Raw genomic sequence first — 60,948 nt, 5'->3', positions numbered from 1 at the left:
GTCCATCACCAGCTCCCGGAGTCTACCCAAACTCATGTCCATTGAGTCGGTAATGCCATCCAACCATCTCATCCTCTGTCGTCCCCTTCTCCTCCTGCCCTCAATTTTTCCCAGCATCAGAGTCTTTTCAAATGAGTCAGCTCTTCGCATCAGGTGGCCAAAGTATTGGAGTTTCAGCTTCAACATCAGTCCTTCCAATGAATGTTCAGCAGTGATTTTCTTTAGGACAGACTGGCTGGATCTCCTTGCAGTCCAAGGGACTCTCAAGAGTCTTCTCCAGCACCACAATTCAAAAGCATCAATTCTTTGGAGCTCAACTTTCTTTATAGTCCAACTCTCACATCTATACATGACTACTGGGAAAACCATAGCCTTGACTAGATGGACCTTTGTTGACCAAATAATGTCTCTGCTTTTTAATATGCTGTCTATACAGTAACTGTCTCATGTTAAATTGACTTGACTGTCTTTAATCTAGGGAATCAAAAGCTCACCCATTTGCTGTCTCCACTCAGCCTCAGATTAACTTTGTGAGATAAAGAAGGAAGGTATAAATAATGAAACTAGAAACACAGAGATCTAAATATGCATAGGTTCATCCTGTGCTTGAGATCATCATCCTGCAACGGAGTAAAAATCCTGCTGATGGTGTAAAAACCACACTTACAACTCAGAACTCCTAAAAGTTCAAATATTTGTTTTAGTTACAAGTATTTGTTTTGATCAGGAAATGTCTCCAAAACAAGCATTGGTTTCAATAATTGAAACAAAGCAATCATTTATTATGAAATTTTCATTTAAAAAAAAAGATGTGTAAGAAATATAGCGGCACAGATCCAATATACATAAACAGAGGATAATTTAAGTGGGCTTACTGGCAGGAAGTGGTTTAAATTGTTTCCAAAGTTTTATTTTGCTGTTTAGCTCAGGGGTCAGCCTGCCCTAAATGTTAACTAGTTGACCACATGTGGGGAGATAAGGGAGCAGGAAGGCTTTCCACATGTCCATTTCAAGCCAAACAAAACTGCGCATAACTAGTGGATTCACCGAATAGACGAAGGCAGTAATGATTCACTTTTTAAAAGATTTTCTATGGATTTCCTTTATAATGAAAAAGCATGATTCCATTTACAGAAATTCAATTTCAATCCAATCTACCGAGAAAGTATCTAACTCTAATAATATAAGGTAAAAGGTGAATTCATTTCAGATCAAATTGGAACAGGTTCTATCTATGAAGATATAGCTTCCCTGGTGGTTCAGCTGGTAAAGAATCTGCCTGCAAGGCGGGAAACCTGGGTTCAATAACTTCGAAGAATTTTATGATCTGAAACAATGATAGGTAAGATGACCAACAGTTTACAGACCCATGAGTGAGGAAAAGATGCCAACTCTAATAAGCTACCCACAGCACTTCCAGTTTATTTCCTTGCTTTAGTTGTTACCTGCTTTTCCTCAGCCCTTAGTCATGCCTGTCTTTCTCTGCAGTTTCTACCATGCAACAAAGTTAAATTTTAGTTAGTTTGCAAGTTAGATTCCAAACCAAAGCTGAAAAACAAAAGCTATATTGGAGATTTTAAGATTAAGCCCCCCCCCCACCAAAAAAAAAATAGAGAAAGCTTCAAAATTCAGTGATTTTTGCACCTTTATCTTTGTCATAAGCTATTACAAGGATGGGCTTCCAAGGTGGCTCAGTAGTAAAGAATCTGCCTGCCAATGCAGGAGACGTAGATTCGATTCCTGGGTCAGGAAGATCCCCTGGAGGAGGGATAGGCTACCCACTCCAGTATTCTTGGGCTTCCTTCATGGCTCAGCTGGTAAAGAATCCACCTGCAATGTGGGAGACCTGGGTTCAATCCCTGGGTTGGGAAGATCCCCTGGAGAAGGGAAAGGCTACCCACTCCAGTATTCTGGCCTGGAGAATTCCATGGACTGTATAGTCTACAGGGTCACAAAAAGTCGGACACAACTGAGTGAGTTTCACTCACAGAGAATCCCTTGGACAGAGGAGCCTGGCGGACTACAGTCGATAGGTTCACAAAGAGCCAGACACGATTGAAGCAATTGAGCAGGCACATAGGTTATATATGAAAGTTGTTAGAAGAGTAAATCCTAAGAGTTCTCACCACAGGAAAAAAAATTTTCTATTTCTTTCATTTTGTACATACATGAGATGATGGATGTTCACTAAATTTATTGTGATTGTCATTTCATGATGTATGTAAGTCAAGTCATTATGCTGTACACATTAAACTTATACAGTGATGTATGCCAACTCTATCTCCAGAAAATTGGAAAGTAGGAAAAAAAAAAGATAGTACAAACTCTCGTATGCTCTTCATCTGGATTCACCAAGTGTTAACATTGGTCATATTTGCTTTATTCATCTCTTTCTCTATCTACATATTGAACCACTGAAGAGCAAACAGAGACATCGTGACCCATTTACCCCTAAATATTTCAATGTGTATTTCCTAAGAAGAAGGACATTCTCTTACAAGACCACAATAAAATGATTCAAATCAGGAAGCTTAATATGATTACAATTTAAACACAATATGATAGCAATTTAAATTTAAATACAATTAAAGATTACAAATTTTGCTAATTCTCACAGTAGTGTTCTCACTACTGTTCTTCCTAATCCATGATCCAGTCCAGGATGACCGATGCATTTAGTTGTCTTGTTGCTTTAGTCTCTTTTAATCTGATACAAATTCATAGTCTTTCATGACAGTAATCATCTTTAAGATTATGGGGGGACTTACCTGGTAGTCTGGTGGTTAAGAATCCGCCTACCAATGCAGAGGACATGGTCTCGATCTTTGGTCCAGGAAGATTCCACATTCCATCATGGGGCAACTACTGAAGCCCTCAAGCTTTAGAGTCTGTGCTCTGCAACAAAAGCCACCTCAATGAGAAGCCCTCACACCTCAACTAAAGAGTAGTCCCCATCTGTCACAACTAGAGAAATACCATGAGCAGCAACAAAGACCCAGCACAGCCAAAAATAAAAATAAATAAATAAAATTTTAAAAAGATGATGGGGTAGTTACCTAGATTTGTCCACCTCAAACACAGATTATGAATTTTTGGTAGGAATACCACATTATGCTATGTCCTTTTCAAGCTATCATATCAGGTGCTGCTGCTGCTGCTGCTGCTGCTAAGTCACTTCAGTCGTGTCCGACTCTGGGTGACCCCATAGACGGAAGCCCACCAGGCTCCCCCATCCCTGGGATTCTCCAGGCAAGAACACTGGAGTGGGTTGCCATTACATTATGTCAATTCCACTCATAACTCATGAAGTTAATTTTGATCATTTGGTTATGGTGGGGTCCACCAAATCTCTCTATTGCAAACTTCTTTTTATCTTGTAATTGATAATTAATTTGGGGGGGTTATTTTGAATCTATATAAATATTATTTTCCAGATCACACCCTTCCTTTCTCATTTTAGCATCTTTTGATGATTCTTGCCTAAATCAATTTTTTATGGAGACATAATTTACATATTATAAATTTCGCTATTTTTAAAAATGTTTATTTTTTCCTTCATTTGGCTGGGTTGTTAGAACACAAGCTCTTTCATTGTGGCCCTGGCTTTAGTTGTGGCACGCGACTTCAGAGTGCACAAGTTCCATAATTGCAGCATACAGGCTTAGTTGCCCAAGCATGTAGGATCTTGTTCCCTGACCAGGGAAGGAACCCGAGTCATCTGCATTGGAAGGTGGATTCTTAACCACTGGACCACCAAGGAAGTCTCAAAATTCACTATTTTAAAGTGTACGATTCAGAGGTGTACCCATCACCATTGTCTAATTCCAGAACATTTACATCACCCCAGAAAAAAACCCTACACTCCTTAGCAATCATCCCCCTTTCCTCCGCTGTTTCCAGCCGCCAAGAACCATTAATCTACTTTCTGTCTTTATTGTTTTGGCTATTTCAGGCATCTCATATCGATGGATTCATACAATATGTGGTCCTTTGGGTCTTGCTTCTTTAATTGAAAACATTTTTAAGGCTCATTCATATGGCAGTTTTAATCAATCCTACATTCCTTTTTGCCTAAATCAATCATTAGTATGGTTCTTGAAAACTGATGATATTCTACATTGTTTCATCTCCACTTACTATTGTTGTTGTTCAGTTGCTCAGTCGTGTCCAACTCTTTGCGACCCAATGGACTGCAGCACACCAGGCTTCCCTGTCCTTCACTATCTCCCTGAGTTTGCTCAAACTCATGTTCACTGAGTCCATGATGCCATCCAACCATCTTGTCCTGTCTCCTCCTTCTCCTCCTGCCTTCAATCTTTCCCATCATCAGGGTCTTTTCTAATGAGTCAGCTCTTCACATCAGGTGGCTAAAGTATTGGAGCTTCAGCTTCAGCATCAGTCCTTCCACTGAGTATTTGGGTTTGATTTCCTTTAGAATGGACTGGTTTGATCTCCTTGCAGTGCAAGGGACTCTCAAGAGTCTTCTCCAGCACCACAGTTCTAAGGCATCAATTCTTCGGCACTCAGCCTTCTTTGTGGTCCAACTCTCACATCCCTACGTGACTACCACAAAAACCATAGCTTTGACTATACAGACCTTTGTCAGCAAAGTCTGACTCTGTTTTTTGACACTGTCTAGTTTTGTCACAGGAGAAGGCAATGGCAAGCCACTCCAGTACTCTTGCCTAGAAAATCCCATGGACAGAGAAGCCTGGTGGGCTACAATCCATGGGGTTGCTACTAGTCAGACAAGACTGAGCGACTTCACTTTCACACATTGGAGAAGGAAATGGCAACCCACTCCAGTGTTCTTGACTGGAGAATCCCAGAGATGGCGGAGCCTGATGGGCTGCCGTCTATGGGGTCGCACAGAGTCGGACACAACTGAAGCGACTTCGCAGCAGCAGCAGGAGCAGCGGTTTTGTCACAGCTATTCTTCCAAGGAGCAAGTGCCTTTTAATTTCATGGCTGCAGTCACTGTCCTCAGAGATCTTGGAGGCCAAGAAAAGTCTGTCACTATTTCCATTGTCTCCCCATGTATTTGCCATGAAGTGATGGGACCAGATGCCATGATCTTACGACACTTACTAGTTAACATTATTTTTATCTCCCTTTATGAGGGAAGAACTTTAGGAAAAATTGCACTGTGAAGTGAATTTCAGACAGGGTTCCCCTGCCCTCAAGTTGTTTCCAAACTTAGATGAAAGGGCTTACAGTGACCACCCTTCCAAGGGTTTACGGGATCTTCTCTCCTTCCCACTTGATCTAGCATCAAAGTGTCTCTCTCTGCCCGTCACCCCATAGGCTCCTCCCCCTCCTCCAGGTGCCCCTCCCGGCAGCTCAAGAGAAGGAAGTGACGCACCGGAAGTGTCCCTGTTCCCCTTGCAGTGGGGGGAAGGAATCAAACCCCCAAGATGGCGGCAGCGTCGGAGGAGCGGATGGCTGAGGAAGGAGGCGGCGGTCACGGCGACGGCGGCTCCCCTTCGGCCATCGCCTCTACCCAGCGACTGCCCCCACCGCCCCCGCCCCAGCCCCCGCAGCCGGGGTCCCAGGCGCCCCCAGCCCCGGCGCTGGCTCCGGACCAGCTGCCTCAAAACAACACGCTGGTGGCGCTGCCCATCGTAGCCATCGAGAACATCCTCAGCTTTATGTCCTACGACGAAATTAGCCAGCTCCGTCTGGTGAGGCCCCCTGGGGACCCTGGCCGCCCTCTCCAGAGCCGAGGTCTGGGGAGGGCCCGAAAGGGAAGAGCGTTCCCAGGGGAGGGAGCCCCTGGCGAGCTGCAGCAGCCGCTAAAGCACCAAGCGCACCCCTCCCGCCCCAAAGTCTCTCTTGGGGCTGGCCCGCGGGGCTTGTCCAGATTCCGCCCTTGCCTGGGGAGTGGGGGCGACTGCCTGCGGGAACTTGGCTTTGGGGGGCTCGGGGGCTCTGTGCCCCCGACCCGGAAGCGGGGCCACGGGCGGGGGCAGCAAGAGCTGGGCTTCCAACCTCTGTCCGGCCTGAGCGTGGACGCCGGAGGGGGTCTCACCACCTGCTTTTTGTGTATCACCTTCCAAGCCCAGGCTGGAGTTGGAGGCGAGCACTCCGAAGTAGGCGAGGTTATCCCGGCTAGGTTAGGTTTGTCTGTGAGAATAACGTATTGTTTCCCCTACCACCCAAGTTTCCTTGTTGGAAAAGATAAAGTCGGATCGGTCAGTCCTCCCAAAAGCCAGTGGAGGTTTGGAGGAATTCAAACTCGTTTTGGTAACCTCAACCCCAGCGCCTTGGTTGACCAATGAAGGCAATCCTGAGAAGTGACTATCGGGCTTTGCCTCACCCCTTACACTTCCCACCCCATAGTGAAGCACCTTGCCCCTTGAGGTTTTTTTCCTCTCCTGCATTTCATTTTCTAACTAGTGATTTACGCCCACCCACCTGCTTTAGGAGAGGTTTCATACCTTAAAAATCACAGTAATTCTGTCCGTGATTAATGAAAACAAATGAATTTGCCTTTGGGATTTTCTTCATCCCAGAGGCTTCACTGAAGATTCAGTGACTGTGTAGTTCTGTCAGTCATTTTGCTTCCTCAGTGAATTTATCTTTAAGTGGTAAGGAAATTGAAGGAGGTGGACATTTTGAAATGATTACAAACCGTTTCTGTGTAGAAGCTAAATATGTGGTCGGGGTTGTTTTTAAGAGGACAAAGACAGATCTGAATGTGCTGTGTATAGCGTTTTCTTAATAATCAATAAACCCTATTTTAGATTTACACCTTCAATTTAAAATTGATTATAATTGTATTTTTGAGATGCAAGCATATATTTTAAAGGAGGCTATTAAATATTCAAACTGGTGAACAATTTATTTTCTTGTCAACACAGCACATCAACCATGTCAGTCTGCAGGATAGAAAATTCATTTGAAAAGTAATATTTTAAAATGATTGTCCCTGAATTTCCAAAACATGTTATCCTGGAATTTCTTGTAGAATCCTAACTATTCCTTTGATTTTTTATAAAGAATGATATTTGATCAGAATTCATGGTATACATTCCTGTTGCCTGGAAATTGGACATGACATTTGAATTGAGCCTTTCAGCCAGACAATGCCTTTGTAAGCTTGGAATGTTCACTGTTCTGTTTTATAAGTATTGAGAAAAACTGGGGCGGGGGTGTGTGTTCTTTTGAGGTCAATTTACTTCTTTAAAAATTAAAAACATTCTTAAAGGGGAGAAAGCCAGCCTACCCTAGGGGACAGAGTTAAAAACACATCCCACAGTTTATTAGTAAATGACATCTCCTTCAAGTGAAATACTCAGCTGCATTCTTATTTTTAAGCAGTTATCTATTCTAGTATTTTAAAGATACAAATTTGTAGTTTCAGAGATTTTTATCATAAGGAGCCCTTTACCACCCCCCTAAAAAGATTCAGCTCCCAGTTTTACTTCTTAAAAATGGTTTTTTCTCTGTTTTAGTAATGGGGAACTATTTCTTATTCCTTTCTTTACTTAAGGTTAATGGATAATTCTTAGATTAAGTGGGTAATCTTTTGTGGCGATTTGGAAGTGTCTTTGGTTTTAAATTCTTTGGTTCATATGTCATAAGGTGCAATTCAAGTAACAAGAAAGATTCTTGCCACTAGGTGTCAGCATTAATTTAATTATGGTCATTAATGAAATTGGCAGTCTATCGATAGTGCCTAGTATGTGGTTTACATGCCTTTTCTGATTTAAGTGACCATTTATACCTAACAGACTGTTTGCGAGAAAATCAATACCAGTGTGTATGCGGCTATCTGGCATATAAATTACATAGTTTCTTTTACTGTCAGGTATTTTTTTGAGTAGAGTTAAGGTTGGATGTACTTAGAAAAGAGTGATATTAATTAAGAACAGAATTAGTTTCCATAAAGCTAAATGTCAACCATTCAGTAGTTAATAAGCTGGTTTACGAATTTGTCAGGTGCTTCTTTTTTTCTTCCTTCAGCTTACTTGCCCTGTTAGAACCTTGGGCTTCCCAGATGGCTCGGTGGTACAGAATCCACCTGCAATGCAGGAGACTCAGGTTCAATACCTGGGTCATGGATGATCTCTTGGAGGAGGAAATAGCAACCACTCCAGTGTTCTTGCCCAAAAAACCCCATGGACAGAAGAGCCTGGCGGGCTACAGTCTAAAGGGTGGCAAAGAGTTGGACACGACTGAGCACACACATTAGGACCTCAGTCACAACTATTGTTAACACCTAAATTAGAGAATAGGTGCAGGGTCCATGTACTTACTGCTCTCTATTTTCTCTATACAGTTTGTCCCAAGTTGCTAAGATAACGTTTTCCAATTATCTTTGCTTCCTCTTGCCAGGAATAATTGAAATTTTATTCTCCAAAGGAATGTCCGATCCCTTATTGAACTGGATTTTGTTTTGTTTTTTCTGCCATTGACTATTGCTCCCAAAATGTACCCGGAACTTGGAAATCCTGGTTACATAAATATTTAACTTAATATTTAAATATTTAACTTCTCTAATATATTTTAAATTATTTGGATGAAGATACCTTTTGAAATGACAAAACGTGTACTTTGAGTTGTTTTCCAGTAAATCACATAAATTTGTGCTGATGCAGCATTAGTCTGTCACATAGGCCCCCTTCACAGGTATGAGAGTTTTTGAACCAAGTGGCAAAGGTTAAGGAAGGTCCTGCACCTAGTTGCAGAGCACATCACAGCCAAGTTGGAATATATAACATTGACTTGTGAGTACATAATTCTCACTGAAAAAAAAAAGTATGGAAGGCTTTTTAAAAGTTGTCTTAGGGAATTCCCTGGCAGCCCAGTGGACTACCACTTTTATAAAGAGATCCTATAGATTTTTCCTCTGTGGTTCTAGTGGAGCTCCTGTAAATTTAATGGAATCCTGTTAGTGGTTCAGGATAGATTTGATTAAAAGTTCAGTTCACGTGTCATGCTTATTACCTGGAATGAAATTTTCCATTTGACAACAAAATACATAAATCTATGTTTTTGTCCCAGGATATTTCTCTAGTGCACTCTAGCTAGTTAAATATATTACTCATTTATAGTTCCTTTCACATCTTTTCTTCAAATGCGTTTGAAAAGTTCAGTTGTAGAGAGGGTTGACTGGTAGAAAATATGAAGGAAAATGGGAAAGTATTACCTTTTTTTTTTAAGTAGGCAAGATGTCTTCCTTATGTCTCTTTCTCTATGTCAGTAGCTCTCAGTTTTGTCTCAGGACACCTTTACACTCTGAAAAGTTATTGAGGACCCAAATTGCTTACCTTTGAAAATTCTCAAATACACAAGAATGCACAGTGCATAATTCCATTAGCTGTCATCACATGTCATGTTGCCACACACATTCTGCTGTGTCTTTTGAGAGAATAAGCATGAAAATGGCAAATAACATCTTAGTATTATGAAAATGATTTAGCTTCACAAACTCTTGAAAGGATCTTGGGAACCCCAAGGGTCCCTAGACCACACTTTGAGAACCATTGCTCTGTATCGCTGTAAATACACTGTCTGTACTGCTGGGGTTTTTTTCCCCTACCATGTCATCATCAGGTTATTTATTTTATTAACAAGGTCTTAAGTATAGGTAAGAAATATATTTTGGGAATACTTCACTCCTTCACATTCTCAAAGGTGTCCAATCAGTAACCCTGTCCACAATATCATCACTGAGATAGAATGTACACACCTTCCTTTAGCACATTTACAAAGAATCAAGATAACAAATGCATAGTAGTAAATACAAGAATGTTGAGGGTAATCAGCAGAGGCTTCCTCAGGGTCATGAATTTTCATCCAGTCAGTTAAAGATGGAAGAACATTCCCAGTAGGAAAAAAAAAGATATGTAATTATCCTAATTGTTTTGTTCAGGCTAATATTAAATTTATATTTTCTTTCCAAGTGCATATTTAGGAGGGACACCCAGGGAATTTTTAATTGGTTGTAATTTTACCAACAGACAATTGAGAATTAACTCTGTGTCTCTGTATATAGTATTATATTTTAAATGGTCCATACCAAGAGGATAGAATTTTTTCTTATAAAAGATTAAAGTGTTCTTGTGAAAGAGATGGGAAGTTGTATAGGACTGGCTCATTCATTGTTCATTTTTTAAATGATTTTATCACCTCTGTCCATGGGATCACATAGAGTTGGACACAACTGAGCACGCACGCACCCATCATTAACTTTTTGCCACATTTACTTTATCTTGTACGCTCATTCACCTGAAAGAAAGGTGCAAATACAATGACATTTTACCCCTAAAATACTTCTATATGATCACAATATCATCACTTCCAAGGTATTTAAAATTACATTTTATATTCAGGTTTCTCAGTTGTCACCAAAATGTGTTTTGATAGCTTGGAGAGGGGTTGGGGAGGTAGTTAAGGTTCTTAAATCTAATAAAGCATTAGTCTCTTTAATCTGGAACATTTCTCCCGCCTTTTCACTGTTTTCATTCTTTCATGACTTTCTAAAGAATCCAGCCCAGATGGCTCTCAAATATTCTGCACAGAAGATTTGTCTGATTGAGAGGATTATAGGAAGATCTTGGTCTAGCTCCATCGCAAAGCTTTAGTAGTGTGGCAAAAACCGCCCCCACTAAAGTCCTGCTTTCTAGACTCGTGCCAACAGTTTCTATAGCAGTAGAGTATTAGAGACCCTAATCAGTTGAGAATAATTAGGATAAACATTTCAGTCTAAATAGCTACTGATCACTAAATTTAACAAGACACAAATCAGGGCTTCCCTGGTGGCTCAGTGGTAGAGAATCTGCCTGGCAGTGCAGGAGACACAGGTTCAACCCCTAGTCCAGAAAGATCCTGCATGCCTCGGAGCAGCTAAGCCCTTGCACCATAACTACTGAGCTTGTGCTCTAGAGCCCAGGAACTGCAGCTACTGAAGTCCAAGCACCCTGAAGCCCATGCTCCCCAACAAGAGAGTAGACCCTGCTTGCTGCAACTGGAGAAAAGCTGGTGCAACCCAGCACAGCCAAAAATAAATAAACAAAATTAGGGGAGGGAATACATAGATCAAAAGACCTGGATTGTCCCCCCCCCAACATAGCTTGGTTTTTATTGAGGTGCCATCCTAGGCACTTTGCTAACCCTTGAAATGTGTAGCCAGTATGAAAAAATGAGGAAACTGAGAGTAATCCATATTCAAGTCCATATTAGAATGATACGTGTGTGTGTGTGTGAGAATCACTATTTGCTGGAAGACCCAAATTCTTAATTTCACTTTTTGCCCTTAATGATTGGATGACGTTGAACAAGTCATATAAGTTCCTAAGGCCTCAGTTTTCTCATTGTAAAAAGAAAAGGTAGATTCTGGTGTTTTATGTCCCTTTCAGATCAAGGGTCTAATAAGCAGCCTAATCTTTGATAATAGCTTCCTTATTAATGGGGGAAAACTGTTGGCCTTCCAGGTGACACTAGTGGTAAAGAACCCTCATGCCAATGTAGGAGTCATAAGAGACGCAAGTTTGTTTCCTGGGCAGGAAGATCCGCTGGAGGAGGGCATGTTAAACCCACTCCAGTATTCTTGCCTGGAGAATCCCATGAACAGACAGTATATTGGAAAGCAGAGACATTACTTTGCCAACAAAGGTCTGTCTAGTCAAGGCAATGGTTTTTCCCGTGGTCATGTATGGATGTGAGAGTTGGACTGTGAAGAAGGCTGATCGCCGAAGAATTGATGCTTTTGAACTGTAGTGCTGGAGAAGACTCTTGAGAGTCCCTTGGACTGCAAGGAGATCCAACCAGTCCATTCTAAGGGAGATCAATCCTGGGTGTTCATTGGAAGGACTGATGCTAAAGCTGAAACTCCAATACTTTGGCCACCTCATGCGAAGAGTTGACTCACTGGAAAAGACTGATGCTGGGAGGGATTGAGGGCGGGAGGAGAAGGGGACGACAGAGAATGAGATGGCTGGATGGCATCACCGACTTGATGGACATGAGTTTGAGTGAACTCCAGGAGTTGGTGATGGACAGGGAGGCCTGGCGTGCTGTGATTCGTGGTGTCGCAAAGAGTCAGACACGACAGAGCGACTGAACTGAACTGAGTATTAGAGTATCAAAACCTTTATCAGCTCAGCCCAGTTTACCAGAATTTTTATCTGTATAATTTCAGGAGAAAGCACTTTTGAGTTTCATCAGTATTTGGTTTTAGCAAGTATTTTTCAAGCATTTGTGTTTGGGTGCTATGAGAGATAGAAAGAAGCCTTAAGACAGCCCTGGCCTAATCGACTTACCCTTGATGTAGATTTATCTCAATTTTATCTCAGCATTGTGCTTTCAACATCCACACCTATACAGTGAGAATTAAGGTCCAGGTTGATACCTCTGAGTCAATGCAAAATACTCAGGAAACAAACAACAAACATATTTTGTGTAGTAGGTTTCATTAAGATAAGAAAGATTCCTGGGATATTTCAGAAATATAAACGCTAAGTGTATAAAGCAAAGTTTTCAAATTAGTGGTAAAGTTAAAATTGTTAAAATTTTTTAAACCATTTTTATATAGCGATTTATAGTTTACCATGATTTAATGTCTATTTCTTTTAATCTTAATGATATCCCTGTGTATGAGGTACTATCCATGTTTTACAGATGTCTGATTCAGGCTTTCAAAAAGAAACTGACTTGCCCAAGGACGTAAAATGGCTGGCCTCGAATTTAGATGTTCTGACTTCAGATCCTATGCTTTTATTGTGTAAAGATACTGTTTTTAAAATTAAGTTTCTGCTATATATGTTAAAATATTTTGAAGGATATTACAATATCTAGTATAGGCTTTCGGAGAAGGCACTGGCGACCCACTGCAGTACTCTTGCCTGGAAAATCCCACGGACGGAGGAGCCTGGTGGGCTGCAGTCCGTTGGGTCGCTAAGCGTCGGATACGACTGAGCGACTTCACTTTCACTTTTCACTTTCATGCATTGGAGAAGGAAATGGCAACCCACTCCAGTGTTCTTGCCTGGAGAATCCCAGGGACGGAGGAGCCTGGTAGGCTGCCATCTATGGGGCTGTACAGAGTCAGACACGACTGACATGACTAGCAACAGCAGAAGCTCTATAAGCTTTGACCATTATAAACTGTCATACTTCATCCAAGTCACTAGAAGAAATAATTTAAAACTTTCATTCTGGTAATGACAAAAACTTTGTGAGGGGTTAGACTCAAGTTTGAGTATGTATTTTTGGCCAGAGAAGAATTTTCTTATTTCAAACCATTAGCCTTCAAATATTTTGTTTTAATGATCTTTAGAATTATAGACTTTGACCATAATAGTGGGGATACATTCAGAACATTCAACAGATACCTAAAGAATCAAGTGGGACTCTGAGCGTCCACTGCATGAGCAATGAGTTTGATCCCTGGTTGGGGAACTAAGATCCTGCAAGCCATGTCGCACAACCAAAAAAAAGTCAAATATATAAATAAACGAGGAAACATATATATTCTTTTTTTTAAAAAAGAGTAAATTATTCCTTGCTTACATATAATATTAATTTTTAAATGTAGTATTGCAGGTTACAGTGAGGAATTCACATATACTGATTCAAAGATTCAGATAGCAAACTGGAGAACAGTTCTAGCACAGAGAACTTTGAACCATCAGTTAATGAGTCTAAGTTAATTGTTATCAGTTTGTTTTTTTAATTAATTTTTATATACTTTTTTGGCTGCACCATACAGCATCTGAGATCTTAGTTCCCTGACCAAGGGTTGAACCCACACACCTTACACTGGAAGCATGGTTGCACTGGATTACCAGGAAAGCCCCTTTATTAATTTTTATTGGAGTATAGTTGCTTAACAATGTTGTATTAGTTTCTGCTGCACAGCAAAGTGAATTAGTTATATATATACATATATATTCCCTTTTTAGATTTCCTCTGTATTTAGGTTACCACAGACATTTTCTGAAGTTTTTACTTTTAAAATTCTTTCTCATTCTGTCTTCCCGTAGGTTTGTAAAAGAATGGACTTGGTCTGCCAGAGAATGTTGAATCAGGGATTTCTAAAGGTGGAAAGGTACCATAATCTATGTCAGAAACAAGTTAAAGCACAACTCCCAAGGTATGTTATGGGTAGCAGTGGCAGTAATTCTACAACTGGGGATTTTATTTGTTTCTTGATTATTATTATATTTTTTAAGTAAGGGTTTACATGTTAAATGGTTTCTAAGTTTTTATAGCGAAGTATACACAGATCACAATAAATAATTTTACTGTGGTTTGTTCATTCTCGCTGTATCTGTTCAACATTTTAGTTTGAATCAGGGCATTTAGACAAGAAAATGAAATTAAACACATCCAGATTGAAAGGAAGAAATAAAATTCTATTCACAGATAACATGATCTTGTACACACATGATATTGTATATAAAATACACTGATTAATTACCAGTGCTAAAAACAAGTTCAGCAAGGATACTAGATAAAAGATTAGTATACAAAAATCATATAATGCTATGCACTAGTGATAAACAGTCCAAAAATAGAGACAATTCCATTTACAATAGCATTGATAGTAATATATATATATATATATAACAAAAGAAGTACAAAACTTGCTTATTAGAAACCAGAAAGCACTGTTAAAAGACATTAAAGACTTAAATAAATGGAAAGGCATTCTGTGATCATGGATTGGAAGATTTCATTTTAAGATGGCCAGGGATTGAATCTGCGTCTCCTGTGTCTCCTGCATTTAAGGCAAATTCTTTACCTGCTGAGTCATCCGGGAAGCCCATTAAAATGGCAGTATTCCCCAAATTGATATATATATATATTCAGTGCAACCCCTGGGCTTCCCAGGTGGCACTAATGGTAAAGAATCTGACTATCAATCCAGGAGATAGAATCAGGTTTGATCCCTGGTTCAGGAAGATCACCTGGAGGAGTGCATGGCAACGCACTCCAGTATTCTTGCCTGAAGAATCCCATGGACAGAGGAGCTTGGCAGGCTACAGTCCATGGGTTTGCAAAGAGCCAGACATGACTGAAGCAACTTAGCACACAGAGCAACCCCTATCAGAATCCTAGCTGTCTTTTTGTAGAGATTGACAGACTGATCCTGTAATTCCTATGGAAATACAAAAGACTCAGAATAATCAAAACAATCTTGAAAAAGAACAAAATTGGAAAACTACCATTTCCCAGTTTCAGAGCTTTAGCTACAATAATCAGTCTGGTGCTAGCATAAAAATAGACATATAGATCAATGGAATAGAGTCCAGAAAGTCAACCTTTACATTTTTTGTCAATTGATTTTCAACAAGAATGCCAAGAAAATTCAATAAGGAAGGAATAGTGTTTTCAGCAAATGATGCTGGGACAAAAGAATGAAGTTGAAGACGTTTCTCAAACCGTATACAAAAATTATCTGAAAATGAACCATAGGCTTCAGTGTAAATGTCAGTGCTATATTATAAAACCTTGAGAAGAAAACATAGTCATAAACCTTTATTAACTTGGATTAGGTTCTTTAGATACAACACCAAAAGGACAAGTAACAAAAGAAAAAAAGTAGACTAGAATTCATCAAAATTGAAAATCTCTGTGCCTCACAGGACACCATCCAGGAAATAAAAAGACAGCCACAGAATGGGACAAGACGTGCAGCCCATGTATCTGTTACGGGACTTGTATCAGATTGTGTTAGGGACTCTTACTACTCAGCAATAAAAGGGGGACTTCCCTGGTGGCCAGTGGGTAAGACTCCACACTTCCAATGCGAGGGGCACAGGTGCAACCCCTGGTCCAGGAATTAAGATCCCACATTTTCCTGGTGTGACCAAAATATTTTTTTTAAGGCATAAACGATAAGAAGGTAAATAACCCCAATTTGAAAATGGGCAAAGAATTTGGTAGAAATTTCTCCAAAGAAGATGTACTAAAGGCCAAACAAACATCATTAGTCATCAGGGCATTGCAAATCAAAATACTATGGGATACCAGTGAAAACCCACCAGGGTGGATGGCTAAAATTTAAAAGGACAAATGTTGGGAGAGAGATTGGAACTTTCACATATTACTGGTGGGATAATGAAATGTTACAGCCACTTTATAAAACAGTTTCTCAAAAAATGAAATACAGAGTTACCAAATGAAACTGCTGCATATACTGCTTATGTGCATATACTGCTGTATACTACACTGCTGTATATACTCAGGAGAAATGAAACTATGTCTACACAAAGTACACAGATATTCATAGCAGGGTTATTCATCATAACCAAAAAGTCGAAACAACCCAAGAGTCCAGCAACAGGTGAATGGATAATCAAAATTATGGTATGTCCATATAATAGAATAATATTCATCAATAAAAAGGAATGAAGAACTGCTGAGACACCCTTCTACATGGATAAACCTTGAATACATGCCAAGTGAAAGAAGATAGACAGAAAACACATACTGTTATTCCGGTTATCTGAAGTGTCCCGAATAGGCAAATCTATAGAAACGGTAAATTAGTTGTTGCCAAGGGCTAGATAATGAGAGTAATTAATAATGGTTACAGGCTTTCTTTTTATGATAATGAAAGTGTTCTGAAATGAGATGGTAGTGATGGGTACACAAGTGTGAATATACTAAAAATCACTAAATGGTACCCTTGAAAAATGAATTATATGTGAATTGTGTCTCAAAACTTTTGAAAAGTTAAAATGAACTGATCTTAGAGCAAAAATATAGTCACTTGTCTTTATGTCCATGTATACTTTCATTTATCTAATTTCTCTGATTCTAATAGTCATTAGGCTTGAGATTGATATACCCAAGTGAAAGTAAAAGTTGGTTGCACAGTCATGTTCAACTCTTTGTGATCCCATGGACTGCAGCCTGCCCAGCTTCTCTGTCCATGGAATTCTCCAGGCAAGAGTACTGGAGTGGGTTGCCATTTCTTTCTCCAGAGAATTTTCCCAACCCAGGTATCGAACCCAAGTATCCTGCATTGCAGTCAGATTCTTTACCAACTGAGCCAACTAGGGAATCCATATAGCCAAAGGGCAAAACAAAAAAATGATAATTTTTTTCAAATGTTTTATCAATAAATATTTGATTGATCCTTAGCAAGGATTTCTAAACATAGTGATTCATTTATCATTGCAGTTAAATTATGACCCAATTGTAGATTTTGAAATTAACATGTAAATATTAGGCTTACATTAAGATATTTTGTTTGGTTAGCATTTTAGTCCACAGTACTTCTTTTAATGGTTGCTTTTTTTTTTTGTAGGAGAGAGTCAGAAAGGAGAAACCATTCATTAGCTCGGCATGCAGACATCCTCGCTGCTGTTGAAACAAGGTTGTCACTATTAAATATGACTTTCATGAAGTATGTGGACTCCAATCTCTGTTGCTTCATCCCAGGAAAGGTAAAATAGAATTGCTTACTTAGTAACAGTTGGATTGGACTGTGTAAACTTTAAATTACTATGAAGTTACAAAGTGATTTTTTTAAATGACAGAATCACTCCTTTCTTTGGTCATCTGTGAATTCAGTAGTCACAGTATTAAAGAGTAAGTTGTATAGGTAATTGTGGGCTTTTGACTTTTTTTTTTTTTAAATTTTGGCCACCTTGTGAGGCATGTGGGATATTAGTTAGTTCCCTGAGCAGGGATCGAGCCCATGCCCCCTGCTTGGGGAGTGCAGAGTCTTAACCAGTGAATTGCCAGGGAAGTCCCATTGCTACTTCTTTGAGTAGGTTTCTAGGAATGGATTTGTTTAGCTTCTGTGCAATAACTTATATAAATATATATCATTTATGTGATCTGTATACTTAAAGTTATTATTATGAAATATGCTATAGAAGCCCTACTATTCTTCAGGAAAGCTTCTTAAGGGTTCATATGCAAAGAAAAAATTTTAAGGTTTTACTTTTTGTAAAGATGCCAGAGATACAGCAATGAGCAAGAATAGATATTGTCTCTGCCTTCAAGATTGTTACCATTTTAGGGAGGGGGGTTGGGAGAGACAAGCTGGTTTTGTTTTGTTTGAGAAATGTTTCATGAAACTTCCAGATTCGACAAGAATAGATAATTACTGTATAGCAGTATACTCTGGGCTAAGTAATCGTTCTGTTTAACACAGAAATAAGTTTATTGTGGTGTATTTATTGTGACTAAGTTAATAAAGGACCCAGAATTCAACATGTTGCTCTGATACCTTGCTTCCTGAATTGAGTGTAAATTCAGAATGAAATAACTTCAGTATCTTTTTATGTGGAAGAGATGGAGGTAAAATTAAATATCATTTTGCTACTTAGCTGCTACTGGCAAAAGGTTCCCTTAACATGGTTGGAACTAATTAATACTTAGTCAAATTTGAATGCTCTCTTTTTGTTATTTCCATTGATAATTAACATTGGCAATGTTTTATTACGTTCTTCATTTTCAATATTCTATGTTTGTTGGGAGCCAGAGGAGTCCTATTTCTTATTTAAAGTATTCTTTGGAATAGCTCACTTTCCTCATATTAGCTACTGATGCTTTTCTATAAAAAGGTGACCAGTTAGAAACTTTAGATTCTAATTCTTAGGCCAGATTTTGTCCAGGGCTAATTCATTGGTCTTAATTCTTCATGTTCACGGAACTAGAATAGGTTGTCTCCTATAGCCTTACAGTTTTTATTGCATATCTCATAATATTAAGATTATGAATATTTAAGACACCTAAGTTTCATAACCTCAAGAGACAATTCAACCAATTATTTTTAATGAGAGCTGAATAGTTTGCAGCAAAGTCCATATGGCCTGCAAAGCCAAAGGTATTTTAGTACCTAACCTTTATAGAAGTTGTCTATCTGTTGTTCTAGGTGATCAGGATCATGTGATTGAAATGATGATACTTACTATCTAAACAAATGAGGTTAAATTCAGTTGAGTCTTGCTATTTTTTTTGGAAACCACTTGTTTTCGCTTTTAATTCTAGTACCAACTGAGGTGGTAGCAGTGGAGGATGTTTTCAGTTTCAAAGCTTATGTGTATCCCTTTAGGCATTTGCTCCTTAACTGAGACCTTTACCTTACCTGCAGTGGAAAAGTCTTCCATTTTTCCTTAATATTACCCATTTCGTCACAAGATCTTATCCTAATTTATTTTTCTCCTACAAGTCTGAACTGGAAAAACAACTCCCAAAAAACAAATAATTTTTATTTTGATTATCACTTTGGTTTATTCGGCCATCTTTATAGCTTATAGTTTGCCTAAGTCAACACTGTATACTTAGATTACTACTTTTTACTTTTATGTAGCTGGTACTTTTTAGCTTACTTAGGCTGAGTCTAAACTGCTAACTTAACATAGTTTGCAATATATGGGTTGTTTTATCATTGTTCTTTTTTTAACTGTCTCATCCTTAAACTTTCATATTCTGTCTTCAGAACATAAGGATATGGCATTAAGTTTCACATTCTTAAGTGAAGATATTCTGTGGAATACTTTTCTTTCAGTTTAGTGTATAATCTTGATTTGGTATATGATTTCTATAATAGTTTATTCTTGGTTTCCCCAGCATCTTGCTCCTGGGTTCATTTCACAAATTAGTTTTTATGAGTTAATTGAATCTGGGTAATAACAACGTTCATTTAAATTGGATTGCCTGATATATACCAGAATATTGGACCTTTAAAGTAACAATTGGGGGAAAAATTTTTTTTTCATTATTCGGTGAAAGAACAATCAAATTCGTTTGTAAAATTAAATGGTAGGATGAAGATAGAAAATTAAATGTATGTTTACCTCTTAACTTCTCCCCATACTTGACTCAGTGGAGTAGAGTAAATGATGTGATTTTTAAAAGGAAGAAAAGATAAAGCCCCATGAAAAGGAGGTCAAGAGAGTAGACGGGAGCAGCAGAATTTTGGAAGTTGGAAAGTAGATGAACAAATGATAACTGACTTAGAAGAACTGAGGAAATTAATTCCTGACCTGGCAGTGGGGGAAGCTGGGAGTCAGTGTAGTATGCACTCTGAACCTCTAAAAAATTCTAGAGTTGAAAGCACTTCTGAAGATGGGGCTAAAGCAGAAAGGTTGGTTGAGAATCTGTATTTAGGAATGACTTAAATCTGTAGGTCCCCTCTCCAAGTCCAAACAAGCTAGATCATTGCCCTTCTACCCAGTGAAAATCTAAGGCTTATTCACGGGAGGGTTTAAAATGGAGTCTCTTGACAAGGAAACTGTACTAACAACAAAGGCATTTAAAGAAGATCTGTCTAAAGAATTCAGACTGGTTGGGAGTTTGCCACTGTGAGCTCTGGGAAGGATCAGCAAACTTTTCTGTAAAGGGCCAGATAATAAATATTTTTGACTTTGTGGACCGCGTGGTCTGTGTCATGTCATGGTCTGTTTCTCAGCTGAGAAACAGCCATGATTCTACATGTGGTAAATGAATGGGTGTGCTTATGTTCTAATAAAAACCTTATTTACAGAAATAGGCACAGGTCAGTTAGGGCCATAGTTGCAGACTCTGACCGCTATATTGATGTTCCATTCATCTTTTCTCAGAATCAAGTATAGATTCTTGGCTTATTCCTATATATATTTCTCAAATCTTCTATCTGACATACAGAAGTCAAACTTTTTACAGTAAGTTCTTGATCAGTATCAGCAGTTCACACAAACTGAAAAACACATGGAGCAGAGGCCAACTAACCATTCCAGGAGATACAATAATGAAAAAAGACATGAATAATTTCTTTTCTTCATCATTACTAACAGCCCCAGTAATCCTTTTGTGCTTATTGAAATACAGTGGTCTCCAAAAGTCAGTATTTTCACGGTATAAATGATTGTCATGAAGCTAGATTTCCCTGAAAGAACTTAAAATCTATAGGTTTTGTATTGCTGGTTTGTTTTTAATAATGTTTTTGGTGGGGGGGGTGGGAAACTACTGGTGATGGTCACTTTCTTTATTCTTTTTTTGAGGGGTAACTTTGTTTTGATGCAATTTCACATTTACACAAAAATTGCAAAAAATATGACAGGGAATTCCCATATTTCTTTTATCCAGATCAGCAATTATTTACCTTTTGTCTTATTTGCTTTTGTTCTCTCTCTGCATATGTGTTTTATTTTTCTGAACCGTTTGAAGAAAAGTTGGAGATATAGTGACTGTATATTCTGAAATATTTTAGTGTATTCCCTAAGAACTAGGACATTTTCTTACTTAACCACAGTACAGATAACAAGCTCAGGGAATTTAACATTGATCCAATACACTGATCAGCAGTCCATATTCAAGTTTATTTCTTATCCCAATAATAGTTTTCCTAGCTATTCTTATTTCTGAGTCCAGAATCCAATCTAGGATCACACATGAATTTGTTAGTTTTCTTTAATGTGGAACGATTCCCTACACTTTGTGTTTCTTGGGCTTCAAATTTTTGAAGTTATTTTGAGGAATAAATATCCTTTAACTTGAGTTTATGAGTTTGAGTGAACTCTGGGAGTTGGTGATGGACAGGGAGGCCTGGCGTGCTGTGATTCATGGGGTCGCAAAGAGTCAGACACGACTGAGTGACTGAACTGAACTGAATGTTTCCAGAATGTTCTGTTTTTGTTTCTCTTAAAATTGGTTTTAGTGTGAAGACATTCCTAAAAATAACTCTTGCTTAGAAGCATTTCCTCCTTTCATTTTGCTGGTCCTCAAGTAAATACATGCAGTCACTGAACCTTTAAAATGAAAAAAAGAATTAAGCTATTTTCATTGAATTTTTTAGGTCCCTGTTCGTATACCCCTAAACTCCACCTTTACCACCAGTTTGGCTAACTAGGAGATCTGATCAGCTTTTTATGTGCTGCATTTTTAATATAAGCAAGGAGTAGAGAATCACTAGGCTAATAAGAACACAAAGTAAAACAAATGGAGAACAAAAGACCTTTGAGAAAGCAATACAAGGATATAAAACTTGAACAAAATGTGACTAATAGTCTAAGAGAAATATTAATAAGAAAAATACAGACAAACATATGCCATATAAAGAATTATTCACAAATATGGAAGAAAAAATGAAAGAGGTAGAAAAATTAAGGAAATCTCAAGTGGAGCAAAGAGACAGAAATGGCAACCCACTCCAGTATTCTTGTCTGGAAAATTCCATGGACAGAGGAACCTGGTGGGCTACAGTTCATGGGGTCACAAAGAGTCGGCCATGGCTGAGCACCTCAGCAAGAAACAGAAAATGAGAACATACAAGGTTCAATATTCTAAAGGGAGCTTTGTTTGCTAAGGGCATCTCTGGTAGCTCAGCTAGTAAAGAATCCACCTGCAATGCAGGAGACCCCAGTTTGATTCCTGGGTCAGGAAGACCCACTGGAGAAGGGATAGACTACCCACTCCAGTATTCTTGGGCTTCCCTGGTGGCTCAGCTGGTAAAGAATCCTCCTGCAATGCGGGAGACCTGGGTTTAATCCCAGGGATGGGAAGATCCCATGGAGAAGGGAACAGCTACTCACTCCAGTCTTTTGGCCTAGAGAATTCCATGGACTTTATAATCCATGGAGTCCCAAAGAGTCGGACACAACTGAGTGACTTTCACTCACTTACACTACTTTGTTTGCTAAAGTGAAAGTGAAGTCGCTCAGTCGTGTCCGACCCTTAGCGACCCCACGGACTGCAGCCTACCAGGCTCCTCCATCCATGGGATTTTCTAGGCAAGAGTACTGGAGTGGCTTGCCATTGCCTTCTCCGACTAAACAGTAGATTAAATAAGATAGAAATTCTCTCATCTATAATAGTTGAAAGCCTTCATAATATATCATTTATTACTGTGCCAATTTAAACATAAGCATGATAGAGTAAACTGTATGTGCTGGGAATGTGATAGCTTTTCACATTTGGTTTCTTACCATTCTTCCTTAAAACTTAAAAATATTTTCCACAAGTATTAATTATCTCTAGTATTCAGCAGTGGCATATTACTTAAAAAGTGTATAAATAGCCATTAAAGAGTTGCAGTGACCAGCCTAAGACCTGTGAACTTTACACTGGATACAAGACTCAAACCATTGCATTCTTTTTGCTAAAGTAATTTTCAGAAAGTGATTAAACCTATTCAGAAGATGAAATATTTTAAAAATTAGGTAAATACTGTGCTTTTCTTGACATGTTCCTCCACAACCATTTCAGCCACTGATGACTCTGAATGCTCGAAGCAGTTTGGTTCTAACATGCTGTCTTTTTCTTCACCTGTCCTTTGCTTGTAACTTTTGGACACAGGAAAGAAAATGTTTTTAATTTTATTGAAATAACCTCTATGTAGTAAGATTTAAAAACTAAATTTCCTAATAGAACACTTGGGCAAAGGGAAAGAGATACACCTTGCTTTCACACTGTATTTAGAAGGCTGACTATGGTAGATAAGAATATTTCACATTTTGGTTTACAGATGTCATTTAGTATTAGTAATCCCTATGCGATATTTTGATATGAAATTAATTCTGAAGAATCAGGGTTATGGAAGAGGATTCACTACATAATAAATTTATTTTAAAAACCTAGAATAAATGCATGGTACATAATAAAGTGTTAGTTACTCAGTTGTGTCTGACTCTGCGACCCCATGGGCTGTAGCCTGCCAGGCTCCTCTGTCCATGGGATTCTCCAGGCGAGAATACTGGAGTGGTTTGCATTTCCTTCTCCAGGGAATCTTCCTAACGCAGGGATCGAACCCCGGTCTCCCGCGTTTCAGGCAAATTCTTCACCGACTGAGCTACCAGGGCAGCCCATGGTGCCTGGAAACATTACGTGCATTTTGATTTCCTAGCCAGCTCCTCACTGCAGCGCTCCTCGTTTAGTCATGCACACCCTCCTCCTGCTCAGACTTCCTTCTCATTGAGATTCTGCTTATTTCTCATCGCCAAGTCCTTCATTAGGCCTACTCAATCCTCAAACAAATCTTACCCTGTCTACTTCCTTTTTCACACAATGCTTTGCTTGTACATTGAACTTACTCACTTTGAACTAGTCTTTGCTGTGTATGGGTCTTTCACTAAGTCATCTTGCATAGGTTAAGATGTATGTCTTATTCATCCTTGAGTCATTTAACAGTCATTTCTAGTCTAGGTCAAACATACTGTAAATATTCTTCTGTCTACCAGTATTTATGTACATAAACTTAACCAGGTCCATTTATCCTCTCAGTAAAAATTCTGTTAACAATGACCTTTGTATTCAAAACAAAATCTAGCCTCTAAAAATCATATTCTTGTATTGACTTTAACCTTGTGGCTTGTCCCTAAACAGTTTTATTTAGATGTGTCAACATTAGGCAGTTTATGTTATTTGACCGTCTTTATCGCTCAGTTAACAAACATTGGTTAGGGTGTCTGCTATGTGCCAGATACTGCTAGGCTGTGGGGATCTGACAGTGGAAACTAGGTATGGTCTCTTCTCCCATTGAGCTTACTATGTTATGGGAAGAAGAAATTAACAGAAAAAGGTAGTACTTAAACCTTGTAATGTGTATTCTGAAGAAAAAATAAAGGATTTGGTGAACGTGTTAACATACTTAAACTGAAAGAGGGTTCAGAAAAGACTGCTTACTCTGAGAAAGTATTACTGAGACCTCAAGTGTGAATAAGAAATTTGGGGCTGGAGAAGGTAGGGGAGATACGCAGGGAGAGCATGACAGAAAGAGATCATAATGTGCAAAACCCTGAGCACCAAAGAGAGAGAGGGCCTGCTTTAGGTCAGATAGCTGAGGGCTGCTTTGTCCCTGTAGGTGGAATGTGCTGGCACTGAGGACAACATCAGATAATACTGGAGCGTTGAAGTTCTTTTCTTATTTATAACACACATGCAGTGCTACTGTGAATCGGTTAATATCCCATCACTAGTAGATTCTTTGTAGTAAAATGTGACAGACTAGTAATATGAAGGACTACCACTGAAGTATATAAGTGTATATTTTGTAACGAACCATTTTGTACTTATATATAAAAATTAGGTGATTTTTTTTTAGCCCCAGAACAGTAAAGATGCTTAATAAATATAAATATGAAACATATATAGTATTATAACAAGCCCAAAGCCAGGTGTTACAGGTGGTAGTGTTACCAGTGGTCAGTATGTCAGTTAAGTCACCCTGTAGATCTCTGTAGAATTTGCAAAACAGTCACCTTACTCCCTGTTTACCTATTTTCTTTAAGAAAAAATAAATAAAGTGCTAATAAGAGCTCATTATTTTAGGTTATTGATGAGATTTATCGTGTGTTGAGATATGTCAATTCTACCAGAGCCCCTCAGCGAGCTCATGAAGTACTTCAAGAGTTAAGGGACATTTCCTCCATGGCTATGGAGTACTTTGATGAAAAGATTGTTCCACTTCTAAAGAGGAAATTACCAGGATCAGATGTATCTGGAAGACTCATGGGCTCTCCTCCAGGTACCTTTTTTTATAATATCTTCAGTTTATAATCATGTTCATACATAGGTTTATAACTTGCTTTTTTTCCCTCCCACTTAACTGTGTATCTTGAACTTTTCTGGGTCTGTCACTGTATCTGCAGCATCATTTTTAATGACAGATTAGATTACAGACCATTTCATCCACTGCTGTTATGCACATTTGTCTCCAGGTTTTTCAGTATTTGAACCACACCACAATCTTGTTTTGTGGCTGAATCTTTGTACATATCCACAATTTTTAACTGGGCATAAATTTGTTAGAGCAATTTTTAGTAAAACATTTGTTTCGTTCAGATTTGTTAGCTTCCTGGAGTACTCAGTAGAGTGAGTAGCTGTCTGTAATTTAATAATAAAGCTTATGGCATCTCAGCATTAATATATCTATTACTTATTGAGTGCTTATTATGTGGACAGCACTATACTGTGTCCTGTGGAGACTAAAAAGAAATGTAATACATGGTATCTGCTCTCAAGAATCTTATTATTTCATAGGGTAAGGCGTAATCATGACTCAAATTATTGCAGGCAAGAGAATAGTTTAATGGAGTGTCCATTTACATGCCAAATGAGTAGAGAGAAAATCTTAAGGAAGATAAGATCATTGTTGGCTGGTCTGATTGAGACTTCACAAGAGGTGAGAACTGATCTGAGCCTTGTTAGTTGGCTAAAGGTAAGCTGAGAAAGAACAATGTATCAGTCAAGGAAAATATTCTGGTTTTTTAAATGTATGAGGAGAAAACTAACAAGATGGATTTTAGGGTGCAGATGGATCCATCTGGTTCTTTTAGAAAAGTTTCAGAGATAAGGTTTAAAAAAAAACAGGTTATTAGTTTACAATAGTGATTTTTATGCCCATGGTGCATTGTTACTCCTAAAACAGAATAGTTCCAAAGCCTTCCTACATCATGTCAGAAGTTCTTCTGATCATCGAATGTGATGTAACCCTTTTTGGTGGTATCCCAATTGTTCGGCTAATGTTGAGACCAAACATTCAACTAAGTGCAGAGAGGACTTAGGAACCTAATAGGTCTGTACTTCTGATTCAGATATTTATGTTTCCTTGTGTGTAATAAGATAAAAAGTAGTTCTACTCTAGTTTTACATTTATATTTTCTTAACTAGGTTCTAAAAAAGTTTTATAATATTTTTAAATCCAAGTTAACACCCCTGGACACTCTTTGCTTTTGCTGACAGTCCACATATTGCCACATGAACATGAGAATCAGAATTCAGACTCATTTATAGTTAAGACATAAGTATTTGATTAATTCATTAGACCAAATAGATTGCAAAGAAGAAATCTGCAGAGGTGATGTTACTAAGGACATTCTATTTTTGAAGAAGTCTCATTAATGAAGTATTACTGGTGGTGAGCAATTGAAGTGATTGACCATTTTAAACCATTTCTCTACAGTTCCAGGACCTTCTGCAGCCTTGACTACAATGCAGCTCTTCTCCAAGCAAAACCCTTCAAGACAAGAGGTTACCAAACTTCAGCAGCAGGTTAAGACAAATGGTGCTGGGGTGACTGTTCTCAGGCGTGAAATTTCTGAGCTTCGCACCAAAGTGCAAGAACAGCAGAAACAACTTCAAGACCAGGACCAGAAACTGCTAGAGCAGACCCAGATCATAGGTGAACAGAACGCACGGTTGGCAGAGCTGGAGCGCAAATTGCGAGAAGTAATGGAAAGTGCAGTGGGAAACTCCTCAGGGTCTGGGCAGAACGAAGAGTCTCCTCGGAAACGAAAAAAGGCCGCAGAAGCCATAGACTCTCTTAGGAAATCTAAACGTCTCCGGAATAGAAAGTAAATCGGAATGTGCTTCTAGCGCCAGAGGAAGACCTGGCTTTGTAGCTTGACCAGTTCTGCGTATCTGGACACTGCGCGACATGGTGTCCCTCAGCTCTAGGCTTAAACTTGAACTCTCATGGTTGGGACTTTTTTTTTCCTGCTTCTCCTCGTTGACTGATGCACAGAATCTTTTTACTTTGCAATAGATTTGTACTAACCAGACCTATTCTATCATGTTTTGAGAAGTTAACCTTTTTTTGTGCAGATAATGTTTAAAGCAAATTTGTTTCTGCATATATGCACATTACATAAGGATCTTAAACCAGTCTTGACAGACTAGAAACTAAGTTTAATACAGAAAATGTCCTGTTCACTTGAAAGAAAAGACCTACTTTTTAAATGGACAGTATCTTGTTTTTAAAAAAAAAAAAGTTGACTTTTTGTTATAAGTGACCTTTGTCTGGAATGTCTGAAAAGTAGTAAATGCTTTTTGGTATTGAAGTAATGGGTAACTAAAACGGACTTCCATAGTATTGACTGTAGAAGGGGCCTCTACAGTATTGACTATATATTTTTATAAACTACTGGCAAGGGACTTATCCAGTTGTTATATACATGTTTTCAGTTCTCTTTTGGGGCCATGACCTACATTTGCATGGATGCATGCATGCATTGCCTAGTCAACTCACTTAAAAAAGCTCTTGCACTGGTATTGATCTTGAACCTCTATACTTCTCCACTTTTTAGAGCAGTATCTTAGTTCATTTAAGCGCTTAACATCTTCCACCACAACAGCTTGCTTCAGTGGGTGAGGGGGAGTGGTATTTGTATGTCCATTTGTCCTCCAGTTTTACAGAATAAGAGTATTAAAGCCCTCTGCTTTAGCTATTCTCTGTAGGGTTCAGGTGCACTGGCTAAGACAGAACCCCAAATTCTTTATGTTGATATCAGACCTCTGGTAACTAGTACTATTCCTTACACACCACTGTGTATGCTCATTGATCCATTGTGGCCATGACCAGTGGTGTGAGTAGGGAACCCAACTTATGGGATGCAGTTGTTTTGCCATTGAAAAACAGTTCATTGAAGAAAATTGTACTATGAAAAAGCATTTTGATTGTTTCATTTCTTGGGGGGTGACCTGAGGGAAGCTTTTTAATATTAATTTCAGGCTTTCCTTATCCTTCAACTTTCAACAAAAGCTTTAATTTCGTTTGCACTCCTGTTTTGAGCTTGTAACTGGAAAAGCATGTCTTGCACTGTCAACCTTCTAAGCGGTCACTTTAACAGCTGTACAGTGATTATTTTCCCCAGTTGTGTATTTTTTGAAACAGTCAATTATTACTGTCTGTTTTTATTTTAATGTACTAAATTATGTAGTCATTATTTGACTGTTAAGTTAAACAACTGTTGCCTCGGGCTTCAGTTATTTAAGGTAAACTTAGGTGTAGTATAGAATACTATCCCTTTCCAGGTGGGAGTTTGACGCGGTATAAAACCTGAGGTTTGGGTAAGTACCTTAGTTGAAGAAAAGCACAAAGTCACTACCTTTTTTTAATCCGTCCAACATGATATGGTTATGCATCCTTGAGATTAACCTCACCAAATGAAACTTCTTATCCATTTTTAATATTGTCCTTACATAATAGTGTCCTTAGATTTTGATCAATTCTTTGTCTAACATTAAAACTCCATTTACAATGTAGTTATGTTTTCAATGAAAAACCATAAAATAACGTCCAAGTGTTTTCATGGTTTGTTGGGAAGGTAATTTTAAAATAAACAGTTTCCAAAAAACATTTGTCAGCCAAGATCATCCATAAAAGTCCCTGTCTGGAACTCATTTTCTCAGCAGGTCTCATTTGTTTAGTCATAGGATTTAGCCATATTATCACAACTTTGGAGGAGGCCTACTGGAATACTTACTCATGGCCTTTAATAGTCTGCTTTCCTGGTAATACGAAGATGTTTTTAAGTAACAAAGTACATGTTTACAGGTTTATAAAGTATGATCTTTATGCATCAAAGGGATATAACCTCAGATGATCTTTTTTAATATTGTTAATTATTTAAAGGTTCCTGGGTTTCTTTCTAAACTCCAGCTAGATAACCCTAAATGTATCTACAGTCTTAGTTAACATGAATATTTGGCTTCCATAATAAACATTCACACTATTAAAAGATAGATTTTCTGTTTCAAAATCCAAATTTCTACAATATACACTTGTAATCATCTGCCCATAAATTTAATGAGTTGCACTTGTTAATGGGTGAATGTGGCATAACAGTAGGAAATAAAGCACTACAGTTGTTTTAAATCTTAACTAGCTAAAATATGTTAGGATATTGCCTTGGCCAGTTTGATAGCTGTTATACTTGCATTTGGGTAGTATAATGGTATTTCAGTCTCAACAAATCACAAAATATTTCCATCACCTAAAACTGACATATGTTACAGGAAAATTGTAAGTTAGCAACCCGAGAGAGAACTATCCTGCTCTGGATTGTAGGTCAGTAATTTAAATACTGTATGTTAATATGTTAAATGTTAGGACATTTCATAAAGTATTCCCGTCATCGTCCTTGGCTGGTCTTTCAGAGGATACTTGTCCCACTTACAAATTGATCACAACACTACAGACATAGATAGAATGTGGAAGGGCAGATGAAAAATGGAAAGGACTGCCGCCCCCTCACCCCCCACAGGAGTCTCTGCTTGTTTCCCACGTGGACTGGACTTGGTTTTCACGTATTCTGAACTGTATTATTTCAGAACATGAGGATATAGAAACTGTTGTTTTTCAAGCTCCTCTTTTGCTGTACAGAGCCTGGAAATAAGGGCAAACACAGATGTAATCAGAGTAAGCATACTGTTTTAAAAATTTGGGGTGCCATCAGGTCTAAAGCCACTGGTTTTGGAAGCAACTTTTTTTTTTTTTTGTAAAACATGTTTTTGGAGTACTGAACTTTACAGGGGCTTGCCTTAATCTCTATTTAGTAGTTTCAAGATACATGCGCTATTATTCTACTTGTTAAAATACTCTATGTAGCCCCTAAGGTGGGTAAGACAGTATAAGTAATGCCTAAATAAATAAGCTAAAAGGTGTCACTATAGCTGGATTTTTGAGAGAAAATGGACATATGAACATAGGCTATGTGTAATAAAAATAATGGCACCTTAAGATTGCACTATTTTATGCATTATTTTATATGCCATTTCATAGCCTGCACTTTAATCTCCAAAGAAACAATATGTGATGTCCCAGTTGTTCCTTATTAATAACTGTTTCCTGAGACAGGGCGCTTAATTCTATTTTACTATACTGAAGTAGTTTCTTGGAGGTAGATTCCTCTTTTGAGTTCTCTATTTCCTTAGCCATAATATTTTCTAGGATTTAGGAACTCCCTATCTTTTCTTATTTCCAACAGTATATAATTTTAATTTAAAATCTCATACTTGGTGATCAGCACATTCTTAATATACTGCTCTAGCAATTAGTACCCATTTGTTAACACTTTCAAACCTTCTTTATAATAATCATACGTTGCAAGTAAGATTTGATGCCAGGAATAAAGGCATTCTGCCTTGTATGATGCAGTCTTGAAAAATGGCTGTTCCTAATGTAAAATCCAATACATTCAGTGATTTGGCTTGGGATCTGAATTTCTTTCACTAGTCCTCAAAAGGTTAATAAGTAGGAACTACAAAAAACTCTGTAGCCTGCCATCTTGAGGTGAATTATTTTCAAGAAATACTATATAATCTACAAAATGAAATTAGCAATTAGTTGACTGCTGCCTACCATGAGTTTATTTTTAATAGCAATATATTTATATTTGTGATAAATATGATAGGCTTAAGTAATGGCCTTTTCCAGCTTCCTAAGAATCTTTGTTAAATTTCTGAAATTCAGACGTCAAAAACTGAAATTTTTCCTGTTGTGTCTGAAGAGAACCATGAGATTTAGAAGCATATTGGTAATCTATTAGGTCCATTGCCAAAGTAGATACTGGTCCGTATTCAAAGCTATACCTAAAGTTAGATGCGTTTAAAATTCCTTTATGTTGTGCCATGTCTGTTTACTTATGGTCATGAGCAACAATAAATTACAGTAGTTTATCTTCTGGAATTTTAATTGTTATAACCTAATTACTGGAAAGTGAAAAACACCTCCCGGTCACACAACAGGGTACGTAAATAAATGTGTTGTTACCAGTGCTACTTGTTTTCTTTGTATTTCATACACAGATTACGGAGCCATCTTAAATGCCATCTTAATAGCTACCACCTCTTAAAAGCAGTTTGTTATTTTAATCCTCACAGCCACTTTATAAGTGCTTCCCTGGTAGCTCAGCTGGTAAAAGAATCCACCTGCAATGCAGGAGACCCCAATTTGATTCCCCGGTAGGGAAGATCCATCTAGAAAAGGAATAGGCTACCCATTCCAGTATTCTTGGGCTTCTCTGGTGGCTCAGATGGTAAAGAATCTGCCTGCAATGTGGAAGATCTGGATTCAATCCCTGGGTTGGGAAGATATCCTGAAGAAGGGCATGGCAACCCACTCCAGTATTCTTGCCTGGAGACTTCCCAGGGACAGAGGAGCCTGGCGGGCTATAGTCCACAGGGTCACAAAGAGTCGAACACGACTGAGCGACTAAGCACAACACAGCAGCTGCTTTATAAAGCAGGTTTTACTGTCTATAAGGAAGTTAAACTCAGGTTAAGCAACATACCCACAATGTCACCTAAGTGTGATTCAAACCCTGCCTCCAAAGCTTATGTATTCCTGCGACACTCTACTACAGTCTGGGAGCTGTGGGACTCTAGATTACATTAATTCTTCAATAAATACATAGATTTCATACATCAACCAGAAGCAGTCTATGCCAGAATCACTAATGTTAAGAGTAATATACAAAGCTTAAAATCATGGAAAGACTAGGCTTTAAGGAGGCAACTTCAGTCCTGAAGTTTTTTGGCAATGGATTTACATTAGGCATATGGGTAAAAAATATTTTTAAGGCTTCTGTGTGTGTGCTTAGTCGCTTAGTCATGTCCAACTTCTGAGAACCCGTAATCTTAAATAGGCAGTCCTGGCAATAGATGTGGTCAGAGGCCACTAACACAGTCACTTTATTATAAAGTTGGCTACCGATTAATACCAAGGACGTGATACCAATTCTCTTGCCCTGCTGGGGGAGAAGACTAGTTCTCTTTTCAAAATTCCTTCCAGCTCCAAAACTATTCAAAATTTCAATGAAATAAAATCTTACAAATCAATGTCACCTCTGTTTAACAAAGATGTAACTGATAGGGAATTACTAGAAACAAAAAATGACTGGAAACACTCTTTGAGACACACTTTACCTACTTTGTTCATAACTTAGATGTTCAGAAAAGAGATCACAGATGAATTTATGCTGAAAGATGAGGATGACAGCAGTGTTACCAGTTACCCCAACACCATCACTGCATTCTAGTCATCAAGCTATCATAGAAACCTAGAAAAATAAAGACAACTTCTGTATCTCCCTGTCTTCAGAGGATGGATTGGGATGGAATTCTTTGTAGCCCTCAGGTGGTTCAGTTGTGTTAAAAAGCACATTTTGGGAAACCAAGAACTTCACCAATATTGTTGCTTTAAAAATAAAAGGATGTCTCTTTATTTATGACCTTTCTCATGTTAATTCCTGAAACAACACTTAAGGGATCCATTAAAGGTGATTCTTTCATCCAGAAAATGTTTTAACTTGCTTGTGTTGCTCTGGTATTGGTGAGTCATTTCCTGAAAGCAAAATTATAGGAAATTGTAAGGATAAAAAACAGTGTGGATGTTTGAGCACAAAGTCCAAATTATGACTGGAAAGGGAATACAAATCAAGGATGAACTTACCCCAATTCAGTCAATTTTGTTCATAGAAAAATATTCAACCAAAGAGCTTTCAATTTCCTCAACTCTTACATTTCCTTCGATTCTTTTTCCCTGGGTTCTTTGCATTGAACAAAAGTCAGTTTCTACCTGGAATCTGAAGCAGCAGTGTAAACAGTAATACTGGCTCCAGGGATGACCTAGGGTGTGTCTCTGTCTTAAGACACAGGGAAAACTTCTGCTAAAACTTCAAGGCTAAACAGAAGATGGGGTGAGGGAAGAAGGGAAGGGGACCTAAAATGCTTGTTCTTCCTTTGAAGGGTTGCAGCAAGCTTTCAAGAAAGTGCCTTAGCTCTCTAGATATCCAGGCTCTATAACCCTGGGTGCTGCCACGGCAGTGGCCTTTCATTCCCAAAGCAAATGCAGTTTGTGCCTTCCTTGTGCTGTGCTTCATTGCTCAGTCGTGTCTGACTCTTTGCAACCCCATGGGCTGTAGCCCGCCAGGCTCCTCTGTCCATGGGAATTCTCCAGGCAAGAATACTGGAGTGGGTTGCCATGCCCTCCTCCAGGGGATCTTCCCAATCCAGGTCTCCCGCATTGCAGGCAGATTCTTTACTGCCTGAGTCACTAGTGAAGCCCAAGAACATTGGAATAGGTAGCCTATCCCTTCTCCAGGGCATCTTCCCCACCCAGGAATTGAACCAGAGTGTCCTGCATTGCAAGTGGATTCTTTTACCAGCTGAGCTACCAGTGAAGCCCATGTCTTACTTATAAGAGGATAATAAAGGAATGAATGTCAAGGGGTTAACAGTGCTCAGTGCATAATAAGCAGGTAATTAATAACAAATAGTGGTTTATACAGGGCAATAGATATGACTAAGGAAACAGAAGTATAGAATATACATTGCATTGGCTACATGTATTTCCTTTAAGTCCTACTTTAAGCACATATATTTTTTTTAACCCCAGAAAACAATTTGCTATTACAGCCTTTCTAACCTCCTGGAGAAGTTTATTTTTAATATTTTAAAGCTTTTGCTTTCGATATTTTTAATATTTCACAGGACTTTTTGCACTGCCCCACAGTGCCGTCACTTTGCCAACAAAGATCCATAGTCAAAGCTATGGATTTTCCAGTAGTCATGTACTGATGTGAGAGTTGTACCTGAGTGCCGAAGAACTGATGCTTTTGAATTGTGGTACTGGAGAAGACTCTTGAGAGTCTCTTGGACAGACAGCTGTCAATCCTAAAAGAAACTAATCCTGAATATTCATTGGAAGGACTTAGGCTGACGCTTCAATACTTTGGCCACCTGATGCTAAGAGCTAACTCTGGAAAAAAACTGATGTTGGGAAAGACTGAGGGCAGAAGAAGGGGATGACAGAGGATGAGATAGTTGGATGGCATCATCGACTCGATGGACATGAATCTGAGCAAACTCCGGGAGATAGTGAAGGACAGGGAAGTCTGGCATCCTGCAGTCCATGAAGTCGCAATGAATCAGACACAGCTGAGCAACTGAACAACAACAGTACTTCCTTGAGAGCCATGGGAGAGAAGCCAGTCTGGCAGCCCTCTTCCTTCTCCACCTTGGGCTGATGGACCTGAAAAGGAAGGAGGCCCTTTAGCTGCACCTGGTAGAATAAAGAGAGGAGCCTCTTCAGAACTTCCTTCACTTTAAGACACAACTTAGAATCAAGCATACGTGCTGTGGAACCAGAATTAGTGGGCTCCTATTCCCAGCTAGACCTGTTATGAGTTATGTAATACCAGCTTGGGTAGTTAATACCTCTGAAGCTCAGTTTCATCACCTGTAAAATACTTTCTACCTCAGAGAGTCAGTACAAAACTCCAAAGGACTCTGGGAAGAGTGGAGTAGGAGTAGGAGAAACCAAGAATCTGTTTCCCCACCTAGAGAAAAATTACACTGGCAGAACCTGTCTGCTGTAATTACTTTGGAACCCTGGAGATCTATTGATTTGGGCAATAGACAGGGTCCTATGCTGGGCAAAATAGAGCCCTGTCCCCCCCCCCCCGTATTCGGGATCTGTGCTCTGATCACTGATTGCTGCTTTTAATCACAGGAATGCAGATAAAGATGGTGGGAAGCCATTGTGGTACCTCCCTCCATTGTTGCAGACCTCTCCCCAACCAGCTGAAGTGCCTTCTGAAGTATAAGCGAAAGTGTTAGTCACTCAGTCTTGTCGACTCTTTGCGACCCCATAGACTGTAGCCCGCCAGGCTCCTCTGTCCATGGAATTCTCCAGGCAAGAATAGTGGAGTGAGTGGGTAGCCATTCCCTTCTCCAGGGCATCTTCCTGACCCAGGCATCTTCCCGCATTGCAGGCAGACTCTTTACTGTCTGAGTCACAAGGGAAGCCCTGAGATTTAAAAAGCCAGCACTCCTTTTCCCAACACTCCTTCATCTTTCTTATCTTTTAGACTTTGTCTAAAAGTCACACATTAAAGACTAAGACATTTAACAACCTCTATATGTACAGAGAAAATTAGAAAGTGATGAGGTATGCTGAGGGAAAGGCTCAAATAAAGACGTGAAAGGACATTAAGTTTACACCTCAGCACAGAGAGCCTACCACAATCAAAATAAACATATAAAAACAATTGATTCCCAGAGTCACCGCATTATTAGATTCAAATGTCTAGTTTTCAGCAACAACAACAAAAGCCCACAAGGCATACAAAGAAACAGGATTTAAGTATGCTTATAAGTATAAAATTATACTTACAGCCCATTAAAGAGGAAAATATAAATCAACAGAACTGTTCCTTAAAAAGGCCTAATGGCAGATATACTAGACAGACATTTCAAAATAACTTTTTTAGAGCTGCTCTAAGGGATTTCCCTGGTGGTGCAGTGGATAAAAATCTGCCTGCCTAATGCGGGGACGTGGGTTCAATGGGTTCAATCCCTGAACATGCCATGGAGCAACAAAGCTCCACAGCTACTGAGCTCGTGAGCTGCGACTACTGAAGCCCTTGTGCCTAGGGCTTGTGCTCCACAAGAGAAGCCATCACAGTGAGAAGTCCACACAAAGCAACGGAGACCCAGTGCGGCCAAAAATACACAAATAATTATTTTTAATACAAATAAACTTTTTAAAATAAAAAAAAAGAAAAAGGAACTAGTCTATCACAGACTTCACAAACATGGTTACCAAAAGGGAAAGGTAGGGGAATAAATTGAGAGTTTGAGATTGGGGTATAGGCAATTAACAATACTTTCAGGTGAATAGCAAAGGGACTCAGCCATACATACATGTATCCATTCATACCCAAGACAAAATATTTTTAGTATTAAAAAAATAAAATAAAATAAAATAAAAAGATTTGGGATTAATGTGTACACACTACCATATATAAAATAATCAACAAGGACCTATAGTATAGCACAGAAACTCTACTCAATATTCTATAATAATCTATATGGGAAAAGAATCTGAAAAAGAGTGGATATATGTATGGATATACATATACATAGATAACTGAACCACTTTGCTGGACACCTGAAACTAACATAATATTGTAAAACTAAACCCCAATATAAAATAAAAATTAAAAAAAATTATCAGTCTAAATGCTAGTATTGGGGACTTCCCTGGTGGTCCAGTGATTAACAATCCACCTTGCAATGCAAGGGACTCCGGTTCAATCCCTGGTCAAGGAACTAAGATCCCACATACCTCCGGGTAATTAAGCCCGAGCTCCACAGCTACTGAGCCCTCACACTCCAGAGCCCACGTGCAACAAAAGAGAGTCTTTGCACCACAACAAAAGATCCCACAAGACACAATGAAGACTGCGCGTGCCAGAACTGAGACCTGACACAGCCAAATAAATATTTTTTAAAAAGTCAGCCCACAGAATGGGAATAAATACTTGCAAAGCATATATCTGATAAGGAATTAATATCCAGAACATATGTGAATTCCCCAAATTTCTACTTTTGACTTTAATTCATTCGATTGTGGTCAGAAAACTTACTTAGCATGTTGCAATCCTTACAAACATTTTGAGGCTTGCTTTATGGCCTAAAATATGGTATATCTTAAAGGATGTTTCTTGTGCACTTGAGAAGAATGTGTATTCTATTGTTTTTTCGTGGAGTGTTCTATGGATTTTGAGGTCTAGTGGGTTTAAAGTTTTTAGTTCTTCTATTACCTTGTGGAACATCTGTGTAGTTGTTCTATCCATTATTGGAAGTGGGGTATTGTCATCTTGATCAGCTATTATTATTGAGTTTCTCTTTGTCCCTTCAATTTTATCAGTTTCGCTTCATGTATTTTGGGGCTCTGTTCTTAGATGGATATCCTAATGGATTAACCTTTTAATCCTTATAAAATGTCCCATTAAAAAAAAGTCCCTTTTTAACTCTAGTAACAATTTTTTAAGTCTATTGTGTCCAGGTTTCTTATGATTGCTGTTTGCACACATATCTTTTTTCATTCTTTTATTTTCATTATTTGTATCTCTAAACCTGAAGTGTGTCTCCTGTGGTCACCATGTAACTGGATCTTTAAAAAAAAAAAAATCTAATCTGTCAATCTCTACCTTTTGATTGGATTGTTTAATCCATTCACATTTAATATTAATATTGGTATGCTTGGATTTATGTTTGCTTTATTTTTGCTTTCTGTATGTTCTATCTCTTTTTTCACACTATTGCTCTTTTATTGCTTTCTTTTGCATTAAATGAATATTTTCTTACGTAAAATTTTAATTCCATTAAGTTTTTCATTGTGTATTTTTGTTATGTTCCTTGTAGATGCACTAGAACTTAACATATACCTCTTAATTAGAATATTTTCAATTTTTTAAAATAAAATTTAATAAATGGTACAAAGCACAATGCCATAAACATTAACAGTTAAAATATCACCAAATGAAAAAAAATACTATAGAATACACAGTTGCAAAAAACTACATCAAATTATTTTACAACTGCCTCAAGCTGCAAAAAGGAAAAAAAACCCAATGCCTTACCTAAGTTATCCCTCTCTCAAAATAATGCCATTTATATTATAAACCACGAACTCCCCATCAAAAGACGGGAACTGCTTTTGTTAATTCATATATATATATATGACTGTATCACTTTGCTATACACCTGAAACAAACACAACACTGTAAATAAAATATAGTACAATATAAAATAAAAATAAGTAACAGATCTTTGGGGCTTTACACTGAGTTAGAGCTCCTATCAGAGGGATAACAGCACCACAGCCGCACTGAATCCTCATAAAGGAGACACACGAATGACTGGGTTACAAGAGTTACTGGAATGAGAGCTGCTCACTTCCCAGAAACTACAGCTCACAGAAAACCAACAAAGGCACGAGATACAGACCATTCACTTATGAATGTGTAAAACTCAAGAAAGTCCACATCACTCCTACAACACATCGAAAGTGCCTCAGAATTCACACAATACCAACTTTCTCATGGTTCTGGTTAAACTACATATACCAGTTTATAACAAATGGCAAAATCTGTAACTCTGTTCAAAGTTTTAAAAAATTACTTAAGAATAATTTCTTATATTTCTATGCCACCTTTATCGTTCTGGTTTCTCATTTCTTAATTAGTAAATTCAGTGTGCAGTTTCTATCCCAGGCTAATTTATACACTTCCGGAAGAAATGGCCTCTTAAATCCACAGAGTGTTGAGGTGGGGAGCCCCCAACCACATCAGATTTGTTTCACATATGATAATATACATATTTCAATCCATTCTCCCAAATTATCCCATCCTCGCCCTCACCCACAGAGTCCAAAAGACTGCTCCACACATCCAAGTCTCTGCTGTTGTCTCGTATACAGGGTTATCGTTATCCTCTTGCTATATTCCATATATATGTGTTAATATACTGTATTGATGTTTTTGTTTCTGGCTTACTTTGCTTTGTATAATAGGCTCCAGTTTCATCCACCTCATTAGAACTAATTCAAACGTATTCTTTTTAATCACTGAGTAGTCCTCCATTGTGTAAATGTACCACAGCTTTCTTATCCATTCGTCTGCGGATGGACATCTAGGTTGCTTCCGTGTCCTGGCTATTATAAACAGTGCTGCGATGAACATTGGGGTACATGTGTCTCTTTCAATTCTGGTTTCCTCGGTGTGTATGCCCAGGAGTGGGATTGCTGGGTCGTATGGCAGTTCTATTTCCAGTTTTTTAAGGAATCTCCACACTGTTCTCCATAGTGACTGTACTAGTTTGCATTCCCACCAACAGTGTAAGAGGGTTTCTTTTTCTCCACACCCTCTCCAGCATTTATTGCATGTAGACTTTTAGATAGCAGCCATTCTGACTGGCGTGAAATGATACCTCATTGTGGTTTTGATTTGCATTTCTCTAATTATGAGTGATGTTGAGCATTTTTTCATGTGTTTGTTAGCCATCTGTATGTCTTCTTTGGAGAAATGTCTGTTTAGTTCTTTAGCCCATTTTTCGATTGGGTCGTTTATTTTTCTGGAATTGAGCTGCCGGAGTTGCTTGTATATTTTTGAGATTAATCCTTTATAAGTTGCTTCATTTGCTATTATTTTCTCCCATTCTGAAGGCTGTCTTTTCACCTTGCTTATAATTTCCTTTGCTGTGCAGAAGCTTTTAATTTTAATTAGGTCCCATTTGTTTATTTTTGATTTTATTTCCAATATTCTGGGAGGTGGGTCATGGAGGATCCTGCTGTGACTTATGTTGGAGAGTGTTTTGCCTATGTTCTCCTCTAGGAATTTTATAGTTTCTGGTCTTACATTTAGATCTTTAATCCATTTTGAGTTTATTTTTGTGTATGGTGTTAGGGAGTGTTCTAGTTTCATTCTTTTACAAGTGATTGACCAGTTTTCCCAGCACCACTTGTTAAAGAGATCGTCTTTTCTCCATTGAGTATTTTTGCCTCCCTTGTCAAAGATAAGGTGTCCATAGGTGCATGGATTTATCTCTGGGCTTTCTATTTTGTTTCATTGATCTATATTTCTGTCTTTATGCCAGTACCATACTGTCTTGATGACTGTGGCTTTGTAGTAGAGCCTGAAGTCCGGCAAGTTGATTCCCCCAGTTCCATTCTTCTTTCTCAAGATTGCTTTGGCTATGCGAGGCTTTTTGTATTTCCACACAAATTGTGAAATTATTTGTTCTAGCTCTGTGGAAAACACCGTTGGTAGCTTGATAGGGAGTTCATTGAACTTATAAATTACTTTAGGTAATATATTCATTTTCACAATATTTATTCTTCCAATCCATGAACATGGTATGTTTCTCCATCTATTAGTGTCCTCTCTAATTTCTTTCACCAATGTTTTATAGTTTTCTATATATAGGTCTTTTGTTTCTTTAGGTAGATATATTCCTAAGTATTTTATTCTTTTCGTTGCAACGGTGAATGGAATTGTTTCCTTAATTTCTCTTTCTATTTTCTCATTATTAGTGTATAGGAATGCAAGGGATTTCTGGGTGTTGATTTTATATCCTGCAACTTTACTATATTCATTGATTAGCTCTAGTAATTTTCTGGTAGAGTCTTTAGGGTTTTCTGTGTAGAGGATCATGTCATCTGCAAACAGTGAGAGTTTTACTTCTTCTTTTCCTATTTGAATTCCTTTTATGTCTTTTTCTGCTCTTATTGCTATGGCCAAAACTTACAAAACTATGTTGAATAGTAATGGTGAGAGTGGGCACCCTTGTCTTGTTCCTGACTTTAGTGGATATGCTTTCAATTTTTCACCATTGAGGATAATGTTTGCCGTGGGTTTGTCATATATAGCTTTTATTACATTGAGGAATGTTCCTTCTATTCCCGCCTTCTGGAGGGTTTAGATCATAAATGGATGTTGAATTTTGTCAAAGGCTTTCTCTGCATCTATTGAAATAATCATATGGTTTTTATTTTTCAGTTTGTTAATATGGTGTATTACATTGATTGATTTGCGGATATTGAAGAATCCTCGCATTCCTGGGATAAAGCCCACTTGGTCATGATGTATGATCTTTTTAATGTGTTGTTGGATTCTGATTGCTAGAATTTTGTTAAGGATTTTTGCATCTATGTTTATCAGTGATATTGGCCTGTAGTTCTCTTTTTTTGTGGCATCTTTGTCAGGTTTTGGTATTAGGGTGATGGTGGCCTCATAGAATAAGTTAGCAAGTTTACCTTCCTCTGCAATTTTCTGGAAAAGTTTGAGTAAGATAGATGTTAGCTCTTCTCTAAATTTTTGGTAGAATTCAGTGGTGAAGCCATCTGGACCTGGGCTTTTGTTTGTTGGAAGATTTCTGATTACAGTTTCAATTTCCATGCTTGTGATGGGTCTGTTAAGATTTTCTATATCTTCCTGGTTCAGTTTTAGAAAGTTGTACTTTCTAAGAATTTGTCCATTTCTTGTAGAAATATATAGCTATTTCTTTTTCCTCCATTTTGTGCTGATAGGTTGGTGCAAAAGTAATTGCAGTTCTTGCACTGTTGAACTTTGCCCCTTTGATATTGGAATACATTCTTAAATAAATGTGGTTATGTTATACATCATTTTAATGTGCATTTCTCTTTTTTGCTAATGATTTATTACTGCTATTTATTTTATATTTATTTTAAACCATGGAAATTATATTAGACAAAAAGTAAATTTAAGGCATTTTCTTATTTGAGTTCAAAATGGGTTGTAAAGCAGTAGAGACAACTTGCAACTTCAGTAACACGTTTGGCCCAAGAACTGCTAACAAATGTACAGTGCAGAGCCTTGAAGAGGAGCAGCATAGTGGCCAGCCATCAGAAGTTGACAATGACCAATTGAGAGCCATCACTGAAGCTGATTCTCTTACAACTACACCAGAAGTTGCCAAATAACTCAAAGTTGACCATTCAATGGGTTGTTTGGCATTTGAAGAAAATTGGAAAGGTAAAAAAGCTTGATAAATAGGTACCTCATGGCTGAGCACAAATTAAAAACATTGTCATTTTGAAGTGTCATCTTCTCTTATTCCACACAACAACAAACCATTTCTCAATCAGATTGTGACATGCAACAAAAAGTGGATTTTATACGACAACCAGCAATAACCAGCTAAATGGCTGAACCGAGAAGAAACTCCAAAGCACTTCCCAAAGCCAAACTTGCACCAGAAAAATGTCATGGTCACTGTTTGGTGGTCTGCTGCTGGTCTGATCCACTACAGCTTTCTGAATCCCAATGAAACCATTACATCTGAGAAGTATGCTCAGCAAATCAATGAGATATACTGAAAACTGCAATGCCTGCAGCCGGCATTGGTCAACAGAAAGGGCCAAACTCTTCTCCACAACAAATCTGACCTCATGTCACAACAACCAATGCTTCAAAAGTTGAACAAATAGTGCTATGAAGTTTTGCCTCATCTGCCATATTCACCTGCCCTCTTGTCAACCAACTACTACTTCTTTAAGCATATTGACAACTTTTTGCAAGGAAAACGCTTCTACAACCACTGGGATGCAGAAAATGCATGGATTTTTATGCCACAGGAATAAACAAACTTATTTCTCATTGGCAAAAATGTGTTGATTGTAATGATTCCTATTTTGATTAATAAAGACATGTTATAATGAGCCTTGGAGAAGGCAATGGCACCCCATTCCAGTACTCTTAACTGGAAAATCCATAATGAGTCTAGTTATAGTGATTTAAAATGGTCCAAAACTGCAATTATGTTTGCACCAACCTAATATTATTGTTAAACATATTATATCTATATACATTACAAATCCAAAAAATACACTGTTATAATTGTTACTTTATATAGTTTTATGCCTTATAAAGAAACTGAGAGGAAAGTACATATAAAGTTTGCTATACTAGTCTCCTTATTTACCATTTCTAGTTCTCTTCCCTTGCTTCTGTGGAACTGAGTTATCATCTGGTGTCATTTCCTTACTCCAAGGCAGCTTTGCTCCCATTAAGTCTTCTGTGCTGTTGTTGTCAAATATTTTACATTTTTATATGCTATAAGCCCAATAATACAATTTACATGTATAACACACACACACACAAAACACACACGATTGCTTTTAAAATTAGTTAAGAGGAGAAAGGAAAACAAATAAGCATTTATGCTGTCTTTCATCATTACTTGACATATACTGGTGCTATTTATCTTTTCATGTGGACTTCAGTTACATTCTGAGATCGTTTGCTCTTAGCTAAAAGAACGTCTTTCCATACTTCTTAGCAAGTGGCTCTTTGAGCAGCAATTCTCTCAGTTTTTGTTTACCTGAAAACCTCTACATTATGTCTTCACTTTTGAAAGATAGTTTTTAAAAAAATATTATTTATTTTTAGTTATTTGGCTGTGCCAGGTCTTAGTTGTGGCATTCATAATCTTTTTAGTTGCGACATGCAAACTTTTAGCTGCAGCAGGTGGGATCTGGTTTGTTTTTTTTTTTCTTTTAATATTTATTCATTTGGCTGGGCCAGGTTTTAGTTGTAAAGGTCTTTGATCTTTGCTGTGACCCACAGGTTCCCTTAGTGTGGTGTGCGGGAGCTTCTTTTATATTTAATATTGATTTATTTGTTTATGTATTATTTGGCTGCGTGGGATGCTGGTTGCGTCACTCGGGATCTTCCACTTCAGTGCATGAACTCTCTAGCTGTGATGCATGGGCTCAGTAGTTGCAGCACCAGGCATAGTTGACCAATGGCAATGTGGGATCTTAACTCCTTGACCGGGGACCAAACCCAAGTCCCTCACATTGCAAGGCAAATTCTCAACCACTGGACCACCAGGGAAGTAACTCCGTGGGATCTAGTTCTTGCTTAACAGTGTTTTTCCCCAGCACTTGGAATATGCTATCCCGCCACCTTCCGGTCCCCATTGTTTCTGATGAAGAGTCAATTGTTAATCCTTTGGGGTCTCCTTTTATGTGATTTTTCTCTTGCTCTTTGAAGGTTTTCTCTTTGTATTTTAGCGTTTTTACTGTGATGTGCCTGGGTCAGGATTTTTTTGCTCTGTGTTCATTCTGCTTGGAGTCCATTGAGCTTAGATTTCTTTGTTTTTCATCAAATTTGGGTAGTTTTCAGCTTAAAAAAATTTTTTTTCCTACTTCTCCCTTTCTGGTATTTCCAGTACATGTATGTTGATGAGCTTATAGTGTCCTATATTTCTCTGAGGCCCTATTCATTTCTTTTATTGTCATAAAATATACACAAAACTTACCATTCTAGCCATCTTTAACTGTACAATTTAGTGGCATTATGTATATGCACAGTGTTATACAACCATCACTGCTATCCATTTATCAGTCCAGACAGAAACTGTACTCATTAAAAAATAACTCCCCATTCTTCTCTTCCTTTGCCTCTGTTAACTTCTATTATTTTTTCTGTCTCTACATCTGGTCAACTTTTAAACTTTAACCACAGCAGCTCCCTTTTTAGTCAGACATTCACATAAGGAAGAAGGGGAAATTCTTTGGCTTAAATGCATAATTTGACAAAATAACCACCTAGGGAAAAAAAACAGACAAATACAAGCCAGTGGCCACTGGGAATGGTGGTGATTCATCTCACCAGGGACTCCAGAATATCTTTGTTTATCAGTAGGACAAATCTCAGCTTAAATTAGCAAAAGTTATATAAAGTTAGTTGATTCCCTTATCTGACCACACAGCATAGATGAACGGTTTCAAGGGCAAGCCCAGGGAAAGGAATGGTGCCTGAGTACATTGTCTGCTCTTGTTCCCAAAGATTATGAACCTCAAAATTTGTGGTTTTAAGGAATTACTGTTTATATCAATTGTTTTCTGTAAGATAAGATGATGAAAAGAGTTTTTTGCACAAGACTTAACATGTTTTTCAAATAACAGGGTGGTTGGCTATGAAGAGAAGCTCCTATTATAATCAAAGTCATTTAAAAACATGTCACCAGAAATGCATTCAAAAATTATTAGAGCAGGTACTTCACTGGTGGTCTGGTGGCTAAGAATCCACCTTCTAATGCAGGGGCCTTGGGTTCGATGACGAAGAGCAACTAAGTCCAAGAGCCACAACTTAGAGAGCACCCGTGCCACAGTGAAAGATCCTGCATGATGGAATAAAGATCCTGCATGCCACAACTAAGACCCAATGCAGCCAAATACATGCATACATATATACATACATCCATAAAATAATCGGGGGCAGGAGGGCTATTTTAAAAAGGTTTTTTAAATTAATTAATTTAATTGTAGGCTAATTCATTTACAATACTGTGGTGGTTTTTGCCATACCTTGACGTGAATTGGCCAAAGGTGTACATGTGTCCCCCCCGATTCCAAACCCCCCTCCCATCCCTCTGTGCTGTCCCAGTGTACCTGTTTCATGCATTGAACTTTAGACTGGTCATCCGTTTCGCATATGGTAATATACATGTTTCAGTGCTATTCTCCCAAATCATCCTGCCCCTGCCCCTGCCTTCTCCCACAGAGTCCAAAAGTCTGTTCTTTATTCCTGTGTCTCTTTTGCTGTCTTGCACATATGGTCGTTGTTACCATCTTTCTAAATTCCAAATATATGCATTAATATACTCTGCTGGTGTTTTTCTTTCTGACTTACTTCACTCTGTGTAATAGCCTCCAGTTCCATCCACCTCATTAGAACTCAAATGCATTCTTTTTAATAGCCAAGTAATATTCCATTGTGTGTATGTACCACAATTTTCCTATCCATTTGTCTGCTGATGGATATCTAGGTTGCTTCCATGTCCTGGCTATTGTAAACACTGCTGCGATGAACATTGGGGCACACATGTCTCTTTCAATTCTGGTTTCCTCGGTGTGTATGCCCAGCAGTGGGATTGCTAGGTCATATGGCAGTTGTATTTCCAGTTTTTTAAGGAATCTCCACACTGTTCTCCATAGTGGCTGTACCAGTTTGTGTTTCCACCAAAAGTGTAAGAGGGTTCCCTTTTCTCCACACCTTTTCCAGCATTTATTGTTTGTAGACTTTTTGATAGCAGCCTTTCTAACTAGTGTGAGATGGTACCTCATTGTGGTTTTGATTTGCATTTCTCTGATAATGAGTGATGTTGAGCATTTTTTCATGTGTTAGTTAGCCATCTGTATGTCTTCTTTGGAGAAATGTCTGTTTAGTTCTTTGGCCCATTTTTTGATTGGATCATTTATTTTTCTGGTATTGAGCTGTATAAGCTGCTTGTATATTTTGGAGATTAATTCTTTGTCAGTTGCTTCATTTGCTATTATTTTCTTCCATTCTGAAAGCTCTCTTTTCACCTTGTTTATAGTTTCCTACATTGTGCAAAAGCTTTTTGTGTGTGTGTGTGTGTGTGTGTGCAAAAGCTTTTAAGTTTAATTAGGTCCCATTTGTTTATTTTTGCTTTTATTTCCATTACTCTGGGAGGTGGGTCATAAAGGATCTCGCTGTGATTTATGTCAGAGAATGTTCTGCCTATGTTTTCCTCTAGGAGTTTTATAGTTTCTGGTCTTACATTTAGATCTTTAATCCATTTGAGTTTATTTTGGGGTATGATATTAGAAAGTGTTCTAGTTTCATCCTTTTCCAGGTAGTCGACCAGTTTTCCCAGCACCACTTGTTAAAGAGATTGTCTTTTCTCTATTGTAAATGCAGAAAAGATCTTACATGATGCAATAAAGATCCTGCATGCCACAACTAAGACCCAATGCAGCCAATACATACATACATATATACATGCATACATATATAAAATAATCTGGAGCAGAAGGGCTATATTAAAAAATTTTTTTTAAATTATTAGAGCACTTTTACCTCCTGAGCCTAATGCTGCTGCTGCTGCTGCTGCTAAGTCACTTCAGTCGTGTCCGACTCTGTGTGACCCCATAGATGGAAGCCCACCAGGCTCCCCCGTCCCTGGGATTCTCCAGGCAAGAACACTGGAGTGGGTTGCCATTTCCTTCTCCAATGTGTGAAAGTGAAAACTGAAAGTGAAGTCGCCATCCTTTTCAGGACTGAGGGAGGGTATAATGTCTCTCTAAATGTTTAATGTGGAGAATCTTTTTTTTTAGCAAGAGCAGCTAACCCCAACCTATTTATTTTTCTGGACTTCAAAATCACTGCAGATGGTGCTTGCAGCCATGAAATTAAAAGACTCTTACTCCTTGGAAGGAAAGTTATGAACAACCTAGACAGCATATTAAAAAGCAGAGACATTACTTTGCCAACAAAGGTCCATCTAGTCAAGGCTATGGTTTTTCCAGTGGTCATGTATGGATGTGAGAGTTGGACTGTGAAGAAAGCTGAGCACCAAAGAATTGATGCTTTTGAACTGTAGTGTTGGAGAAGGCTCTTGAGAGTCCCTTGGACTGCAAGGAGATCCAACCAGTCCATCCTAAAGGAAATCAGTTCTGGGTGTTGATTGGAAGGACTGATGTTGAAGCTGAAACTCCAATACTTTGGCCACCTGATGAGAAGAGCTGACTCATTTGAAAAGACCCTGATGCTGGGAAAGATTGAGGGCAGGAGGAGAAGGGGACGACAGAGGATGAGATGGTTGGATGGCATCACCGACTCAATGGACATGGGTTTGGGTGAACTCCGGGAGTTGGTGATGGACAGGGAGGCCTGGCGTGCTGTGATTCCTGGGGTTGCAAAGAGTCCGGCACGACTGAGCAGCTGAACTGAACTGAACTGAAACTTGATCTTTATTCTTGGTTCTTGACTTAGACCTCCTAAATGGCTTGGAATTCTTTGAGTCATCCGGTGCTTTTTTTTTTTTTCTAATGAAGCGTTTCTTGGCAGGACTCTAGATGGCTTCAGGATGGGCCTTGACCAGAAAGGCCAGGGCATGATTAGAGAGTTAGAATTTTCAGCCTTAATCCCTGGTCAGAGAACTAAGATCCCACATGCCACAGAGCAACTAAGCTGAACGCACCTCAATGAAAGAGCCTGAGTACTCTAGAGCCTATGCTCGGCAACAGGAGAAACCCCCACAAGCCACAGCGAAGACCCAGTGCAGCCAAAAAAAGAGAAAAGTAAAGCGCTTTCCTGAGTTCTGTGAGTTATTCTAGCAAATTATCAAATCCTGAGGAGGGGCTATGGGAACCCCCAACTTATAGCTGGGCTTGGTCAAACGTTCATGATGCCCAGGACTTGTGATTGACATCTGAAATGGAGGACCACTGAGGGGACTGAACCTTTAAATCTGTGGAATCTGATGCTAATTCTCGGTAGGTCATGTCAGCAAGTTGAAGAAATGATGTTGGAAAAGACACCACCTCTTTCATGTCAGGAGAAAAAAAAAAAAAGCCTCTCATTTGGTGTCAGAAGTGCTGTGGCTAAAAAAGTAAAGAAGCTCCTTTACAGATCTGCCAGAAGAAATAATGTCTGTATGTTCATGTTCAGGCTCTATACATTTTATGGGCAATAATGTGAAAACTCTTTCCTCTTTTTCTTTCTTCCTATTTTTTTTTTTTCATGCAATGGTCTGTACCAATTCTAATGCCTCTCCAGGCATCAGTGGACCAGAAACACAATATTTTTAGGAAGGCATGAGCCTTTTATGGTTTTATTTTGGATATGCATTATATCAATAAAAGCCGAGAAAACAGCCTCTGTTTTTTAGAAAATTCAAAGCATTGAAAAGCTCTAAGTCCCCTGTATATTTATTACAAATATACAAAACAGTCACTCAGCCTGCAAAATCCAGACTCGGAAAGAATAAAAGCTACACACCATTTCCTCCACTCATAGGTATGGTTGGCAACTACTTCACCCTGTGAACTGTTCTGTCACACGTTCATGGTGTTCACAGGGTCTTGAGCCCCACCTTCCTCACAGTGCAAGTCCCTTCCAGATCATTCCCTTTTCCATTTGGGATTTGGAGCCAGACAGCCTTGGTTCCTTCTTGAAAGAAAAAGTGGAAGTCGCTCAGTCGTGTCCGACTCTTTTCGACTGCATGGACTATAAAGTCCATGGAATTCTCTAGGCCAGAATACTGGAGTGGGTAGCCATTCCCTTCTCCAGGGGATCTTCCCAACCGAGGGATTGAACCAACGTCTCCCACATTACAGGCGGATTCTTTACCAGCTGAGCCACCAGGGAAGACCAAGAATACTGGAATGGGTAGCCTACCCCTTATCCAGCAGATCTTCCCAATAGATCTTTCAGGAATCAAAGGGAGTAGATCTTCCAGGAATCGAACCAGGGTCTCCTGCTTTGCAGGCAGATTCTTTACCAGCTGAGCTACTGTCATTTTGTAAGCTGTGTGATCTAAGACGCACCACTTACTCTTTCCGGGCATTAGCTTCCTCATACAAAACAACATGGGGAACGTGTGACGTATCTCTCATCAGGGAATCTGAAGTCCAGGACGTTTCTTTCTAGTCTTTGCCCTTTGCCCCTCTTCCAAGTCATGATGTTCGTTTCTCATCAACCAGAGACACTGGAGGATGCAAGAGTCATCAGAGCGCAACTGCTTTCAGAGGAGCTGGACATGGAAGAGTGCTGACAGGAGTAGATAATATGTTATCTTTCATATCTGCCCTTTACACTGTTCTGCTGAATTCTGACTCAGATGAAGTCTCAGACAGAGCCCAGAGCCTTTCAGTTTCTCTTTGTCACTAACAAATTAATTGCCTTTATTTGGGTACTTAAAACTCCAGTCTGAGCCAGGTAAACATGATATTGTCTCACTGGACTCAAAGCTTCTTTCCTCTTTCTACCGGTCAGGCCTGATTTAGACTTAGATGTTGACAGAGGAGAAAGGCAGGGAGGAGGATATTTCTTCCTGACTTTTCCTCTGCCCCCTCTTGCAGGATTCTGTGGCATCTAACCTGGGGGAGAGGAGGGTGAGGAAGATGGGAAAAGGCGAGGGGGTGTTAGGCAGGTTTTTTTAAAAGGACAGAGTCCCACACTACTGGTAGTTTTCCTCTGCCGTGCCAGCAACCATGATGGTGCAGATCCAGCCCTTGTCAAATGTTATACTCTGACCCATTTCACCTGAGTTCCCTGTTGGCAAAGTCACTACCTGCAAAGACCTTCTGTCCACAGACAGCTCCTAAGCACCTCTCACCTTTAGGTATTGTCAGGCCCGAGGCAGGGACTAGCCCTTGTGTGTCCCCAGACACAAGAGTCAAGTCCTAGGGGTGGTTTCATGAAACTGTCATTTGGCCAGGATTTACAAAGTGACAATGCTTTTTTTTAGCAGAGTGTGTGGTTGGTTCACGCACCAGAGAAGGGAAGCCCAGCCCCACCACCACTGACTCACTCTAAAGAAATTTAAGAAGTTCTATTACTTTTTTAAAAAATGTATTTACTTGATTGAGCTGGGTCTTAGTTGTGTTACTCAGGGTCTTTTAGTTGAAGCATGTGGGATCTAGTACCCCGACCAGGGACTGAACCTGGGCCTCTGCATTGGACCACAGGACCACCCAAGAAATCCTATTACCTTTCTTATTTTCTTTGCTTCTTCTTGCTTGGGTGGGGGGTGATAAGCTAATAATAGCAAAATTTACCCTCTGCAGGCATTAGTTTCCTCATACATAACAACGTGGGGAGCATGTGACGTATCTCTTATCAGAAGTCTGAAGTCCAGGACATTTCTTTCTAGTCTTTGCACTTTGCATCATCTTTGAGCATGACCATCATGGAGCACCTGACCCCTTCCTGTTCACAGTTTTGGAGTTTCTGATAAAACACCTAAACCAAAGGAAAAGTCAAATTTGTATCCGACATTAATATTCTTAGGATTATGCCTTTAAACTTGTTGTCTGAGAATGTTCTCACAAAGTCGATCACACATTCCACAAGTTTATATTCCTCTCTCTGATCCCACGTCTGCAGATGAGCAGAGACTTCACACAGATTTCTGCGTACACTGAAAACGCATGTGTATTTTTCTTGGCACCAGACTATCAGGGAGCAAAGGTGTCTGGCAACTTTCAGCATAAGCAAGTGAAAGTCTACTTGCATGCAAGGAAGTCATGCTTGCAGGGCTTTCCCATAGATTGCCTCCTGACACCACTGATGTTTTTTACTATAATTTACAGTCCGTGTCTCTTCAATACAGAAAGAAATACATTTGGGCAATACAAGGACCTTTTCCCCCAGTCTACTCCTTCAGCAATTTTGCCACAAGAGTAGCTTCTTCCGAAGTGTTTTGCTACAGAAAAGTGTCACTTTACCTATTTTCCAAATAGTGTCATAGGTGAAGATGCAAGCAACTCTGTTCTGTATGTTCTGTGCATGAACCCCTTGTAGGTCAACATTTTTGCTTATGGGGACATGACCTCACAGACCAACCTGAGGGACTTCCCTGGTGATCTGGTGGTTTGGACTCCATGCTTGCAATGCAGGGGACCCGGATTCAGTCCCTAGTCAGAGAACTAGGTCCCACATGGCTCAACTGAAAACGAAGACTCAGCCCAGACAAATTAAAAAGAAAAAGACCAACCTGAACAGGTTTTACACTTTTCTTAATTGAAAACTCACTTGTATTGCTGAATCAAAGTTTATGCTAAAACATTTTTCAAACTCACTTTGGAGAGATCAGCAGCAGATGACAGATTGGTGCCTGTATTAATTTCTACTGCAAACTTATCGACTGGGAAACCTAACAGAAATTTACTATCTCACAGTTCTACAGGCTAACACCATGAGATCAAGCTGTTGGCAAGGCTGATTCCTTTTGCTGTGATAGAAGGATTTGCTCTAGAACTCTATCATCAGTTTATAGATGTCCATCTTCAGCATTCACATGGCATTTGCCCTGTGTCTGCTCATTTTTCTTCATTAAAAAAAAAAACAAAACCCTCTATTCTTTGGATCGTATCATCTCTATCTATAAATTCAACAGATTTTTCTCCTGTCAGTTGAAATCTACTGTTGAGCCTGTTTAGTGCAGTTTTTGTTTTAGGTCTTAAACTTTTTTTTTTTTTTTTTTAGGTCTTAAACTTTTCAACTTCAGATTTTCCTTTTAGTTTTTATAATTTCTATCTCTTCATTTATATTCTTTATGTGATGAGATATTTTCATCACACCTTCCTTTACCTAAGCACAGTTTTCTTTAGTTGTTTGAGCATATTTATTGTCACAGCTGTGAAGTGTTGTTCAGTCCGGGCCCTCTCACAGACAATTTCAGTCATTTGATTTTCCCCTTGTATGGATGATACTCACTTTCCTGTTTCTTTGCATATCTTCTTTTTTTTTTTTTTTCCTGAAAACGGACAGCTTGGGTAATAAATTGCAGGAACTCTTAACACTGATTTCTCCTCCCCCTATCCCTCAGAGTTTGTTGTGGTAGCTGTTTGTTTGTTAAGTGAATTCATTGGACTTTTTCTTTTTTAAAATATTTATTTGGCTGCACCAGGCCTTGGTTGCAGCACTTGGGATATTTTAGTTGCAGCTGTGGCATTCGAATTCTTAGTTACAGCATGTGGGGCCTAATTCCCTGACGGGATGGAACTCAGATCCCCTGCATTGGGAATGCAGGGAAGTCCCTTGGCTGGACTACTTTAGTAAATTCTATTTCTCTATCATTGTGAAGGCCTTAATGTTGCTCACCATGGGGCATTGCCCTGAGGTTGTGCAGTCACTCAGTGATTAGCAAGGTACTTTTTAAAAAAATTATTATTTTTTTCATTTTGGCTGCACTGGGTCTTCGGTGCTGTGTGTGGGCTTTCTCCAGTTGCAGCAAGCAGGGGCTACTTCTTTGTTGTGGTGTGCAGCCTTCGCCTTGCTGTGGTTTCTCTTGTTTCAGAGCATGGGCTATAGAGCATGGGCTCAGTGATTGTGGCACACGGGCTTAGTTGCTCCATGGCATGTGGGATCTTCCTGAACCAGGAGCCAAACCCATGTTTCCTGCATTGGCAGCTGAATTCTTATCCAATACTCTTCCACCAGGGACTTCCAGCAGGGCACTTTTTGATTATCCTTTCCTTTATTATTACCCTTCCTTGCTGTGTTGGCCGATTCTTTTGGTATTACACCCAGCTGTTAGATTTCTCTAATTGCTGGCTGATAACTCTATTATTATTGACAGTGTCCTCAAGCATAAGTTGTTCTACAATCTGATTCAGTTAAATGTGAGCCTCTTTCCAGGGATACGAACGAGTTGATGTGAGGATGATTGAGAGCCCAGTATTCTCGGTCTGCCACAGCTTTTGTAGAGCTACCACTCCACGAGATGGCAAGTGGATGAATGGACTTGACTTCCTGGCTTCATTTCTCCTGGAATTTAGCCTCTGCAACATGGAACTGTGGTGAGGGAGTTGAGGTGGAAGCATGAGAAATGCTGGCAACCTGTCCCTCCTAGTAAGACACCATAGCCCTTTACTGGGAGCTAGGGAATAGGGAACCTTATCTTCTTGGCCACAGTTGCCTGGAGAGGTGCATCTGTTATGTTGAGATTTGGTTGATGGGAGTAAAAGCAGGTCAGCGTTCAAGTGCTATAGACATTTGCTGTTTTTGCTGAAATTCAGTAGATCTTTTTGAATAAATATTTTATTTGCTGTATGTCCTTAGGACAATTTCCACAGACTTTAAAGAGCTGTTGTTCTCTATAACATCCACCAGTTGTAGTTGTTTGGCTGGGAGTGAGAACTTCTAACATGGTGTCTTACTGTAGATTTTAATTGCATGTCATTGATATAACAAGGTTGAACATTTTTCACTTCATCCTGGGTCATCTGTGTTAGTTTATGCCTGTCTGCCCTCAGATCCATTCCTCATGTTTTCCTGCAGTGCACTGTAGAGGGGCTCACTCCATGGGCTCCCACGTCAACTGGATTCCGGCTGAGTCTGGTTAATAGGAAACACTGAGGGGAGGACACTTGAAGGCAGAAGGGTGAAGCCAAGGAGTTCTCCCCTCCCTTCTCTACCCTGGGCTTTGCCTGCTGCGACTGTGGCTTGAGCTCTTCCCAGACACGCTCACTGCAATTTCAGCTTCCACTGGGTAATATTACCTTTTGGGGCCCTAAGCACTTTCTCCTACCTTTGTCTCCTTCCAGCTGAGGGGATGGGAATACTTTCCCACATTATCCTCACTATTCATTCCCTCTGCCTCCCAACTCCTTCATCACCTGTATAACTAGCGCCCTACGTTAAATTCCCTCTGCTGTAAATACTTGACATGATATCTGCATGTCAGATTAGACTCTGATACAACACTAATGCTTCCTTTTCTGTTAAAGTCTTTATCTTATAGTCTCCCCTCCTTTTTTTCTTTTTAATTCTTAAGAGTTCTTTATCTATTTTATATTAAAGTATGTATCTTATACTAGTCTTTTATTGTTTGTATGTGTTGGAAATCTCTCGGTTTGTGGTTTGTCTTTTCACTCTTCATGATGACTTTTCTAAAATAATTTTGTTTATTTTATTATTTATTTTCGGCTGTACTGGGTCTTCGCTGCTGTGCAGGCTTTTCTCTAGTTACGGTGAGCAGGGGCTCTTATCTAACTGTGGCCCACGGGCTTCTCACTGCAGTAGCTTCTCTTGTGGGCTCTAGGGCATGCGGACTTCAGTAGTTGGAGCACGTGGACTTTGTAGCTTCAGCTCCCAGGCTTCAGAACACAAGGCTCCGTAGTTGTGGGGCATGGGCTTAGCTACTCCTTGGCATGTGGGATCTTCAAAGATCAAGAACCAAAACCCCATTGCCTGCATTGGCAGGCAGACTCTTCACCACTGAGCCACCATGGAAGCCCTTCATGATGACTTCTGATAAACAGTTTCTAGAGTTAATGAAGTAGTCTACTTTTAAAATATGTTTTCTTGATGACTTGTGCTTTTTGCATCTTCTTTTAAGAAATCACTTCCTAAACATCCCTAAATATCTTCTATTCAAAATCTTCTTAGTTTAACCTTCCACTTTTAAGTCTATAACATACACTGAACTAATTTCAGTAAAAAATATGAGGTATGTTCAATCTCATGTTTTCTCATATTGATAACCAATTATCCCAGCACTATTTTTACTGAAAATCTTTCCTTTTCCTCACTGATCTTATATTTCTATATACTAATAGACGTTATTTCTGTACCCTCTGTTCTGTCTCATTATTATTTATCCCTGAATTATTACTATGCTATCTATATTCTACTACACTATATTATTAATATGCTATCTTCAAACTATATATTAAAGCTTCATAAGAATTTTTCAGCTGGTGAACTAAGCTCTCTTACCTGTTCTTTTATAGATATGTTTTGGCTATTCTTGACCCTTTTACTCTTCAACATAAATTTAATATAAATTTATCAAGTTCCACCAAAACCTAATTTTGAATAAAACTACATTGAATTTGTAGATCAATTGTAGGAGTGGGAATAATTGACATCTTTGTTGTATTTATCTTTCAATCTATGAGCCTGTTTCACAATTTTTCTTTAATGTCTTTCAATAAAATGTTAATATTGTCTTTTAAAGATCTTATACATCTTTTGTTGGATTTGCTTTTAGGTCCTTTTTTATGTTATAAATGTATCTTTCTGTTTGACTGCATTATTTAACTAGTTGTTGCTGCTGCTGCTGCTGCTGCTAAGTCGCTTCAGTTGTGTCCGACTCTGTGAGACCCCATAGACGGCAGCCCACCAGGCTCCGCCATCCCTGGGATTCTCTAGGCAAGAACACTGGAGTGGGTTGCCATTTCCTTGTTACTCTATATAAAAACACAAAAGATTTGAAGGGAGTCAAAAGGTACAGGCTTCCAGTTATAAAAGAAATAAGTCATGGGAATATAATGTACAGCATGGTGACTACAGTTAATAATACTAATAATGCATATTTGAAAAGTTGTTAAGGGAGCAAATCTTAAAAGTTCTCATCACAAGAAGAAAATTCTGTAATTATATATGCTGATGGATGCTAACTAGACCTACTGTGGTGATCATATTGCAATACATGCAAATATCAAATCATCATGTTGTACACCTGAAACTAATATAATGTTACATGTCAATTATACTTCAAAAACTGAAAGATTTTTGTACATTGATTTTCTGTTTACCAGTTTTGATAAATTCTCCTATTTGAATAACTTACTTTGACTGTTTTTTCTATATAGATGTTGCCAATAGACATGAATTGTATCAAATCTTTTTCCTGCTTCTTTTGAGCTAATCATATAGTTTTCTCCTTTAATTTGCTTTTCTACTATTCTTGCATTCCAGGTAAGTTGAGAGAAGACAGGAAAAAGGCATGATTGTTAAGCTTTTTTGGTATAATCAGGGAGACTGAAGTCTCATAGGGAGGCCTTGCTTTCAGCATGATGGTTCAACAGAAGTTTAGTAATCATTAAGGGAAATTTTAAATCCAATGGGCCCGAGGGCAAACACAGAATCTTGTACAAACAACACCTCAGAGATAAGGAAATCAGCTGAAATATCATAACTCCAAAAAAGTGAGGTCCATAAGCCTTGTGGGGCTTCCCTGGTGGCACAGACAGTGAAGAATCCACCTGCAATGTGGGAGACCTGGGTTAGATCCCTGGTTGGGAAGATCCCCTGGAGAAGGGAACAGCTACCCATTCCAGTATTCTGACCTGGAGAATTCCATGGACAGAGGAGCCGGGCGGGCTATAGTCCATGGGGTCACAAAGAGTTGGACACGACTTAGCAACTTTCACTTTCATAAGCCTTGTGAAGGTTATGGTTGGAAGAAACTTGGAGCCTGGGAAGAGAGGCCTGATGCATTGACTCAGACTGCAGAGCATTGTGGGAATAAAGATATCAGCAGGAGGTAGGAGAACATGATGCAGCACCAGACACACCAATGAGGCCAGCAGAGCAGAGAATGGTTATTATTATGAGTAAGATTCAAATTCATGTTGTTCAAGGGTCAGCTGTAGTCTTAAAAAATGAGTTGCCGAAATTCCCTCATATCATACACAAAAATAAACTCAAAAAAGTTTAAAGACCTAAATATAAAACCATAAAACTCCTAGGAGAGAACATAGGTAAAACATTCTCTGACACAGATCATAGCAATATTTTCTTAGATCAGTCTCCCAAGGCAAATAAACAAAAACAAAAATAAATAAATGGAACTTAATAAAATTTAAAAGCAAAGGAAACCATCAAAAAACAAAAAGATCAACCTACAGAATGAGAGAAAATATTTACAAATAATACGACCAACAAGTTGTTAATTTCCAAAATATGCAAACAGCTCATACAACTCAATAGTAAAATAAAAATAAAAAACAATCAAAAAATGGGCAGAAGACCTAAATAGGTATTTCTCCAAAGAAGACATACAGATGACCTTACAGGCACATGAAAAAATGCTCAACATTGCTAATTATTAGAGAATTGCAAATTAAAACTACAATGAGGTATAACCTCACACCAGTCAAAATGGCTATCATCAATAAGTCTAAAAATAATAAATGTTGGAGAGGGTGTAGAGAAAAGGGAATCCTTCTACACTGTTGGTGGGAATGCAAATTTTTACAGTCACAATGGATAACAGTGTGGAGGTTCCTTAAAAAAAAATTAAAAATAAAGCTACCATTGGATCCAACAAGCCCACTCCTGGGCATATTGCCATAAAAGATGAAAGCTCTAATTCAAAAAGATACATGTACCCCAATGTTCACAGCAGGACTATGTACAATAGCCAAGACATGGAAGTAAATTATCCATCAACAGATAAATGGATAAACAAGGTGTGGTACTTATATGCGATGGGATATGACTCAGCCATAAAAAAAGAATGAAATATTGCATTTGCAACATGAGAGACCTAAAAATTATCATGCCAAGTGAAGTAAGTCAGAAAGAGAAAGACTAATATTATATGATATCACTTACATGTGGATTCTAAAAAATAGTACAAATGAATCTATTAACAAAACAGAAACAGACTCGTAGCATAGAAAACAAACTTGTGGTTACCAAAGGGTAAAGTGGAGGGAGGATAAATTAGGAGCATGGGATTAACACATACTACTATATATAAAACAGATACTCAGCAACAATTTACACAAGGGGCATTTCCCTAGTGGTCCAGTGGCTAAGACTCCCATGCTTCCAATGCAGGTTTCCTTGTCAGGGAATTAGATCCCACTTGCTGCAACTAAGAATTTAGTTGCAGCAACATTGCAAAGAAGATCAAATATTCTTTGTGCGGCATCTAAGACCCAGGATAGCCAAATAAATAAATAAATATTCTTAGGAAACAAATGCACATAGGGAACTACACTCAGTATCTTGTCATAACCGATAAGGGAAAATAGTCTGATAAATATATATAGCTGAATCATTTTGTTGTATAACAAACAATATTGTAAACTGAAATAAACTAACAATATTGCAAATCAATTATCAATGTTTAAAAATAAATTCCCATTAAAATTTTTTTAATGGAAAATGAAAAATTCAAATGGAAGAACACTTTGATTTCAAAAATAGTATTATCCTCTTCTGAAACTACATTGTCTGACATTTCCCAATAATCATCAGGAGCTATTGGGATTTACCCACAACTTTTGAGAGCAGACTGGATAGCAGTGCCTTTCTAGAATGTCTGGTATGATTGTTTTAAGACAAACTCCCTGGCAAGAGTAAGAAAACGAGGGCTTCCCTGGTGGTCCAGTGGTTAAGAATCCACCTTGCAATGCAGGGGACACCCGTTCAATTCCTGGTCAAGGAAGATTCCACTTGCCGCAGAGCAACAAACCCCGAGAGACACAACTGTTGAGCCAGTTGTGAGGCTGGGAGTGGCAACTGCTGAAGCCCCTGTGGTCTAGAGCCCGTGCTCCACAACAAGAGAAACCACTGCAATGAAAAGCCTGAGCACTGCAACCAGAGAGCAGCTCCCTCTTGCTGCAACTAGAGAAAGCCCGTGTGCAGCAACCGAAACCCAGTGTAATCTAAAATAAATGAATAAATCTTTTAAAGAGTGTACAAGTATATATGACCCACAGCAAAAGACATTCAGAATTTTTTTTAAGAAAAAGATATGAAAGTAAGACAACACAATAAGATCTTTTAAAAGCCCAAACTAAAGAAACATGCATGTATGTGCATCACGCATCAGTTCAGTTCAGTCGCTCAGTCCTTTTCGACTCTGTGTGACCCCATGGACTGCAGCACTCCAGGCCTCCCTGTCCATCACCAACTCCCAGAGTTCACTCAAACTCATGTCCATCGAGGTGGTGATGCCATCCAGCCATCTCATCCTCTGTCATCCCCTTCTCCTCCCGCCTTCAATCTTTCCCAGCATCAGGGTCTTTTCCAATGAGTCAGTTCTCTGCATCAGGTGGCCAAAGTATTGGGGTTTCAACTTCAGCATCAGTCCTTCCAACGAATACTCAGGACTGATTTCCTTTAGGATGGACTGGTTGGATATCCTTGCAGTCCAAGAGATTCTCAAGAGTCTTCTCCAACACTGCAGTTCAAAAGCATCCATTCCTCGGCGCTCAGCTTTCTTTATAGTCCAGCTCTCACATCCATACATGACTACTGGGAAAACCAGAGCTTTAACTAGACAAACCTTTGTTAGCAAAGTAATGTCTCTGCTTTTTAATATACTGTCTAGTTTGGTCATAGCTTTTCTTCCAAGAAGCAAGCGTCTTTTAATTTCATGGCTGAAGTCACCATCTGCAGTGATTTTGGAGCCCAAGAAAATGAAGTCTCTCACTGTTTCCATTGTTTCTCCATCTATTCGCCATGAAGTGATGGGACCGGATGCCATAATCATAGTTTTCTGAATGCTGAGTTTTAAGCCAACTTTTTCACTCTCCTCTTTCACTTTCATCAAGAGGCTGTTTAGTTCTTCTTTGCTTTCTGCCAAAAGGGTGGTGTCATCTGCATATCTGTGGTTATTGATATTTCTCCCGGCAGTCTTGATTCCAGCTTGTCCTTCATCCAGTCCAGCATTTTGCATGATGTACTCTGCATATAAGTTAAATAAGCAGTGTGACAATATACAGCCTTGACATACTCCTTTCCCAATTTGGAACCAGTCTGTTGTTCCATGTCCAGTTCTAACTGTTGCTTCCTGACCTGAATACAGATTTCTCAAGAGGCAGGTCAGGTGGTCTGGTATTCCCATCTCTTGAAGAATTTTCCACAGTTTATTGTGATCCACACAGTCAAAGACTTTGGCATAGTCAATTAAAGCAGAAGTAGATGTTTTTCTGGAACTCCCTTGCCTTTTCAACGATCCAATGGATCTCTGGTTCCTCTGCCTTTTCTAAATCCAGCTTGTACATCTGGAAGTTCTTGGTCACATACTGTTGAAGCCTGGCTTGAAGGATTTTGAGCATTACTTTGCTAGCGTGTGAGATGAGTGCAATTGTGCGGTAGTTTGAACACTCTTTGGCATTGCCTTTCTTTGGGACTGGAATGAAAACTGATCTTTTCCAGTCCTGTGGCCACTGCTGAGTGCATGCACATGCCTATATGTAACTAAAATATTTGTTAATCCCCACAAAAATCCTGTAACTGAGTTCTTCTCCTTTTCCTTAGAATGCCAAAATTCACATTCAATTCAAATGTAAAAGGTGAAAAGAACTAAGTGAAAATATTTCCTCTCAACCCTTTCCCTCAGATTTCTACTTACTCTCCTAAAATACAATAATTTCTTGAGTGTCTTTCTAAACCTATTTTGTGCATATCCAAGGAAAAACATATTATATATGCATTATGTATACACTCCCCGCTCCTGCTCAGTGTTTTGCATTTAATGGTATATTTTGAAGATTAATTCATATTAACACACAAAGACCTTCCTCATTTATTTTTAGTGAGGCATGGTATAACATTGTATGGTTAACTGCATGCACCATTGTTTGTTTTAGTTTGTTCGAGGTATTTCCCTCTGGTATGAAACACTAACAGATATGGGCTTAAAAAAACAAAATAAAACTGTAACCATAATATGACACTATTATCA

General features: G+C 38.7%; 1 protein-coding gene across 1 annotated transcript; it reads left to right on the top strand.

Annotated features, from left to right (window-relative positions):
• Positions 1–5,375: 5,375 nt before the first annotated feature.
• On the top strand, positions 5,376–31,442 carry FBXO28 (F-box protein 28). The gene is made up of 5 exons (XM_055419819.2): positions 5,376–5,681; positions 13,989–14,098; positions 17,264–17,402; positions 25,216–25,411; positions 26,849–31,442. The coding sequence occupies exons 1-5, from the start codon at positions 5,415–5,417 to the stop codon at positions 27,241–27,243; spliced, it is 1,107 nt and encodes a 368-aa protein (XP_055275794.1). The 5' UTR covers positions 5,376–5,414; the 3' UTR covers positions 27,244–31,442.
• The last annotated feature ends 29,506 nt before the right edge of the window (positions 31,443–60,948 follow it).

Source organism: Moschus berezovskii, chromosome 17 (genome assembly GCF_049115385.1).
Source record: "Moschus berezovskii isolate FMDL1 chromosome 17, NW_MosBer_1.0, whole genome shotgun sequence".
Classification (NCBI taxonomy): domain Eukaryota; kingdom Metazoa; phylum Chordata; class Mammalia; order Artiodactyla; family Moschidae; genus Moschus; species Moschus berezovskii.
Note: the sequence above shows the minus strand (reverse complement) of the source record. Positions and strands in the feature narration are given on the sequence as shown.

What these genes read in the sequence shown, in the direction of transcription:
- FBXO28 (XM_055419819.2), top strand. Translation starts at nt 5,415, where the DNA reads ATGGCGGCAGCGTCGGAGGAGCGGATGGCTGAGGAAGGAGGCGGCGGT. An exon ending in AAATTAGCCAGCTCCGTCTG is followed by an intron (nt 5,682 to 13,988) that starts GTGAGGCCCCCT and finishes GTCTTCCCGTAG; the next exon opens with GTTTGTAAAAGAATGGACTT. An exon ending in GTTAAAGCACAACTCCCAAG is followed by an intron (nt 14,099 to 17,263) that starts GTATGTTATGGG and finishes TTTTTTTTGTAG; the next exon opens with GAGAGAGTCAGAAAGGAGAA.